At 42.7% G+C, this 71,658-nt stretch overlaps 2 protein-coding genes and 2 long non-coding RNA genes across 6 annotated transcripts; 1 reads left to right on the forward strand and 3 right to left on the reverse strand.

Annotated features, from left to right (window-relative positions):
* Positions 1–5,838: 5,838 nt before the first annotated feature.
* Positions 5,839–7,716, reverse strand: SPRR1A (small proline rich protein 1A). Of its 3 annotated transcripts, none has more exons than XM_033197416.1 (2): positions 7,563–7,716; positions 5,839–6,458 (listed from the first exon to the last, which is right to left on the reverse strand). In XM_033197416.1, exon 2 carries the CDS (start codon positions 6,421–6,423, stop codon positions 6,154–6,156), a length of 270 nt encoding a protein of 89 aa, XP_033053307.1. In that variant the 5' UTR covers positions 6,424–6,458; positions 7,563–7,716; the 3' UTR covers positions 5,839–6,153. The 3 variants fall into 3 exon arrangements, with proteins under 3 accessions (XP_033053307.1, XP_033053306.1, XP_033053308.1); XM_033197415.1 differs by having other exon boundaries at positions 5,839–6,444; positions 7,563–7,715; XM_033197417.1 differs by having other exon boundaries at positions 5,839–6,444; positions 7,559–7,690.
* Positions 7,717–13,806: 6,090 nt separating this feature from the next.
* On the forward strand, positions 13,807–22,943 carry LOC117075260. The gene is made up of 3 exons (XR_004433894.1): positions 13,807–13,915; positions 18,742–18,779; positions 22,595–22,943. It is a non-coding gene; the product is annotated as an uncharacterized LOC117075260 (long non-coding RNA).
* On the reverse strand, positions 19,079–21,079 carry SPRR4 (small proline rich protein 4). Its single transcript, XM_033197414.1, has 2 exons — positions 20,941–21,079; positions 19,079–19,817 (listed from the first exon to the last, which is right to left on the reverse strand). The coding sequence occupies exons 1-2, from the start codon at positions 20,987–20,989 to the stop codon at positions 19,552–19,554; spliced, it is 315 nt and encodes a 104-aa protein (XP_033053305.1). The 5' UTR covers positions 20,990–21,079; the 3' UTR covers positions 19,079–19,551.
* A 16,522-nt stretch (positions 22,944–39,465) lies between the features above and the next one.
* On the reverse strand, positions 39,466–41,546 carry LOC117074625. The gene is made up of 2 exons (XR_004433646.1): positions 41,470–41,546; positions 39,466–40,154 (listed from the first exon to the last, which is right to left on the reverse strand). It is a non-coding gene; the product is annotated as an uncharacterized LOC117074625 (long non-coding RNA).
* Positions 41,547–71,658: the final 30,112 nt, after the last annotated feature.

Consider the following 71,658-nt stretch of genomic DNA (forward strand, 5'->3'; position numbering starts at 1 on the left):
TGCAGAAGCAATTAAAGTACACTAAAGAATATCTCTTCAGTGCTCAAATGTTCCTACAATCTTCAGATATTTCTATTTTTGAGAGCTTCTGCCCTACAGAGGAAGAATTACCACGTAAGGATTGATTAAAGTCATGGATAAATGTCTTTTGAGAATAGGAAAAGTATTTATCCAGAATATTTTCCATTAGCAGACATCAGTTCTTTTGTAGACTAGAGCAATTAAACATGTTATTATTTATCAACTAAGAATAGTCTGAGTCTCTATTTGGTTCCATATCTTGGCTATTGTGGGTAGTGCTGCTATAAACAACTAAGACTATTCTTAGTTGATAAATAATAACATGTTTAATTGCTGTTATAATACATATTTTAATCAATCTATATTAAAATAATTTATAACTTGCATATTGATGCTATTATTTCATAGTAAGTTTTAACCTAAGGCCAGTCTAATTTTTTTATTAGTTCTTATCAGTTTTGATAAAGCAAAATACAAAATAATTATGAGGTATATGTGCATTGGGACAATGCACAAATACAGATGCTAAAGTTTGGGAAACAGTACTCTGCTAATATGCTTTATAGCACCCACAAAATAGCTTCATTTTCACCTGTTCAAGATACACAATCTTCTCAATCAGGTCCTTATGTAACTCTTCCTGTTCCAGAAAACTATGATATTAGAAGACCAACTATCTTCACCCACAGCCCCTACCCAACATGTGAGAGTAGAGAAGGTCAGGAAAAACTCGGTAAAAACTTTCAAATTTTTGTAAATTCTGTAAAGTAAATTCTGTCCAAGGGTTCTCTTAAGATATCTAAGCATTTACAAGCATGGCCGTGGATGTTAATGAGCACAGAAGATGCTGCAGACATATGGCACAGAGAACAGTAGACCAGGGAGTGCCTTCCAGACAGCAGACTCAAGGGGAGGAGGGGCTTGACATCCTTGTTAGGTAGGATTTCAGATTCACTGCAGATCGTGATTCCCATTCTTCATCTTTCACATGGAAGTTTTGATTGAAGCTTTTCAGCCCGGTTTCACTATGGCATGTTGCCATGGAGATAGGGGTAGAGAGAGTTTGCCTTTTAAAAAATTTTTATTTTTTTATTTTTTATTTTTTATTTTTTTTTTTTTTGAGACGGAGTCTCACTCTGCCGCCCAGGCTGGAGTGCAGTGGCCGGGTCTCAGCTCACTGCAAGCTCCGCCTCCCGGGTTCACGCCATTCTCCTGCCTCAGCCTCCCAAGCAGCTGGGACTACAGGCGCCCGCCATGTCGCCGGCTAGTTTTTTGTATTTTTTAGTAGAGACGGGGTTTCACCATGTTAGCCAGGATGGTCTCGATCTCCTGACCTCGTGATCCGCCCGTCTCGGCCTCCCAAAGTGCTGGGATTACAGGCTTGAGCCACCGCGCCCGGCCAAAATTTTTATTTTTAATTGATATAACTGCACATATTTATTAGATACAGTGTGATATTGTGATACATGTATGCAATATGTAATGATAAAATCTGAATAACTAGCATCTGCATCACCTCAAACATCATTTCTTTGTGTGGAGAACATTCAAAATCCTCTCTTCTAGCTATTTGAAAATATAGAATAAATAATTGTCAACTATAGTTACCCTACAGTGCTACAGGACAATCAAACTTATCCTTCAATTTAGCTATATTTTTGAATCTATTAGCCAACATCTCCCTATCCTCCCTCTCCCCCACCCTTCCCAGCCTCTAGTTACCACTCTTCTAGTCTCTGCTTCTATGAGATAAACTTATTTAGCTTCCACCTATGAGTGAGAACATGTGGTATATAGCTTTCTGTGCCTGGCTTATTCAGTAAAGGTAATGTCCTCCAGGCTCAACCATTTTGTTTCAAATGACAGGATTTAAGTATTTTTTTTGTGGTTGAATAATGTTCCACTGTGTATACATGCAATATTTTGTTTATACATTCATCTATTGATGGACACTTAGGTTGATTCCATATCTTTCTACTGTGGGTAGTGTTGCTATAAACAAGGGAGTGCAGAGACCTCTTCAATATACTGATTTCCTTTCTTTTGGATGTATACCCAGAAGTGGTATGGTAGTTTTATTTTTAGTGTTTTGAGGACCTGCCATATTGTTTTCCGTAGTGGCTATACAAATTTACATTCCACCAACAGCGTACAAGTACTCCTCTTTATTTTCATCATCAGAAGCATTTTTTTTTTGTCTTTTTGATAATAGCCATTCTAACTGGGCTGAAATAATATCTCATTGTGGTTTTGATTTGCATTTCTCTGATGATTAGTAATACTGAGCATTTTTAAATATACCTTTTGGGCCATTTGTATGTCTTCCTTTATGAAATGTCTGCTCATGTCTTTTGCCCAAATCAATTTTTTTTGCTAGCAAATAGTATTCTGGTTCTTAATCTCTTGTTGGATGGATAGTGTGCAAATATTTTCTCCCATTCTGTAGGTTGACTCTTCATTTTGTTAATTGCTTTCTTTGCTGCACAAAAGCCTTTTAGCTTGATGTAATTCCATTTGCCTATTTTTGCTTTTGTTGCCTATGCTTTTGAGTTCTTCTCCAAAAATCTTTGCTCACACCAATGTCCTATAGCATTTCCCCAATGTTTTCTTCTTGTAGTTTCATAGTTTCAGAGATTCTATTTAAATTTTTAATCCATCTTGAATTGATTTTTGTATATGATGAAAGGCAGGAATCTATTTTCATCCCTCTGCATATGGACGCCCGTTTTCCCAGAACTATTTATTGAAGAGATTGTCTTTTCTCTAGTTTTTGTTCTTGGGGCCATTTTTGAAAGCCAGTTGGATGTGACTATGTGGATTTATTTATGAATGCTTTATCTGTTACATTGGTTTTTGTATTTTTTTTTTTCCTGCCAATACTATGCTTTTTTTGTTACTATAGCTTTGTAGCATATTTTGAAGTAAGGTAATGTGATGCTTCCAGGTTTGTTCTTTTTTGTTCAATATTGCTTTGACAATTCTGGGTCTTTTGTGATTCAATGTGAATTTAATGATTGTTTTTTCTATTTCTTTGAAAATGTCATGGACTTTTGAGAAGGATTGCATTGAATCTATCGATTACTCTGGGTGGTCGGGTCATTTTAACAATATTAATTCTTCCAGTCCATGAACATAAGATATCTTTCCATTTTTCTGTATTCTCTCTCATTTCTTTCATCAGAGTAATACAATTTTCATTTTATAGACCTTTCACTTCCTTTGTTAAATTTATTCCTAGGCATTTTTTGTGGCTATTTTAAATGGGATTGTTTTCTTGATTTCTTTTCCATGTAGCTCAGTATTCATGTATAGAAATGCTACTGATTTTTGCATGTTTATTTTGTATCCTGTGACTTTACTTGTTCATTTATTAGTTCATAGAGTGTTTTGGTGGAACCTTTAGGTTTTTCACTATATATGATCATGTCATCTGCAAACAAGGATAATCTGACTTCCTTCTTTCCATTTTGGATGGCTCTTATTTCTTTCTCTTACCTCAGTGCTCTATCTAGGACTTCCAGTATTACGTTGAATAGAAGTGGTGAGGGTGGGCATCCTTATCTTGTTCCAGATCTTAGAGAAAAAGCTTTCAACTTTTCCTCATTCTGTATGATGTTAGCTGTGGGTTTGTCACATGTGGCCTTTATTGCATTGAGGTATGTACCTTCTATACCTAATTTGTTGAGAATTTTCACTATTAAAGTATGCTGGATTTTGTGAATTTTTTTTCTGTGTCTATTGAAATGATCATAAGTTTTTTGTCTTTCTTTCTGTTAATGTGATGTATTGTATTTATTGCTTTGCATATGTTGAACCATCCTTGCATCCCTGGAATGAATCTCACTTGATCATAGTAGATGATCTTTTTAGTGTGCTGTTGAATTTGGTTTGCTAGCATTTTTAAGGACTTTTGCACCTATGTTCATTAGGGATTTTGGCCTGTAGTTTTCTTTTTTATTCATGTTCTGGTCTTGTTTTCATATTTGTATAATGCTAGCCTTATGGAGTGATTTTAAAATAATCATCTCTTCAATTTTCTGAGATAGTTTGAGAAAAATTACTATTAGTTCTTCTTTAAGTATTTGGTAGAATTAATCAGTAATTCCATCTAGCACTGGGCTTTTCTTTGTTGGGAAACTTTTTAAAACTGCTTCAATCTCATTACTTGTTATTGGTCTATTCAGGGTTTCTGTTTGATCTTGGTTCAATTTTGGTATATTGTACGTGTCCGGGAATTCATTCATTTCCTCTAGGTTTTCCATTTGTTTGTTTATTGTTGTTTATGATACCAGTTGTAATGTCTCTTTTATCAGTTTTGATTTTATTTATTTGAGTCTTCTCTCAAAAAATCCACTTTTTGTTTCATTAATCTTTTGTAAAGCTTTTTAGTTTTTATTTTATTTGTTTCTGCACTATCTTTATTATTTTTGGGGGGTTTGGTTTGTTCTTGCTTTGCTAGTTCTTTAGGATACATATTAAGTTCTTCATTTAAAGTGTTTTTTTTTCTTTTTTTGATGTAAGCATTTATTACTAAAAAAACCTTTCCTCTTAGTATTGATTTTGCTATGTTATATAGCTTTTGGTATCTTGTATTTCTATTTTTATTTGTTTCAAAAAATTTTTATTTTTTAATTTTAATTTTTTTCATTTCTTCATTGACCCATTGATCATTCAGGAGTGTATTGTTTACTTTCCATACGTTTGCACAGATTCTAAAGTTTTTCTTATTATTTATTGATTTCTAGTTTTATTTTATTGTTGTAAGAAAATATACTGGATATGGTTTTGATTTTTAAAATTTGTTGAGATTTGTTTGTGGTATAACATGAGGTCTGTAATATTTTATGTGCTGATGAGACAAATGTGTGTATTCTGCAGTTGTTGGATAAAATATTCAACTTTTATGTTTTACTTACAGAAGTATGGCGTGTGCATGCTCATGCATGTGTGTGTGGAGAGAGGAACATGTGTGTCAGCTTATGTTTGTATGAGAAGGGGGCTGAAGATCACCTCTCTTAGGGTTCTTCTAGGGCAGGTGGTATGGATTCGAATCTCCTTCTTCCTGCTGCAGCATCAGGTATCTTCACAGTAGGCACTTGAAAAAAAAATAGGACTAAGGTGATTAAGTTAGAGAGAGGGAGAGAGAGAGGCAGAGAGAAGTGCATGTGTGCGTGTATGTCAGTGTTGGGTGGTTTGGGAGATCCAAGTGTGTGAAGGGGTGTGTGTGTGTGAGTGTCGGGATTTTGGAGATCTATGTGTGTGTGTCTCTGTGTGTTTGAATGTCTGTGTCTGGGAGTATATCCTTGTGTGAGAGTGTGGGGGTGGATATGTGTTTGTGGGTATGGTGTGAGTGTTCAAGTGCTTGGCTCCATGTGTTGGGGGCATCAGAAAAGAAAGATGAGTGCAGAACAGATCACTAGTCTAGACTATGCACAAGCACTATTTCTTTGGAAAAAATTTTAAAAAGGAATCAACTAAACACAGATGATGATAGCCTGAAGCAGGCACCATCTACACTCACGTGTGACTCACTGCAAGTCATTAAGATATAAACATTAAGGTGAAAGAAAAAAGCCTTGTTCTAGCTGTGCCTACCCAAAGTAACAGGTTGGGTGGGTGGCCCTGAACACACTCCCATTGCCAGCCCAGCAGTGTCCTGTGTGTACAGCAGCCATACACATTCACACACGTTCTCAGTGTCAGGATCGGGCTCCTTCTGACTACAGACCTCACAACCAGCCCTCATAGTGTTAGTTCCTGCTTCACGCTGAGAAAGCAACAGAGATTTAATCAGTCAGTGACACACACAGCCAGATGTGGAGTTAAAAGTTATTTATTGAGGGAAGACCAGGGATGGTTCACTTGATCCCTCCCCAAATCCCTCCTCAGATGCACCCTGAGCAACAAGAAGACTAGTTTAGTCAGTGAGACTTTCAGCCTTACTCAAAGGCACAAGAGCCCTCCAGAGTGAGGGAAAGGAATATCTTTTTGGAGGTGCAAAGGGGGGATTATGATTCAGGGTGACAGCATGCTAACCACAGGGTCAATAGGCAAATGGTATTCATAAGCAGAATGGGGTAAGGTGTTCAGTATCCAGTAGCTGGCTCCTCAAGGGCATGGCTGCGGACCACATTACTTCTGCTTGGTCTTCTGCTGGGCTGGTGCTGGAGTGACCGTTGAATGGCAGGGCTCAGGCACCTTGGGGTGGCAGGGCTCTGGAAACTTGGGCTGGCAGGGCTCAGGCACTTTGGGGTGGCAGGGCTCAGGCACCTTGGGGAGGCAGGGCTCCTTGGTTTTGGGGATGCATGGTTCCTGGGGTGGAGGCTGGCAAGGCTGTTTCACCTGCTGCTGCTGAGGCTGAGGGGGTGGGATGCAGGGCTGCTTCTGCTGCTGGGAATTCATGCTTCAAATGTGCTTTTTTTTCTGGAGACAGAAAGCTGACACAGTGATTCAATTAAAGAAAGATGGATACAAATTCAATGCCAAATAGATTTTACTTTGGGACCCTTTAGAAGAGAAAGCCTTTCATCTCCCCTAGCCCCCTCAGTACATTTAAAAATGAAATAAGCTTGGATAATTTTCAGGTCTTTTTAAGAGGAGAAGCTAAGAGGCAATTTCTTCTGCTCCATTTTATTGGAGTTCTTTTCTTGGCTCCCTTCCTACCCAAGTCATCTTATATCTGTTCTGGAAAAATGTCCTAAGAAAGCTGGCTTCTGAGGGACATGAGGCCCGCATATTAGGTCTTTTGGAAAGTGGCATCAGGCCACTGCAGTCTGTCCTTTCCCAGCACCATGTAGAAAGCCTGTGACTTATAGGATGGCTTTATATTCATCTAAGCCCCTACGGTTTTGCTTCTGGTCTGTGCTTACACAGTCCCTTCCAAATGCTTTCCTTCCATCTCTGCTTGTCCAAATACTCCTCCATCATAGCTAACATCACTTGACACCCCCAGGAGGGTCTCCCTGAGCAAAGTTTCCCAAAACTGCACAGTCCTTCCCTGCCCCCTCCCTCCTGCCAATTACTATCTACTTTGCATTTCATTTATTTATATGTATGGTAATATATATATATATATATATATATATATATAACCTTCCTGCTAGGTTTTATGTTTGCTAAGTAAGTATGTTAGGCATTAATTTGTCCAAAGTGCCTAGCATACTGTCTTAAATGGAATAAATGCTCATTAGAGATCCATCCAATAAATTTAAATTTCTGTAAATATCTTAGGGGGAAATTGCAGTGTTACTGAGAGTGCTCTGGGCCTGAACCCTAGTTCTGCTATGAACTTCCCATGGACACTTGAACAGTCTCCTCCAGGACTCCCAGTTCAATGACTATCTACTGAGGTGGGAGCCCTAACCATCTCTAAGGTCCTTTCAAATCTAGATTGTAATTTAACTTAAAATAAAGATATTCCACTATTCTCTAACTCCCACTGAAACCCTGGATTAATCTTCTTACACATATTTGCCTTTGGCTAATTTCTAATAATGAAAAAATAAACAAGAATTCCCAGTTTGTTGCAATCAGAGACTTACCCGGTATATGGAGCAGAATGAGCTGTGTGGTCCCTTGGGTTTGGTGTGAAGGCAATGGCCAGCTGACTTTTATAAGATGAACGAGCCCTGCCTCAAGGAAACAGAAGCTCTCAGGTGCTCTGTTTTCATTCCTCACCTGTCACACATGACTCACACTACCATCCTCATCATCGTTTGGCTCAGCTTTTGTGATGAATGCCATCTGATATTTTTTGCCACTGGCTGGCTGACAATGATGTCACTGGCCTAATTTTCACTGCCGCCCTCATCCTCAGACCCAGGTGCAGGGCTTGCCTTGAGGGAGGGGTGAGCAGCAGCCTTCGTGGAGAGTTTTATTAGTTAACCCTGGGGGGAGATCTGAGTCCTGTTGAGGCCTTGTCACCTGCTGTCCTTGTCATTGAGACGGTTCTGTGGGACAGAGCACTGTTGCACACATGAATGGGTGGGAAAGGGAGGGGGAGCAGAGGAACTGAGGCAGGCACTCCTTGTCTGCCTTGGTGAAGGTGGAAGCTAGAAATAATGAAATGGCCTGATTATAGACCCCTTGTCTCAGAGTCCAAGACCCTTCCATCCATTTCCCCCATCTTTTTCCCAATTCCATTAAACTACACACATTCAGAATAATTTACTGATGGCTCTCTTACCCACCCCTCCCTCTCCCTGACTGGTTGCTAATGTGGGAAAACCTGCTTTCCTTCACCAACCACACCTTTATCCTTCTCCTACTTCAGGAAATTTCAGGGGCTAATCCTTCTGGGATCACTTTTTCCCTCCACTCCACCCAGACATCTGACCCTGGCCTTTTCCTCCTTTCTAATCAGGCTACACTGCCCCCAACCTGAAAACCCAAAAGCCTTTTCTACCTGCCTCCCTGTAGCCCATCCATGGGGTCCTCAATGCTGAATCCGTCTCAACTTTTGCCCACTTCCAGCTCCAGCCCCAATACCTAGAGATCCTGCTGGCTACAAGGTTTTCCTCCTCCCTCTGGGTCTGTATCTCCAGGGGGCTTTCCAAGGGTCAGAGCTGTTCCTGCTCAAACCAATGGTGTCTCCACCACAGTGTTTGTTTCCTTATTTATTCAACAAATCTCAGTGGGGAGCCTAACATATGCCCATCATGCCTGTCATTCTTTGATGAGGAAGCCCACTTTCCCCCTACAGATGGTGAACTCCCCAGGGTAAGAGACAGAGCACAGTTCAGAGCCCCTGAGATTATGGATCTCAGAGAGCCTTTAGTCCACACTCCTCAAGGGATGATTGGGGAACCTCAGGTCACAAGAGGTGAAATAACTCACCACGGTCAAAAAAACAAACCCCAGAAAGAAAAGAATTATACACATAAATCCTGTGTTCTCCTTTGTTTTGATTCCTTAGGACTCCCTAATGTCTAAGGAGGAAATTAAGCCCAGGTGGAAAATTGATTAGAGGTGGAAAGGGGAGTCCTTCCTGGCTGAGAGCTGGACCACTCGTAGTTCTGGGAAGTTTCAGGAGTGGCAGTGTGAAGACACAGAAAAACCCTTGCCTTGTGGGTGAGCCTTAATTGATGCTAAGATAAATCCCTTTAAGTAGAAATAAAGATGCTTGATATTTGAGTGGCTCTAAACAGTGGGTGTTTCTATCTCTGCTAAAGTAGGAAGGGCATGAACTAGAATAGGTGGAAATAAGGTTCAGTTTATCATCACTCAGGGCACCAGGGTCGGAGAGAGGAAGGGAAAAGCCAAACTTAAAAGTCAAAAACTAAAGCCAAAACTAAAATGTCTGCTTCGAACCTGAGTTGCTTTCACACTAGGGGGGCTCTCAGAGTGACATCGCGACACAGCTGAGGTGAAGGCACTGGGACAGGCAGTAGGTGATCAGCCCCTGAGCGCCTGCACACACTTGCCTTCACTCCATGATGGTCAGATTCTGAAGAGTCTCCCCACCAAGGAACTTCTCTTTCCTGGGGACACAAGAACAGGGGTTCCCTCAGTCCTTCCATAGGCAATTCCCATAAAACTGAGGTTCCTGATTCAGAGCTGCACTTGAAACACAAACTGTTACTAGGTGTGGCCTTTGGAAAATCCAAATCATCCTTAAAACTTAGGTAGTTCCTCCTCCTCATCTAACCCCTCCTTTACCCAAACACACACCTAAATGTTTATGGAGCACCTGCTGGCTCCACAGCCGGTGAACTTGAGGCCAAGGTCAGCCTCCCACTGTGTCCATGCGGCCATTGGTCCCTATCCATCTCCATCCTCACACAGTCCCTGGCATGCAGAAGCTGCTTGGTGACTGGCAATTATAGACTGCCTGGCTGGCTGGCTGGCTGACTGAATAAATGAATGAATGACTGAATGGTGTTATTTGTGAAGACAGGTTCAGAGTCTACTTTGAGAATTACCTAGAAGCTCTGGTACAGAGTCTACCTACTGCTCTTCCCATCCACCTGCTTCATTGTCAGACAGTTTAATGCCCCACCTTGCTCTGGGCTGGTGCCAGCCCCACCGGTACACCTGAGTTCCAAGCCTCTTGCCTCACTTTGCTCTCTCCTAGTTTTGTGCCCAGGTCCCCTTGTTCACTAAATCCCCACCCATGAGCCCTGACAGCAGGGGCTGCTGGAACCTGTTGCTATGTCTGGTAGGATTCTCAGTCCTGCAGGAACCTGCTGCCTTGTCCTCTGTCCTCTGGTGTTACCCAGCTTGTCTCAGGCCCTGGATGATCTGAAGCCAGCTCCGATGCTGGTGTGCTCTCATGCCTTCCCTGGACCTTAGCCCTGGATGCAGAGGAATTTCCTTCTCCCTGGTTATCAGTCATGACTAGACAGTTCTGCCTGCCTCAACATGTGCTTCCTTCACCCCACCCAAGCCTGCGTGGGCTGCAGACTCTGGAATTTTCTCTTGGTCTCTGACATTCTTCTCCCTGTGTATCTGAAGCTTCCACAGTGACTTGTGTTAATCTTCCCTTAGAAGAAATTTTGTTTCTCTGCCACTTGGGTTGAGTTAGCTGTTGAATCGGCCCCACAAACTCCCACATAAAGACAGGGGGAAACAGGGTGGCTGCCAACAGTAAATACAGCTCCCCAGATTTCTCAGCCTTGCACAGGAGCCCCCACCTAGGACACGAGCTGCTGCTCTTCTGACATCGAAAACTGGCTCTCATTTGTCCCTGGAACTTCCATTGGCTCTGAGCAGTGCCTCAGGTTCATCAGTCATTCCCAGAGCAGGGAAGATGGACAGCCCTAAGTCTAATCAGTGATCAGGGTTTTCCCAGCATAGATTACTCTCTCCTCCCCACTACCTTAAAGTCCAGACCCTACAAAGAAGGTCATGAAGAATTTGAACTCCAGGCCTTTTCCTGTGGGGACTGCATATCCAAAGCATGGTAACATTTAGAAATATGCAGTATTAAGGCTTTTACCCCCCACCCTTTCTCTGATCACCTTGAGAAGCTAGGGAGACCCCAAGAGTGTCAGCTGCTCCACTCAGGCCATGGTAATTTAAAAAACGTCTCTATAACACACAAGGTCTTCATCTGAGAAAGGGCAGGAAAAGGAGAAACACCAGATCCCAGGTGTTAGGAGCCTGCTGAACACTTTGGCCCAGCAGGAGGAAAAGCTAAGTTTGCAAATTTGGGTGCAGAGGTGGAGGGAGGACAGGAAATTATAGCACCCGAGAAATTCTACTCAGTCCCTCATCCTATAGAGAGGGAATGATCTGGTGTGATGGGGGAAAGAACTCGCTTCAACCTTCACAGCCTCTTTAGTAGCAGAATCAGACCAAAACCTGGGATGCCCAATTCCCTTTCCTTTCTACCATCTCTTTAAGAACAGAGCATACCCCTCACCCTCACTGTTTTTATTGCTAGTCCTTGAAGGGGTGGATAAAAAATTAAACTTGGCTTCTCTAGCTTGAGGGATATAGAAATAAAAGGACCCAGGCTTAATGTCTGGCCCAGCTGTTTCAAAGCCTTGCCATGCCCTTATTAGTTGGATGACCTTGAGCAAGTTGCCTAACGTTTCTGCAAGCTATTGTCCTTATCTTTAAAAGGATAACTTTAAATTCTACTGCACAAAGTTGCTATAAAGATTAAATGCAATGATGCTTCTAACACTTTAAGATGAATAAGTTAAATACATCTAGCATAATAATTCTTGCTAGTTTGTCTCATTCTTTCCTCTCCTTCCACTTGAAATCAGATGAAACTTCTTCCTTTTGACTGCGAGTTTCCTTTTTTCCTTTTCACTCTGTGTGTGTGTGTGTGTGTGAGAGAGAGAGAGAGAGAGAGAGAGAGAGACAGAGAGAGAGAGAACAGAGAGAGAGCGCCCAAGGACAGGGCATACTTCTTCAGTGGAGCAACATTCTTGGCCTTTGTGATTGATTTATCTCCCCTCATTTTTTTTACGTTCTATTTCAGGTTTACATGTTTACCAAATTATATCTTGAGTTATTGAACAGTAACAATGACTGCATGGTTCATGTTTTATAGGAGTTGGGGCATGGGAGGTAGCTAAAATTATTGGTGATTATACAAAAACCTGGACATACCTTAGATAAGGAAACTGAGGCAGAAAAATGTTGAGTGACTCTCCCAACATGTCATAAAGGTCTGATGTGCTAGGGTACAGTCCCTTGAGAACTATGTTGTATTGCTTCTCAAGACTAGTGGGACACTCTATAAACCAGAGGGTGACTCTTAGAAGAGACACTGACTGGATCCCTATAGTCTCACACATCTGAGCTGATCGACTGCCTGTCTTCCACTAGAGGTAGAGCTTCTCCCGGTATGGATGATCAAAAGACATAGGCATATTTTAAAATGAAAAGTATTAGAATCTGGGATGGTTCAGGCTGATGTGCTATCCTTCCTATCAGTCATTGCCTCCTGGGCTGTAGAGGGGGGCAAAGGAACAACTGCATGGCTAAAAATTTTCTGCAGAGAATCTAAACCCCACTAGTAGTGGCTGCTGTTGGTGTTGTTGCTGGTCCCTTCTGTTTGCTCAGTTATGCCTGCTTTGTCCCTGATCCTCCTCTGAAAGCACCTTCTCGAGAGTGCAGAGTGATCTCCACAGATTACAGGTTTGGAAACATGAAGTCCTGGATTCAAATCCTGAGTCTGATACTTAGTAGCTATGTGTGTGATATCAGGAAAGTTTTCTAATAATAAAAACAGCTACCATTTCATTAGCTTCTGCAAAGCGTCAAACCGTGTCCTAGGTGTGACACTAATTCTCACAATAGCAGTGCAAGGACCAGGTCATTAAATGTAGTCTATAGATGTGGAAGCTGAAGCACAAAGAATAAGTCACTTGTTCAAGTTTACGTGGCCAATAATGTGGCAGAGCCAAGATGCAAATCCAGTACCATAACTCTTAAGGCTTTATGAATCTCAATGTATCTTACCCATAAAATTTGTCTTTAGACCTGTTATTAAATGAGATTACATATGCAAAACAACGACCGTAGTGACTAGAACATAGTAGATGGATCATAGATGTCAAGTGCATTTCTTCTCCTTAGGGTCTGAACTACAACTGTTATTAGAAATTAATCTTCCATGTCTCAGAAAAATCTAATCATTTCCTTCATTTTTAAAGTAGCCAGTCAGTCATTCATTTAACACACGTTTGCTGAATGAGAGTCAAATGTCAAGCATGAAGTCCCAGGTTTATGAAGTCTAGTAGGGAAGTAGGCAACATTCTTTGAGCTTCTGGGATCCAAATCTCATCAGTGAGGAGGGTTTCCCCAACTGACTTAAGCATAAGAATGACTTAGGATACTCTTTCCGGTGAAATAGAAACACCTAAGGGAAGGACCTGGGGACTCATATTTCTAAAGTGCATCAGGCAGTTTTTAAAATCAAACCAGTTGGGAAACAGTAGACTCTAAACACAAGGACTTTTCTACCTTGGTTGCAATTGACATCATCTGGTATCTTTAAAAAACTATTCATGTCTAGGCTCCACTTCAAAGTTTCATTTAATCAGTTCTTTTTTTTTTTTTTTTGATTGTCAGATAAAACCAGGATTGAAAAATCACTGCTCTGCCAGAATATCTCAACTTCTAGGACCTGAATCCAACTGGAGAGTCCCAGTCCTATGAATAGGTGGAAGGAGGTGCAGGTGGGTGCTAAGATACCTGGGCAGATATTGATGTTGATGCAACTAGATGCTGATGAATGTGGGTGTTTGGCCTGAGGATATTGGGAGCCTTGGCAAGTAATTAAGTCCCATCTAAGGAAGGCAAAGTACACACACCCTTGAACGTCACTCTTCCAAGCGGGGAATCATCAAAGCGCAAGCTCAAGCTGGCATGGCAGGCTGGTTCTGGGGCCAGGAGATGATCCCGGGTCACCTTCCTGGACATCATCATCCACATGGTATGGAGACCTTCTGGTGGGTTAAAGGCTCATGCTTCCTTCCTCCAGAACATCCTGCCAGGGCCAAATTATGACTTTTGGAGGCACAAAGTACCAACAAAGTATACTGCTGCTGAGAAGAGAAAAACTTTTTGTCTATCCTCTTAGGTTCAGTAATGGGGGCCTGCAAATGTGACTGACAGAAGGCAGATTAATAGGAGAAAAGACATATGATTTATATTGGTATCAATATTTTTTACATGCATAGGTGTTTCACAGAAAACAAGTGAAAACCCAAAGAAGTGGTTAGGTTTGGGAGCCTGTATATTCTTCCTAAGAAAGAAAAAGTGTTGGAGCTTCAAGAGATAACAAATTGTGGAAGATGACTAGGGATTATACGGGGAAACTTCTGAAATATAAGGGCTACTTTAGTAAGGTTTGTTCATGCAGACTCATCTCAGTGCTGGCTCTCCATCTCCAGTAATAAGAATTGGTTCTCTCATCCTGCCCAAAAGAGGGGATAAATTTGTGCTCTGCCTTTAGGCAGATAGGAGGAAGGCAGAAAACTCTTTATGTCCTTGTTGACCCTCAACTGCCAGCTCAAAAGACCTCAACTGCCTCAGCTCAAAAGAATACTTGTGCCAAGTGGGACATTTTAGGGTGGCATATTCTGATCCTCGTCACTGCCCTTCAATCCTCCTCTGCCCATCTATATGAGATAAACCTTTATTTTTCAAAATTACCTTAAACTCCTAGTTGCCACTTGTTTTTAAATTTTCTAGTTACCATAGCCTGAAATTGTTCATGGAATCTGATCTTCTTTCATTCATTTACTTACTCTCTTATTTTTTGAGCTCTGCTCCTGCCCCAAACACATGTATATACTCTGCTTATTAGGAAACCACCAGATCCACCCTGATGGGGTTAGAGAGGGTGGGGTAGGGAACACAAACCATACAAATGCAAAAACTCAAAAGAATTCATAGATGGACCTAATTTTAAGGCATCCAACCCAACCTCTCATTTTATGGATAAAGGACTGAGGTTAAGGAGCTTGTTCTAGGTCATAGATTTATTCAATAGCAGACCCAAAACTAGAATCTAAGTCTCCTCTTTTCTAGCCTGAAGCCTTCCCAGGCTGGGAAACAGATAACGATTACTTATTAGCATAGACTCCTGAGCTAGAGTAAAAAGACTTCCATATGGCCACCTTCTACTTCTAGGCAGAGGAGTATCCTTAGCTCATGCTTTGATAGCCACTTTCCCCAGCTGTAGATGGAAATAAAATCAATCATTTAATGAGCATATGCTATATGCAGCCACTTTCTGCATATATTTCTGGATATTATCACCAATCCTCCCCAAAATACTGCAAATAGTTGTTTGACCCTGGCACCTTTTCACATATGAGAAAACGGGCTTTGGCTCTAAGTGACAGAATGCAATCACACAGCCAGGAAATGGAGAAGCTGAGATTCAATTCTGTTCAGTCTGAAAGCCCCTACTCCTTTGCAAAAAGAAATGGAATGTCAGAACAGCTCCAATGCAGATGCCCAGGCCTGCTCACTTTGCCTCTGAGGATCTCCTGGCCAGAACAGGAGGTGGCCGGGAATTTGAGCCTGCTGAGTGTTGTGACAGATAGATCAGGTAGGGCATTGTTCTGTTTCTGGGGTAGACAGAAATTTCTAGGTAATAAAATGGTGAGAAGGAAGAATACTGGGAGGAGGGTGTATTGAGCTATCCCTTCTCCCCTGGCAGTGTTTGGAGATTTTGTAAATATAGTCTCCTTTCCTCAGAAGAACAGACATGTTTTAATTTTGTTGACATGTTGCGGATGGGCTTTGAAGATACAATGGGGTAGAGAATGGGTAAAGTATGCACACAAATAGTGAGAAAAATAATGGTTTAAGCCAATCAGGATTGAAATATTGCCCAAGTACTTTTAAAATTTATATAACTCTTTTTTAAGAAAAGGAAATATAATATTATTATACAGGAAAATGTACACAGCTCAATGAATTTGCGTGACCACATCTGTCTACTCAGTTCCCAGATAAAGACACAAAACTTTGCCAGATCCCTGTAAAGCTTACCTTCTAGTCATTCTGACTTCATAAAAATGGATGGAATTATGCAACATGTGCTTTTAATATCTGCTTTCTTTCTCTCAAGGCTGTGTTTGAAAGATTCATCCATGTTATGGGTAGAGCTTGTCTAATGTCATTGTGTTGTGGTATGTCATTGTGTGAAAATTCACAATTAATTTATCCATTCTACTTTTAATGGATATTTGGAATATTTTTAATTGGAGCTATTACAAATACTGCTATTATAACTGTTTTCATACATGTGTTTTAGCAATTCTATGTACACATTTCTGTTGTGTATACAATAAAGAGTGAAATTGTTGGGATGGGGATGCATATGATCAACTTTAGAAATACTGCCCAATTGTTCTCTGAAATGGTTGTCCAATTTACACTACCATCAGCAGTTTATAAAAGCTCCTGTTTATCCATATTCTCACCAACACCTGGTATTGTCTTTTTAGTTTTAGCCAATATGTTGCATTGTGTAGCAGTATCACACTTTCATTCTAATTTACGTATCTTAGATCAAATTAAGGATAATTGATATCTCTACAACATAGTCTTCTAATACATGAACATGAAACATCTCCAAATTTGTGAGTTCTCTCTTAGTTTCTCTCAATAATGTTTTATATTTTTAGTATAAATGTCATATCTTTCATTACACTTATTGATGCTATTTTAATGATATTTCTATTTTATTGAGGTTAAACTAACAAAAAGAAAAATGCACAAATCAGTTGAGTGTATGTTTTGATATATGTATGAACCCGGGTAACTGCCACCCACTAGACTGAGAACTTATCCAGAATTTAAGAAAACTTCATGATATCCCCTTCCAATCGGTACTCTCCCCAGTGATGGCCATGATTTTGACTTCTATCCAACAGACTAGAATTACCCCTGGCCTTTCAGTTTTTAACTCTCTATCTGGTGTGTTTGCCAGAGGCCCTCCACCTGGCAGGTTGCAAACTCCATTCATTGTTTCATAAAGCTACTAAAAACTCCACTCGACTTTTCAAAGACTTTCTGGTTAGGTATTTAATATCCTGACCTGACCATTGCTAGAATTCATTAAATGTTCCAAGTGGAATGTCAACCACTTGCTTAAAGACCGTCCCCCAGAGCACCCATAAATTCTCTTGGTCTCTCTGTCCCTAGCAATGGTCCTACAGTAGAAAGCTTTGGTTTTCATTCTTCTGCTCTTGCCCAGAATCCACAGATTATTCCAGGTACACATTTGTTGGCTCACCTCTCTGAGGCTGTCCTATCTCTGCAGTTGTAGGGTCCCCGGGTGGGTACAGATAGTTTGTAATTTGGTCTAGATGTAAACTAGGCTGCTGGCTTGCCACAGGCTGTCCTGTTCCACCTGGAAGCAGTTCTTTTTTCTGTACTTTTGAAAAGCTAGTCACTGCACATTTGCTGATAGTGAGCTAAACAAGACTCCTGTGCTTTAAGGGCTCATAATGTAACTTTTATGTGTTTAATTATGGCTGGGATTTTGACATAAGTCAATGTTGCTTTGTGAACTTCTGAAGGGTGGAATTACATAAAATAATTTCTTCATAAGGGGGAATGGATGCCCACCTACTCATGCAGAGATGGGACTTTAAACATGGGTATCTCCCCTTCCTCACTGAGTTAATAACTGAGACACAGATCATAGCAGAAGCATTCATTGTTTCAATCACCCCTATCTGTCCAATTAGCTGAAGACCATGCAAATCTATCAGCCTGGAACTCAAAAGTCTGTGGGAAGACTTGCCAAGGCCTTCCTGGGAGACATGAAAATGACACGAAACCCCTGAAAAATAGTGTGTCCAAGAAACTGAATAGGGCTTAGATGGAAGGAAGCCAGGAAGGGGACTGCTAAGACAGACCAGCCTTTGTACTTGACAGAGGGGAGTTATTTTAGGATGCAGGGATTGGGGCAAAGAAAGGCTGTCAATGAATTCTTAGGGCTAGAAGCATTCTTTTTGAATCTTAATTGTTTTTACAATACTTTGAGTTTCCTGGTTAATGTCAGTACCCACTAAGTTTTTAGTAACTACTACTTGGAAATATCAGCCACGGATAGCTACTTTAAGGGAAAGTAGAGAAGGTGGTCATTTGTTCCTTTTAGGCTAGGATGTTAAGTGAGAAAGCAATTTATGCTTGATGGTGGCAACTGAAATTGAGTAACCAAATCCCAGGAAAAGAATAAAGCTCAAGGGGAGAAAATCGGACTCTGTGTTCAACTACTCCTTCCTACTCAGGGTCTCTTCTTCAAATACCTTTCTTTCTTTATATCTGGGAGGTATGCCGTTTCTTTCCAATATAGGCAGCTGGTCTCACATGTGGGTTAGAAGGGTCAGGAAGACAGTTGTAAAAACAGGTTTCTTTCATAAGCTGCGTAAAGTCAGACTAACTGACAAAACCAGGCCCTGTATACTTTGTACAAACTCTCTGTACGTGGCCATCCCTGGAACAGCATTTCCCTGTGTAAGAAAATGACTTTGACTTCCAAAGAGTACACTGAGACATAGGATAAACTGACTCTGGATAGCTCTGGAAATCCAGCATGGCAGAGTGGAAAACTAAGGTCATTCTAGAACTTGCTACATATCAGATGAGTGAGTATGAATAAGTAAGTGAATAAGCGTGAGTTAATGAATGAACAAAAACACAAACAAATATGTGAAAAAGTCATTTGCACATGTTTGTAGAAACGTTTTGCAGGACTCAGGCCATTTATGTATGCTTTGTGTGCTTTTTCAGAATGACAACTTCCAAGAGGAAAAAACTGCATTCATCAGGTGGGCTGGGCTTCTAATGGTAGGAGCTAAATTTTCCTCCTTTTTGATCTTCCCTAGATGGGATTAGTTATGCAAGACTCTATTAAACTTTTGCCAGTGAGTTGCTGGGCTTGTTTTCTGTCCTCCTTTACCTGAGATATGTCTGGATATGTTTCCCCATTGTTGGTTACCAGAGAGTAACTGTGTCCGTAAGAGTGACTTCCTGAACTCCCAGGCATGTGTGTACTTGCACCTTCACTTCCCTAAAATGTTCCCTCTCTGAATGAATGAATGAATGAATCACAGAATGGGACTGGGAGTGGACAATTAGCCCAGCAAGCAGACACATTTATTACATGAAGCACATTATTTATTGGGGAAAACAGGAGAGAAGCCCAGAGTAGGGGGCATCATGGAGAGGAATGAGGCAGAAACTGTGCACCAATCTCTGTGACCCTACTTGTCATGGTGGAACCCCAGAAGAAGCCCAGACACTTTCCTCACTTTGGGGAATGGATGGGCCTTAGCTGTGGCCATGCCGGAGCCTGGAGAGGATGAGGTCTCTCTCATGCCTACCTGGGAGAGCATCAGGGTGGGATATGGAAGAAGCCAAGGTGGTATATGTGGGGAGGGGTATGATGGGAAGAAATCCTTACAGTGCTTCCTTACATCTTGGGCAGGAGGAGATGGGAGAGGAGGGTAGGCTCAAGAGCTGGAGGGAAGGAGAGAAGGAAGAAGAGAAGGTTCCATCTGATAGCCAGGATGGTGGAGTGTGGTAATATCCAGTCCATCCTTACTTCTGTTTACTCTTGGGGGCTTGCTGGGCTGAGGGACACTTCTGCTGGGCTGGAATGACAGTGCCCTTCGGTGGGCATTGCTTCTTGACCTGGGGAGCACATGGATCCTTGGTTTTGGGTGCACATGTCTCTTGACATTTAACAGGGGGTGGCTGACAAGGTTGCTTCACTTGCTGCTGCTGGGCCCTCTGGGGTGGGCAGTGCTGCTGCTGCTGCTGCTGCTGCTGCTGCTGGGAAGACATTGCTCTAGGAACAGGTGAGCCTAAAGGAAACCGGGCAAGGACACCATTAAAAGCATGTCTGATGATTAAAAAGTATCCCAGACATTTTACAAGGTCAAAGCATGCCATCTTAGCTAACAGATCTGGACAATGTCAACTGGCTCCCTTGGATAACGCAGACAATAAGAATGGGCAAGGATGTAGGGGCATGAGGAGAGAACAAGAGCAGTCTCTGTCTTACAGGAAAGCATCATGGTGTGTGTGTGTGTGAGAGAGAGAGATTGGGCTGGACAAGGAGTGTACCAAGATTGCAGAGGCCTGATGTCTAATCTCTGCTCCACCCCTGACTCACCACGGGAGGCTAAGACAAGTCCTGTATGGCTATAGGATAGTGGTTCCAGCCCTCCACAAAGAATTGGGAAGCTTAAGGGCCAGCCAAATAGATCACTGGAGCCAAAGGATGATAGGAGGATGTTCAAAGGAAAGAGTACTAGCCAAGAAGGCTCAGGCTTGGGTTCTAGGTCCATCCTGCCATTCACTGCATGGGCAATCTGCCTTCTCTGGGCCTCCACACCTTTATTAGAAGGATGCTGGTCAGGAAGTTCCCTGAAGCCTTCCCAGCTCTGATGAGCGTCTCTGGCTATCTTTGTAGGCAGTGTTCCTTATGGTCTAAGTTAATGATTTTAGATGGGAAGTGCAGGCCTCAGAAAGTAAAGAGGTGGCGATCAGAATAGGGAAGAATGGGAGTTGCATAGGATTGAAGACAGTGTTTAATATACCTGTTTCCATACACCTGGAAGAAAAGTTTAAAGCTTACTGGTAAGGAAAATGCAGAATAGGGTGTGAGAAAACTTTAAACAGGGCTCAGAATTGCCACAACATTCTATAGCTCTAAATATCTCTTCCTTCAATAAGAAAAATCTTCTTGCTGGGGAGTCAAACCACGATCAGGAAAGAACTCATACCAAGCAAGCAATGGTGTGGAATGGAGATTAAACTTTCTAAGTAATGATTAGTGTGCCCTGTCTGCAATTGTCAGGAGACTTGTGTCACTTCCCTGATTACCCAAAGATAGTAGAGGATCCTGGCCTAGCGGCTCAAAGGAGTTAAAGGAGAAGGAAAGAGCCCCACAAATCCCAGGAGAACAGATGAGTTCCCACTTACCAGAGGCGGCAAGCTGGACCCCAGGAGAGGAGGCTGAGCCCTGTTCCATAGGCAGCCACTCCAGGAGCCTTTATAGGGCCCCCAACCTGCCCAGGGCACTTGGTGTGGTCCTGATTACCACCTCCCAGAGAATTCCTCACCCACTTCTCCCACCTGCACTTCCTCCAGGGACTTGCTTTGCTGAGCTGTTTTGATGAAAGCCACCCACCACATATTTTCAGCACTCCAAGTCCCTGCACCTGAGCTAATTTAACCCACCAAAGGTGTTTGCTCAAACTCGGGGAATCAAGGTCTTTTTAATATAGATCAATTATATAGATAATATAGATAGTATACAATTACATAGATAATATAGAACAAACTGAAGGAGCTGTTTGCAGGCAGACAGTTATAAGAAACATTGAAGCAAAAAGAGGAAGAGGGAGAGGATGGAGTTTGGGGCAATTCTGACAAAAATGTGAATATCCCCTTTGCTGCAAATTGCTGCCATTTCTCGAGCACTCACTGTGAGGCTAGTACCAGGACCACCCGTCATACTTATTATTTCATTTCATCTTCATAGCCCCTCTAGGGAAAGTGTCATCATTACCATTTTGCAGATGAGAAAAGTGAGGCTGAGGAAGATTAAACAGGTAGTAACAGCAGAGATGGGATTTGAATTCAGATCTGGATGATTCAATGCCGAGCCCCAGGTACCACTCATCCCCCTTCCTCAATTCACAGTGCAAGTGTCCTTCCTAATCCAGGGAGACAGTTCACGTAGTGTTCTGTGAGGTTTCTCTGGGGCACAGGTAGAAGATGATGTGAATGGTGCCCCAGCACACGGTGGTGCTGTCCCTAACTGTGCATTGGGAGTTGGGGTGCTGAGGGGTAATCGTGTTGGTCACAGAATGTGGGATAGAATTGGTCCCCGTGGTAGACTTGCCACATAAAATATAGGACATTCAGTTAAATTTGAATCTCAGATAACAGAATATTTTGAAAGTATAAGTATATTCCAAATATTGCAGGAAACATACTAAAAAATTACTTGTAGTTTATATGAAATTCAAATTTAACTGGGCAGGCTCTATTTTTATTTGCTAAATCCAGCAATCTTACTCAGGGCTTTATCTAGGTGGGAGGAAGGAGCCTTGGTCCTCCGTATAGCCTCCTAGGCCCTGGGATGGGGAAAGGCAGGTCCTCGGGGAAGCTGGTCCACCTCTAGCATTCTACCCCAAAGATGGATGTCAGGACGCTGCCCAACAAGAGGCCATGCAAGGGCTCACTGCTGCCATTACCGGAGGAAGGGCTAAGATGGCCTGAGAAATGATAGGAATAGCTTAATGTACTTTCCAAAGCATTTTTCAAATCCCTCACCTCATTTAATCCTCATAACAATTTTACTGACAGTTTAAAGAGGCAGGCCCAAAGAAGTTAAAGGACTTGCCCAACCACATGCAGCTGCTCAGGGTGGAGCTGGGTGGGGGCCTGGCCTGGGGCACATTTCCACTCCGTCACTGTGGCCAGCATCTCCATGGTGGACAAGTCACTGTCATTGGGTGGGGACCATGACTAATAATGTCTCCTGAGCTTTCTGTTGTATGTGGATGGAATACTGTTCATTTTTCAGGGTCAGCCTCACTTTAATCAGCCCCTTAATTTTTCCCTCCAGGCCAGACCTCCCCCACTTCCTCCTCCCCAGCCTAACAACACGAAGAATGTAATATTCTGGTTTCCAGATTCCGGTTCTGTATTCCACCTCCAAGAAGAACACCATCTCCACCTGCAGCCCTCACTTCCACACACTCCCAGTCCTCTGTGCTGTTGCTGATATGGACTCCCCACAAGGAACCTATGCAGCAAGGCAGATTTGCATGGACATAGACCAAGGCTTTTCACATGCCTGGTGCCTCGAAGGCACCGGTATGTGTGCATTGCCTGTGAACAGATGGACAGCTCCATTCCTCATGTCCCAGTCATCCATGTGGGTTTACTGCAATGAATTTTACTCCTATTTTTCCCAATTTGATCATTGCCCTTTTATTTTATTAATAAAGAACTCCTGCTTGGTTTTGAAACATTCTGTCATGTGATAAATTTCGGCTTATAAAACAGCTATCATCTCAGAGGATACCCTAGGGGTGGCCAGGATAGAGACCTAAATATGGCTGGCCTTAAAGGGACCATGTGCCATAGATCATAAACTCTCAAGACCCAGTCAATCTCATGTGCATTCAACATGTTATACCTTTCAAAACTTTCACACTCAACTTCCCTGTCAGCTACATTATTCCCATTTTACAGAAGGGAAACTGAGACTTGGAATGAGGCCAGGCCTAGCCCAAGATCACATGAGGGCTAATGTCACATCCAGGGTTGAACTGTAAGTCTCCTGACATCACAGTTCCTCTCAGTCAGCCGACAGGAGTGAAATACTGGGCAGCTTCTTAGCAGAGGCTGCATTGATGACAAATTAGGAAGCTGCTTATGGTGGTCTTCACCTCTTTTTGCCCCAGTCTTCCTCCTGATTTCCTCCCTGGAAGCCAGGTACTCTTCCCCGCTAGCGCTAGCATGTCCTCCCTCCCACCTCTAAGAGATCTTCACTGATCCCTGTCTCACACTGCCAGGTACAGGTGCTTTTTTATTAGTTATTAAACCTTACCAAACACTTCCATATGCAATTTTCACAATACACTATGAAGAAAGCTAATTGTATTATACACTTTATAGGCGAGAAAACTAGCTCTGATGGTCCCTGGATCCGGAATCCAGGAAGGAGGGTTCATCCAACTCTCTTAAATGGGTAATAGCTGATTTCCAAACACCCTGGCTGGCTAGGGCAGTGGATTATGTTTTCAAAGGAGAGAGGAGGCTTCCTGGCACCCCTCAAATCAGCCCCTCCAGATAAGGCGGACCCTGGGAAGCTATGTGGAATGGTGACTCTGCTGTCACCCCTCCCAGCCCCACTGCCCCAGCCTAGCCACGGGACTGTGTCCTGGCCAATCTGGAGTTCTGCATCTGCTCTCTCATCTTCAAAGGACCATGCTGTATTAAAAACCAGAAAGCCGGGCTCTGCATCTTCCCGCGCAGGGGAGCAGACACCTGAGAGCAGGTGCGTGCCTGTGACTCCATCAGGGAAGGGAGGGTGCAGGCAAGACTCATTTCTGAAGCTGAGTCAAAGCTTGAGAAACCCAGCTCCACCCTGCAGGCAAACAATGGGGTGACTGGCAGAGGCCTGAGCACTGGGAGGGGACCTACCAGAGACAGTGTTAATAATTTAACTCTTAATCCAGACACACCTTCCTATTTGTCTCTGGATTTTGGAGAAAAGAAAGGTTGTTAATGACTCCATCTGGAGACAAATGGAACATATTTATTACACCATTTCCAGGAATGAAAGAAGAAAAGACAAAAAGGAGCATCCAGGGTGAATCATGAGAGAGTTTTAGGGGAGGAGGACCAAGCTTAGTAGAGAAGACAGTGGAGGTTTGGGGCCAGGGTTTCTGAATTGTAGCTGCTTGTCCTGTAAAGTGAAAATTCAAAACTGAGCAAGTAGCATCTCATTTTAAAAATTAGATTTAGCTGGACATGGTTGCTCACGCCTATAATTCCAGCACTTTGGGAGACCCAGGCAGACAGATGGCTTGAGGCTAGGAGTTTGAGACCAGCCTGGGCAACATGGAGAGATCCTGTCCCTACAAAATAAATTTAAAAATTACTCAGGCATAGTGGCGCATGTCTGTCATCCCACCCGATCAAAAGGCTGATGCAGGAGGATCACTTAAGCCCAGGAGGTCGAGGCTGCAGTGAACCGTGATCGAGCCACTGCACTCCAGCCTAGGTGACCGAATGAGACCCTGTCTCAAAATATAAAATAAAATAAAATAAAATCAGAATAATGTAATATTTGATTTATCTTAATTTTGGGTTGATATTTAACCAGCAATCATGGCTTAGAAAATTTTAGTTTCGCGTTTCTCCCTTCACTGATTACTTAATCTGTCAACAGACACTTTAGAAAATGCTACTTAAGGAGACCTTGCAACTTTTTTTTTTTTTTAATGTAGGAAGTCCATTTGCAACATGAATCATTTCACCCTCTAATTTATCTGTTTGCATAGAAGATGTTTTGATACTAATGTTAGGGATTCTGTATGATAATATTAAAGGAAGTCCCTTTCACAGAAGGACTTCCTTGGAGGGAGAACAATCAGAAGGTGAATCTCCAGAAATATGTGGTTAATTTATCTCTTCGCTCCACCTCTCATCCCGCTATGACACATTTCTAGAAGACTCTGGGCAGTACTAGGAATTTAGGGAGAAACTAGCCCTGAACCTTGTGTGAAACACTAGTCTTCATGGAACATCCACAGACCATGCACTGTGGAAGCTGAACACTGGCAGTGGAAGGGTGGGGATGAGTAGCCAAATCGCCCATCTGGGAAGCATGCCAGGATATGCCTCATGGAAGCCAAGTGGAGCTGAAGCACTAGTCCCCCTTTCCTGTGACGTGACATGGTTGCAGTTAGAGACACAGGGTGGGAGCCGAGGTAGGAGGGAGTTAGCTCTGGGAATACTCACCCCTCACTGGCTGTGAAATCTTGGGTACATCCCCTAACTTTCCTGGGCTTCAATTTTCCTGGTTTCCAATGTGAAGAGATTGGCCAACATTATTGCTAAGGTTCCATCGAGGGCTAAGAGTCTGTAAATGTATGATTAGGTCAGGGAAGGCAGCCTTGTTTCATCCTGGTGGAACTGACAGTGAATTGAGGGTGTTGAGGTTGATTTCAGGATCAGTGGTAAATTGCCTTCCTTGGTGAATAGTGTCCGCTATGAGAGAGGTGAGTGGTCACATGCATGCAGGTAGCCACCATCCCCAATTCAGTCTAACGCAGGGAGCGGTGTGCTAGAGTGTATGTGTAAGAGTCCTTCATGCACTTGAAGAAGGGGAGGGAATACAAACTGTTTAAAGATCTTGCATAAGCTGCCACCACCTGTACTTCCTGTTTTAGCTTCCTTAAGACAGTTCCAGACAAAATTATTCCTGTTTCCGGAACTTGCCTGATACTTTCCTGCCTCAAACCATTCAATCTGTGATGATGCCCTACTCCCAGATTTCCCAGTGAAATTCAGTCTTCGGGAACCATCTTAAACACCACTTTCCTCACGGCCCCTTTCCCCAGTCTTTCCCAAAAGATGTGCTTCCCTCCTTTGCTCAATATCCACAACTTTTAATTTATGCTATTTGGGTGTTTCTCCTCTACCCCTCACACTAACTAAGCACATATTAAATCCACTTTATACATGTGAACCAGCAAATGGACATATGAATAAATGGGCAGATGATATATAAATGAATAAGCGGAGAGTTTGACCTTACAGGCAGAACCCATGAAGTCCTAGCATGTGTTTCGGACTAATTTATCTTTTCAGATTCAGGCCAATGCTTAAGTAGCAATCCTTGTTTATCTTAACCATACACATAGCCCTTCCCTTCCCTTCTTCTGCCTTGAAGATCTATGCTGCAATCATCTGTCACCTGTAAGAGGCCTTGTGCCTGGATGTTAATACACTGATGTGTGTGTGGTGTGTGTGGAGTGACTCTTTATATCCACCCAGAGTGCAAGCTCCTTAAGGGCAAGAAGGATGCTCAAGACAGAACTTATACCCTAGTAAAAACCGGTGCGTGACCAGATGATAGACTAGCTAGTTGGTGAGTGGGTGTCCAATGACTAAAGGATGCTGCTGAGTGAGTGAGTCTGTGAGTGAGCAAGTGAAAGATGGAGGGAGGGAGGAGATGGGTGCATAAATAAGAAATGAGCTGATATACTAGCTGCCTAACTGGCCAGTTCACTGAACAACTGACTAGCTGGCTGATTGAGTGGTTGCTCAACTGATATACCGACTGTTTGGCTGACTGGCTGATGACTAATTTAGAAAAGCAGGTGCTGGTATAGTAGAAGAAAGAAAGCCCTGTAGAAGAAGGGATAGGGGCTAAGGGCAGAAAACAAAACAAAAAAATGCTCTGCAAACGAGCCCCTGAGAAGTGTATCATGTGAGCTGAACAGTTATTTCCTTTTTTTTTTTTTTGAGGTGGAGTCTTGCTCTGTAGCCCAGGTTGGAGTATAGTGTTGTGATCTTGGCTCACTGCAAGCCCCACTTCCCCGATTCAAGCAATTCTCCTGCCTCAGCTTCCTGAATAGCTGGGACCACAGGTGTGCACCCTCACACCCAGTTAATTTTTGTATTTTTAGTAGACATGGGGTTTCACCATGTTGCCCAGGCTAGTCTCAAACTCCTGACCTCAAGTGATGCACCCACCTCAGCCTCCCCAAATGCTGGGATTACAGGTGTGAGCCACCGTGCCCGGCTTGGACAATTATTTCTTAATTTTCTTTCTTTCTTTCTCTTAGGAGTTCCCTGTGATTTTCATTTCTAGTGTCAAAGAAAAAACATTTCAATGACACTTGTTGCATATGTTGAGGAAAGACTTTATTTAGGACCATTATGATAGATATAGGAACCATTGCAATGGGATTTTTTCAGCAGAGGGGAGTTTGAGCTCAGCTCTAAATACATCGTGGGCAAATGAGAATCTATAGCCAAGGAGCAGGGTGGGAGTCAGTTGTTGAAAAGTGACTGAGAGGAAACAGCAGAGCTAAGAGGAACTGTGGCTAAACCAACCCAACAGAATTCTTGATGAAGATAAGCCAGGGTGATCAGACTTCATGTGGGGGATGGAGGAGGTCAAGGAACCTGATTAGATATCAAGGGTAATCAGACATTGAGGGTGGGTGGTTCTTGGTAAACTTAGTAAGGCTGGTTCTTGGCTAAAACTGAATTCACAAGCAAGTACACAGGTGAGCCTAGAAGAAGGTTCAGGAGACTGACTAAAGTTTGGTCAAGCAAAGAATCTTTGTCACTGGTCAACCAAGCTCAGAGGATGTAATGTCAACTAAAGACCAGCCACAGCAGCCATGGAGGAAGAGTAGCTCTCTTCCTGGAAGAAGATAGTTGGAGCAATAGGACATTTCTGCCGATGGCACTAACCAGTGGGAAGCCTGATTATTCCCCAGGCTTTGGGCCCCGGGAATGAAGAGCTGGGGCTCTGATTGTCCCTCAGGTCAGTGATGTTGGCTGAGATAGGGAACCAAGTCAAACAAACAAATTAGCTGATACCACAAGCTGGGCCAGTCTGTCAAGTCGGTGACCTGACCTCTGGCCAGGAGACCTACTGGGGAATCAGCTACATTGAGCAAAGGCTGCCAGAATCAGTTTCAGACAGTGCCATGTATGAGAACTGAGGCACTGAGTTCAGGACTAGGACCCAGAGATCTGCACAGCTGCTACCGGGCATTGAGATTGGCCTTGTATGTAGTCAGTAGGCTGAAATACAAATAGACTATGTGGCATATTCATCCCTCCTGAGCTGGATAAGAAGGGAAGAGGCAGGACTATACCTCGTATCCATGGTAAACAAGCCACTCCAAGCCTAAACCCATCAGTGACTCCTTCAAAAAAGTCCACAGTTTTTGACGTGGTATAAAAGGCCCTTCATACATGGCCCCACTCTGAGAAGACTCACAATTTAAATCATAATAAAAAAAGAAGAATAGGGTCAGGCATGGTGTTTCACGCCTGTAATCCCAGCACTTTGGGAGGGTGAGGCAGGCCGATCACGAGGTCAGGAGATCAAGACCATCCTGGCTAACATGGTGAAACCTCATCTCTACTAAAAATACAAAAAATTAGCTGGGCGTGGTGGCATGCACCTGTAGTCCTAGCTACTTGGGAGGCTGAGGCAGGAGAATTGCTTGAATCCTGGAGGTGGAGATTGCAGTGAGCCGAGATCATTCCATTGCACTCTGCTCTGAGTGACAGAGTGAGACTCTGCCTCCAAAAAAAAAAAAAAAAAAAGAAGAAGAAGAAGAAGAATAAAGAAAGAAAACTATAGTTTCCCTCCAACAAGTCTTTCCCTCTACCTGGACTGTGTCCCTAATCTGTGCCTGACTAATCCTCTTAGCACTTCAGAAATGGGATCATTTCTTCTCTGAACATTTCCCATTCTGTGTTACCCAGGTGCCCATCTCTGTTCAGGAAGCTTCTGTCCTAGTGCTGATTGCACTGTTTTAGAATAAAATATCCCCCCGTCTGTCCCTCTGTTAACTGTGAGCTCCTTGAAGGTAGGTACCTTCCCTAGTTTCCATTGACTCCTATGTGTAGTGTAAGTACCTGACCCATAAGAGATACACAATGAATATGTGTTTGAAAAATCAAATATGTAGTAAGTCCAAAGAGTACATATAAGTATAGACTCTCCTACAACATGGTTGTGAAGGAGAACTTACACCTGCTTGCTGATGTGGAGCAACGCAGTTTCCTACACACCCCTGGGGCCCTTCCATCTCGGTGGCCCATGGCAAACATGCCTCTAATATGTTTCATTTTCAGTCTGAGCTTCTCTTCCTTACTCAGTTGTGAGCCTGTGAAAGGCAGGGGCCTTTCTCACTCTTGGTTCCCTCCCTCCACTCAGTGCCTTAGAGCCGCTGGCACATAGAGCTGCTGGCACACAGAAGTTGACAAAGCTTGCTTGGGTTGGGTAGGATGACACCCACAGATCGAAAAAAGGCAATGCTGGGATCTATCATTCCAAGGGGCAGATAATGCAGAAATCTCTGCGGTGGGTGAGGTAAACTGTCGTATCGTTCATAAACAGTTTGCTGCCTGTGCCCCTCTTCCCCAGGGAGCACATTTCCCTGCCGCATTGATGATGGCAGCCTTGGCCATGTGACTTGATTTGTCCATAAGATGTAAACCTTAAGAGCCATGGTTCACTATGCTCTCTTTCCTCTCTGCTGGGAGGAGAGACCACGTTCCAGACCCAGGCTGCTTTGTCCATCTAGATTCTGAAATGTAATTAATGTGCAGCAGGGCTGCAGCTGACCCTCAGGAGACATGCAGGATAAAAACAAAGGTGATACATAAGCCTCTGTTTTAAGCCCCTGGGATTTGTGGTTCATTGGTTATTGAGATATAACTTAGCCTATCCTGACTGACGTACTGGCACATACAAGCACTGACTTTTTCCTCCCAAGGAGATGTCCCTTGCTTGACACTGGCCAAAGGGAAGGTAAGTGCTTAATTTCAGTGTATGCGATTGGCAGTTAAGACAGTCATTCAGGTGTGTGTATGTGCCCACATACGTGTGTGTGTGTGTGCACATATGCCTATGTGACTGTGTGTGTACAGGTGGGGGATATAAGAGGAGAGAGAGGGGAAGGGAAAATGGAGAAGCCAGCCTGGGCATACACAGTACATGACAAAAACTATTTGTGGGCAGCTGACATTTTTCTACTAATAACTTTTTGTCTGTGGTTGAGAAGTTAAATAAACCATCTCTTTCACTCTGACCGCAGGAAACCTTGCTCCAAACCATAAGTCAGCCCTCCAGGCGCAGAGCGCCACCTTCTGGGCAGGCTAAGTCGGTGCACCTGCTTCTAATTTCAGCGGAGTACTTGCCGCAGAAGGCTGTTGGCTGACCCAGAGGACCTGGGACCCTGGGACCCAGCTGAGACCTTAGTGATCTCTGTACCTCACTGTACAGGCAGAGAAACCTAGGGCCATAGAGCCCTCAGCTGATACTCCTCCTATTCCCACAGTCTTTCAAGCTGGACTACACTCCTCTCAGAGGAGGCACCAGTAACCTCCCCATTGGAACCAGTGCCTTGGTCCCTTTGCCAGGTACAGGTGTCGTTGGGACTCGATGTAGACGGGTTGGATTCAGTTATTGCAAGGGGTGGGGAATGAGGAAGGGTTTGGTGGAGTTCAGGAAAGTCAACCTGGGTGGAGAGCAGGAGCTTTCCCTGCAATGGCTTCCATTTACTAAACAACTGCTACATAAAATGCAAGGCTCTCTACATTGTAGCCCCGGTCTCTGTAGGAAGAGAAGCACCACCTCTGTTTAATAACTAAGAAAACTGAAGCCTGGAGACGGTAACTTGCCCCGAGTTTTGTAGCTGATCAATCAAGCCTGAGTCAGTTTGGCTCAAAGAACTTAGACTGAGTCACAGTTTCTCTCAGGAAGCTCTCCATGCCTGTTGACTGCACAGGGCTTGTGGACAGGCAGCGCTCAGGAGGCACAGGCCACACGATGCCATGCATCAGAGAGTGAATGAGCTGCAGACATGGTAGAGTGCAGAAGGAGGGGGTTGCTGTACAGACAAATGGTGTGTACTGAAAGCAGGCCTTGGCCAGAGGTTGTGTTGGGGAAAGCGGCCACCCCCAAGCTAGGGTGAGGCCACTTCCTCTGAACCCGGCGGTAGTTTGAACATACAGGTTCTCCATCAGTACACCTGTAAGGACCTCTAAGTGCCACTCCCTGTGTTTGGGGAACAAACAGGTGGTGAGACAAGTGACTAAGTGATTGACAGAGTGTGATAATTCCTGGCCAGCTAAGTGCAGCTTACCACTAGACATCACCCAGGGAAGTCTATAGGACACTTAAATCTCCTCTGGGCTTCTGGACAAGGTGATACCTGAGAAAAGACCTCTGCCGTCTTTTCCCTTTAAGAACCACCACCATCACTAACCACTGTTGTTGAAGGAGCAGGGAGAAGTATGAAGTGCTGTTCTAGCTTTGGAAGGCCAGGAGATACTTGAGTGTGCTCCTGGGTTGTGAGGATATGGTGGCTTTGGCCTCTTGAAGGCAGGACAGGGGCTGCCAGGAAGACACCCTGGCAATGAAGCCTGTGCTGAAAATGAGTAAACCATGCTTATTGACCAGATAATCTGGCCACATGTCCCCTCTATGTCCATTGACCTTTGGTTGTGACTGAGCCTTTGGTATGTTTTTTGTTTGAAGGCTACTCTGGCTTCGTTTTAGCTCTGAAGCAAGGCCTTATCAAAAAAAAGAAACCACCGTTAGCAAGAAATCTCCAAGTGGAAGGTGATTCCTGAGAAGCATGAATTGTGCTGAAGGCCCATAAAACCTGTCTCAGGGGTGATTTCCATTGCCAACCTCAGAGGATTATCTTTAAATTATTTAAGGTAGTGGAGAGTTCTCACAGAGACTTCTCTAATTACCACTCAGACCCTAGTTGTCTTCTTGAAAAGACTCCTCTTGGCCCAATCTGGAAATAGAAGGAGCTTGTTATCAGCCCGTGTGAGCTGCAGGTGATCTTCTATCGGCATCTGCAGGTGAGTCATGAGACTCTACCTGGCCTTGGTACACCTTTTCACTAAGTGCTGGTGTTACAGGAAAGGGACCCCGGTCCAGACCCCAAGAAAGGGTTATTGGATCCTGTGCAGGAAAGAATTCAGGGTGAGTCCATAGAGTAAAGTGAAAGCAAGTTTACCAAGAAAGTAGAGGAATAAAAGAATGGCTACTCCATAGACAGAGCAACGCTGAGGGCTCCTGGTTGCCAATTTTTATGGTTATTTTTTGATTATAATGCTAAACAAGGGGTGGATTATTCATACTTCCTCCTTTTAGACCATGTTGGGTACTTCTTAACATTACCATGCGTTTATAACTGTCATGGCACTGGTGGGAGTGCAGCAGTGAGGACGACCGGAGGTCACTGTCATGGCCATCTCGGTTTTGGTGGGTTTTAGCTGGCTTGTTTACTGCAAGGTGTTTTATCAGCAAGGTCTTAATGACCTGTATCTTGTGCTCACCTCCTAGCTCATCCTGTGACTTAGAATGCCTTAACTGTCTGGGAATGTAGCCCAGTAGGTTTCAGCCTCATTTTACCCAGCTCCTATTCAAGATGGAGTTGCTCTAGTTCATACGCCTCTGATGCTGGTGCCTGCTGTTTTATTTGGTCTCTCCTACTTTACTCACTGTTCTCTGCTACTTGCCCTACAACCACGGGTCACCTGCCCCGAGGATGGCAAAGCCAGCGCTATTCTATCGACTGCTCCCAGTCTATACTAAGGAGAATCAAAATGAGCATCTTAAAAAACAAACAAAAAACCCCCAAGATTCTAATTTAACAACTCTCCTCACGGGGGCCCCAGTGATAACAGGGCACGATGGAAGACCAATGGGAAACTACTAAGATTATAGTCGCTGGTGACACTTTCCTGATTATTCACAAAGACAATAGCACGCACATATGCATGTGTACACGCAGATGAACACATGTACAGGCATGCATACATGCATGCACACACACACACGTATGCAAACACACACACTTTGCTCTCAGGGTACCAAGGCAAAGGCCACCACCCAAATCTAGTCTCATACGAAGAATGGAACAGGGACATTCAATGAAGACAAATGGAATGTGGCTTATTGCTTCCTATCACTCATAAAAATCACTGACCTCTCACCCTTTGCCATCAGAGAAACCCTAGCATGCACACTTGTTTCACCATTTATATTTTATTTCCTCCAGGCTATGAGGAGCAAGATAAAGTGCTTCTGGCCAGCTTCCAAAGAGGCCATAACCTGCATCTAGGCATTGCATTAGACATACCCAGAGTTCTCTTTCAACTACTGCAATGAAATCTAGATGAGATAAACCTCAGTCCTGCCTGCCCTGGAAAATATTCAGTTTAGCCATGGGAACCATAGTCAAAAGGATGGGTCTGTGTGAAAGACAGATCTATATTTGTTTGTTATTCTTAACATATTTTTTATTTTGAAGTAATTTTAGGTTTACAGAAAAATTGCAAAATAGTACAAAGCGGTTTTGTATATCTTTCTTCCAGTTTCTCTAATGTTGACTTTTTTCTTCTTTTTAAATTTTTAAAGGAATTTTATTTAATTTATTTTTAATTGACAAATAAATGTGGTGTATCTTTATTGTGTACAACAGAATGTTTTGAAATATGTATAAATTGTGGAATGGCTAAATTGAGCTAATTAACGTGTACCTTCACATATCATTTTTTTGTGTGTGAGGAGGACACAAAATCTACTCTTAGTGATTTTCAAGTATATAATACATTGTTAACTGTAGTCATCACTTGTAGGATAGATCTCTTGAACTTATTCCTCCTATCAAGCTGAAATTTTATATCGCTTTGACCAATATCTCCCCAGTCCTTCCCCAATGCCCAGCCTCTGGTAACCACTCTTCTACTTTCTGCTTCCATGAGTTTGACTTTCTAGTTCCCATATATAAGTAAATCATGTGGTATTTGTCTTTCTGTGCCAAGAATGATCTATATTTGACTCTCAGCTCTTTCAGCTGGCAAAGTTTATAACCTCCTTGGTTCCTGCTTTCCTCATTTGCAAAATTAAGTTTTTTACTTATATGGTAGTAATGTACATTATAGAAGATAAGTATTAAGATCCCAGTATAGTGCCTTGCTTATAGTAAGTAGTAAATTGCTGCTTACATGCACACACATACACAAACACACACACACACACACCTGGCCCCAGACTGTGGTTGTGTTGGTTCCCTGGAGGGAGGAAAGTTAGTCCTAAGCCCGGGCACTCTTCAAGCACAGATGCATGTTTTAGCTAAGCTTTCTCTGCGCCTCTATGCAGAAGAACCTGGGTGGCCTCAACCCCAAACTTACCTCTTTTAGGGTTTTCCATGATGATGACTCATTAGGTGAAGAGATAAAGCACAAAGATTCGCGTGAGTCACCTCATACAGTCAGAACTGAAGGAAGCTTAGAAATAGTTCAGGAAGTCCAACATTGCCATGTACAGATGAGGACACTGGGAAAAGGGAATGACTAGTCCAGGGTCCCGCAGGAGAACAGTGGAATAGCTAAGACAATACTCAGCTCTCATACACTCTGTCCAGGGCTCCTCATTCAGAGCTCCAATGTCTCCTAAGTCCACCGAAGATGAACATTCATGTCACACACATCATCAGCCCTTGGAGCAGAGGAGACTTGAGCCAAAGGGCTGCCTGGAGAGCCCAGGACAGAGAAAACGGTCCCCTTTTTATTTTATTTAAGAGTGAGATGGAAGCTGCATAGTCTAATTCCTGAGAGCTGACATAAAAATTCCAGAAGACAGAGGATGAAATACCAAGGGTCAGGAGTCTGGGGTAAAACAGTGACTGTTCTCTGCATATGAACAAGACCCCCAGACAACCACAGCATATGTAAACATGGCATGCCGAACTGGTAGCCCCAAAGTGACTGGGAGGAGTTTCAGCATAGCTGGGGTATAAGCCACGCCCAGGGCGTCTTCAGTGCCAGGCGTCTGTGATTCCCCCAGGAATGCCAGATTGCCAGGGCACATGTACAAACCTGCAGGAGATGGTGGAGCACACTGAAGCTGGCCGCACCCACAGGCAGGGCTTCCTTCAAAGGATGACCACCTGATGAATGCTGAAGCTTCATTGCAGAAATCCATTACCAGCTGGGGTCCCACTGCTCCCCATGCCCTGGGCATACATGGCAGGATGTGCACCTAGTAGTGGATCTCCCTTTGCTTGGGGCTTGTGGAGGAGGGTATGAGGGAAGGATAGAACACCACTGCTGTCAGAAACTCTGAGCTTCAAATTTAGGACTTGAAGTTCGAGTTATTCGAAGTTATTATAGCTTAGAAAGGTTAAGTTGGCCAAGATTAATACAAAAGTAAGGAAGAGGAGATTTGAGCCCAGGTCTGTCACACTCCAAGATACATAGGTGCTCTCTTTCCTGCACCCTACCATGCCATCTTCCATGGAATTTCTTTTTTTGGAGCAGAATAAAGAGAATATGTATACAAGCACTTCTCTGATGAAGGCACACTCCCTTCCAAGCCCTCAGCATCACACCCTTCATCCTGAGACCTCTGTTCTGTGGAAATTTCACTCAAGCCAGATGGTGAGACATCCTTGCTGGAATATGGCAGAGACCTGGAGAAAGGGGAGAGGACAAGTCACTAGGTCATGGGAGTAGAGTTGGACTTGATGCTCTCGGGCCATGCTCAACAGTGGGAATGACAGGGTGAGTATGTGTGTGCATCTGGGTGTCTGTGAGTGTGTGTCAGTGGGTGTAATCATATTTGAGTGTGATCGACAGGATGTGAGTGTGTGTCGGTGTGTAGTGAGCCCTCATGTGAAGGTTTATGAGCTGTATATTTGTGGGATTATGAGTGTGTGTGGGCAAACATGTGAATGTGCAAGAGTGTGCACAGGGCTGATACTCAGAAGTTACATGCTGGTCTGCGAGTGTAGATGGGTTATAATGGGCTGATGGGCATAAATGCTGGGCAACTTCCCTGTCCGTCAAGTCCCTGCTCCTGTAGGTGCTTCCTTGGCTTGTCAACCTCAGCATGCCCTTCCTTTCATGTGTTCTCCTGGTGGCGCATCATCTCCTCCTGCTTATGTGTTGCATCCTTATTTTTCTTTGAATGTGGAGTGCATCTGTGCTGCAGAAGTCCCCCACATCTTACCCTGGTGGGAGCTTTGTAAATGTCTGCTTATCTCTCTTTTTTATTTTATTTTATTTTTTATTATACTTTAAGTTCTAGGGTACATGTGCATAACGTTTATATCATGTATAACTCCCCAATGCAATCCCTCCCTCCTCCCCCCTCCCCATGATAGGCCCCAGTGTGTGATGTTCCCCTTCCCGAGTCCAAGTGATCTCATTGTTCAATGTCTGCTTATCTCAAAAGGCTCCAGGGAACATAGCCTGCCTCAAAAAGACATGGCTCACTTTACAAAGCAACAGGTAAAAATCACCATGAGCCAGGGCCACCCAGGACTGCCTTGAGGACAGGATTCATTGTGGGCAGGTGTCACGAAGGGGAAGATTCTGGAAGAGAAGGGCAACCACCAAATGGGGTACTTATACCCTAGACTAAATCTTGTTTCCCCATGAACACCTGCTCAGACCCTTTGCTCCACTTAACTGATCCTTGGCCCTTTCCTCAATATGTGCTGTGCTCCCTCACACCTTTGTGTCACTGAAGATCTGGAGCCCATGTCCTGAGGTTGGTGGGATAAGGGGAGGGTGCCATCTGCAGGCTTGCTGTTTGATCAGGACCTGGAGAACAGTCATCAAAGCGATAGCTGAAATCTATCCAACACCTGCTAGGGTCATGCTGTGCTTTCTTCTTCATTTCCGTTGTCTCATTGAACACTCCCCACCCCCATCAGCTCCAAGAGGCAGTTGTTTTCCCACTATACAGATGAGAAAAGTGAGACATAGAAAAGTTATGTGACTCGTTCCAGGTCACATGCAAAAGAAGGGTGGCTCTGGAATCCACACCCAGTGTGACAGGATTCAAAGAAGAATCAGCAAGATCACATACTTGTAGTCTTTTTCTCATCTGAGGGCATTTCTAGATTATGGCTGGCTCACTCTCATAGCATGTGTGCACACACGAGTGTATGCATGCACACGTGCATACCTGGAGATTATGATAATTAGTAGAGGAGAAAATTAAATGAAGCCTAGAGAGGAAAATGGAACCTCATGTTAAGCTGCTGAATCAAGTAGGGTAAGAGTCTGCACGAGCAAAATCTGGGAAAGATATCATATGGTACTTGAGCAAAGAGACATTTGGAGACTGCTCAATGATATATCTGAATGTGGGGAAATGTTTAAATCTTTACATCATGTTTTGGGAGTTCAGTTAAGATTTACTTAACTTTTCACTGCTTTTCTGTATCTAAGACTTGAGTTTCTGTTGAATGCAACATCTTGGGAAAAGAGTTAGGAGAAATAGGTCACAAAACTGGAGCCATCCCCCAAATTTCTGTGGTTTACAGCAGATGTGAGCAGCTGTGCTTTCCAACCACTCAGTCCTGGGGCTTAGATATGTACCAGAGGGCTGGCCCTCCTGAGCACACCTGGATCCCACAGCACTGGCTCCTGCTGTATCCAGTTCTGGGATGCTCTCTGTCCTAGCCAAATCCTACTGTCCTTCCACTAGAAACTGCAGCTTCTCCAGGTATTCATCACTGAACAGGCAAGTTCCTGGGAGCCCTGTAGTAGGTGCTATGACTACAGAGAGGACCAAGTTCTCCTTCCTCCCCTCAACAGCTCTTATTTTTCTCACTCTGTCTGTCTCCTCTGCATTCTGAGGGCGTAAGTGAGGTATTGTACCATTCATCATCCCTTCAGTAGATGCTTCCTTGTCTAATTGTTCTTTATAATCTTGAGTGAGACCCAGAACCCTGTGCTGTGTGTCTGTATCTCCACAGTGTCCACCACATTATGAGCAAACAAGAGAGGGTGCTTAATATGGGGTGCATTGATGCATGGTGCATGATAGATAAATGGATGGATGCATGGATGAATAGATGAGAAAAGTGTAGAAAGAGGTATGATGGAGGAAGAAGATCTCACCTGTCTGGGAAGCAATGGTAAAAGTTTTGGTTTTTAACTTTGCATTCTCTAGGGTCTGTAACATATGTTGGGATAATCTAGATTTTTAGTTTATATTATTGTCTTCTCTGGCTTTCTTTGGGTACTTCTGCTGGTTATCAGTGACTTCCCTGGTGCCCAGAGGCATGAAAGGGGAGGCAGATATAGGAGGATATTCCAATATATCAATCTGTGGACTATTTTTTAAGAGAGGGGTCTAGTGGAGAAACTTGGGAGTGGTTATTTGAAATAGTAGAAACCAGAAGTTTGGATTCCCTGTGGGTCTGCATTATTTGGTCACTTCAATCCCCCAGGAATTTAGATAATTGAAAGCAGAATGGCAGTGGGGGAAAATTGCTCAAGAGAATCCCCAAACAGAAATAATGGGAGCTGATATTTTGATCAAATATTTACTGTCAGGCGTGTGTGTTGGGTATGCAGTGTTTGCATAGACTGTCTCCTGTTTACACATTTGGTTAGCTTAAAGAAACTTTGGCTTTTTCTTTTGGGAGAATTTTCAAGGCCTTATCTCAACTCTCTTCAGCCCTTGGAGTGTGCCCTACGAGTTAGAACTTACCTGCCTCAATCCTTTTCCTCTACTGTGTAGGTCTTTTTGGCAGGCTCTCTTGCTCTGTCTTGGCCTAGAAGAATGGATTTTCCTTGCACATGTTCTCTGGGTGGGCACTGTCTCCCCCTGGTTCTTTGTTGCATCCTCATTTTCTGTGAATGTGGTGTACATCTGTGTTGCAGAAGTCCTCACCTCTTCTTCTGGTAGAAGACTTGTAAATATCTGGGCATCTCAGAAGGCTCCTCCCCGTGCCTTCTCCTGCATCTGCATCCCATACTTGGCTCTGCTTGGGCGTTGGGTTGGGAGCAGAATAAAAAATCTGCAGAAATGCAGCCAGGCGCGGTGGCTCACGCTTGTAATCCCAGCACTTTGGGAGGCCAAGGTGGGCAGATCATGAGGTCAGGAGATCGAGACCATCCTGGTTAACACTGTGAAACCCCGTCTCTACTAAAAATACAAAAAAAAAAAAAAAAGCTGGGCATGGTGGCGGGCTCCTGTAATCCCAGCTACTTGGGAGTCTGAGGCAGGAGAATGGTGTGAACCCGGGAGGCGAAGCTTGCAGTGAGCTGAGATCGTGCCACTGCACTCCAGCCTGGGCGACCGAGCGAGACTCTGTAAAAAAAAAAAAAAATCTGCAGAAATGCTACATTTTCAAATGACAAAAAAAAAGACAAAATCATCAGACCAAGACACTCATGCCAGAGGAATTCTATTTTAATTGTTTGAAAACAGGAGCTGAGGAGAAGCGTGGTAGGAGAAGATGTCTGGGCATGCCGCTCATGTTTCCAGCAGGGCAATGCAGATGCATGTCAGGAAAGATGATTAGATAGTTTAGAACCAGATCCTTGTCTGAGATAGAAACTGCAGCTGCTAATTAAGAAGAGTAGAGCTCGAGGAAGCCGCCGGCCTGGTGCTGCCTCTCCCCCAGGTGTGAAGTGTGGCTGCATACAGAAGCATTGGTGAGCAGGGCTTTGCTTGGCTTGTGGAGTGTAAGATACTGGCCCAGAAGGAACTTCATGCTCTGTTTTTCCTGGGGGCTTGCCTCTGATCACATGCCCAGGGCTTACTTCTGCTTGGACTTCTGGCACTGCTGAGGGGGTGGGCACTTGGGGGCACAGGGCTCCTGGCACTTGGGTGGGGGCTGGCAAGGCTGCTTGGTCTGCTGGGGAGGCGGGCAGCACTGCTGGGGAGGGGGACAGCACTGTTGAGGTGGGGGGCAGCACTGCTGGGGTGGGGGGCAGCACTGCTGGGGAGGGGGACAGCACTGTTGAGGAGGGGGGCAGCACTGCTTTTGTGGGGGGCAGCACTGCTGGGGTGGGGGGCAGCATTGCTGCGGGGGAGCACACTGCTTCTGCTTCTGCTGAGACATTCTGGGCTGGACTTGCAACTGGAAACAAAAAGACACAGAAATGAGGAACACTTGAGCCGCAGAGAGACCCTAAGCCCAGGTGAACCCCCTGTCACATTCATGTCCTGCTCTACTTTTACTTTGCCCTGATCCCTTCACAGATTTAAGAGCAGTGTGTGTGTGTGCATGTGTAAACTTTGAGTGTTTACCAGCTATTTCAACTCTTTTCAAGATGAACAAAGAAACATGGAAGGAAGGCAAGATAGGAAAGGAGGAAGGGAGGGAGGGAGGGAAAACAGAAATGATAGGAGGGGAAGAAAAGAAAGAAAAACTTAAAAAAAGGGAAGAAAAGGGAGAGAGAAGAAAAGAAAGAGTAAGAATGAAAGAGCAAACCGTTGCATCCTGTTATAGCCAAACCTGTGGCATCTGGAATAAATTACCTGGGATTGGAGTTCTGGCTCAATCATTTATTAACTATATGATTTTGAACAACTTACTAAGGTTTTCCATACTTACCTCTCTTAGAGTTGGTGCAAAAATTAAATGAGTGTATAAAAACACATACTTAAATCTATGCATGCATACATAAACTCATGTGTAGGTTTATATGTACCGATACACACATACAGAATACTAGCACATCATGAGCACAATATAAGAGTTGTCATTTGTTAAATAAATTCATAAGAAATGTAAAAGGAGCATCTTAACCACTCACTAAAGCAGTTTATAAAGCAAAAACTCTAGAGACAGATGAAATGGACCATCTAGCTTGCGTCTCTCAATTACAGTTAGGGAAAGCAGACCTCACAGAGGGAAGGAATGGCTTCACAACCACTTGGCACAAATGGTGGGAAAAGAGATCTCCTGATTCCCAGAACAGAGCCTTCCGTGGTGCCACATCATCTTGTCCCTGCTGCCTTTTGCTCCATGGACCTCCACACCTCTGCTATCCCGAGGGAGTCTGTTCTCTTTCTTCCCTGCATTCTCTTTTCTCTGAAAGAACAGCCCTTCCAGTTGCTCTGTCCAGAGCTGATCTCTCCTCTCCTACTGGTTACCTCTTAGCACCTGACAAGATGCAACACCCACACCATGCCAGCAGCATCCCTGAGATACTGACCCTCTGGTAGACACCCCCCTCCCCTTCTCCCTGCTCAGCCCAGCCTCCCACACTTCTCTGCTGGATAACTTGCTGGACTCAAGACAGGTTTGTCACAAATGATATGGAAAAAAGAGGTGCCCCAAAGAGGCCATCCTTTCTGACCACCACCAAGAGAATCAGCCCAGTCCATAGTTGGTTAGGGATGCAGGTAAGGCGAGGCTGCTGTGAGAGGTACTACCTTTAGAGACTTACCGAGGTTCACCAGCGACCGGAGCAGATAGGTGCGGAGGGGTTTGGGATGCTCTGAGCCTGTCTACCTATTATATACCTCTCATCGCTGCCTGAGGCCATGAGGTGGCCCAGGATTGGGGTGTCCTAATTAGTCTCTAGTCACAATAGGATCCACCTGTCCTTCCTCAAATTTTAGGTTTTACTCACCCCCAGGGCTGGCATGGCGGGATTTGGAGATGACAGTGCCTTCACCCTCCCCTTGCCCCACTTCCCCATCATTTTATGAGGACTGGCTTCCTTGGATTTCCAAACCCACTCATGACTTTTGACTTAGATCCCTGGCATCTAGATGGTCCCAAGCAAGCATTCCGACCATGCTGGGTGTGAGGGTATGAGGGCAGTGTTTTGGGATGTTCTGGTTGGCAGAGAGGAGGTGGTGGGATGGGCGGCTTATGCAGGTAACATAAGAAAAACAGCTGAGGGGGCAAATGGCTCTCTTGGAAACCTACCACACTCAGCAAAGTTATGACTTTGACTTAACCTAGGCTCAGAGTCACATTCAGCTTGAACTGGTGGGAAGACGAGGCAAGGGCCTTTCGTTTTTTACCTATTGTTATTTATACAAGAAATGGCCGTTGCCACTCTCTGTCTGCTCTGCTATTGGGAAAATCATTAGGCCCCATTTGGGGAAACTGGGTGGTTACAGTAGACAGTGCTTATCTCTATATCTCCCTATATAGATCACATATACATACGACTCCAGGGTTCTCAGGGAAATGATTATCATAAGGTGGAGGGGGTGGGGAAAACTAAGAAGCATTGCATTAGAGTGAGCTCATGGTGGAGTCACAGTGGCTGGGTTCTGGGTTCTGAGCTCCCAGGGCCCCAGTCCTGGTTCTTCCTCCTCACTTCTGTTAGAAGTTCCAGGACAAAGAAGGGAGGCACGGGATACAGAGTTGGATGCTTCCCATACCTGGCAAAGGATGGAGCTCATCTCTAAAAATTTCCCAGGTGGTGCTCAGACTGAGGCTCTGCCTTTTACCAGTTGGGTGACCTTGGCAACCAAATGTTTTTGCACTTCAATTTTCTCACCTGTTAAAGAGGGTAACAGCACCATTCTGCATGTCAGTTGTAAGGATTAAAATGGACAACTTATTTAAAGTATGTGCAAGTGTTTGGCACAAAATGAATGGTCAACAGTCATTGGGTGCTCCATGGAGATGGGCTTTGAATACTAGGGCAAGACACATTCTTAGAAATATGGAATAGGAAGTTGCAAAAAGTTGAAGGCAAGTAGTGGCACTTGCCAGCCAGTGTCGTAAGCTCTTGGTTGAAAGAGACAGGAGGAATAAGTTCAAGGGATCCACTGGGCATCATGTTGACTATAGTTAATAACAATATGTGACATGAAAATTGCTAAAAGAGTAAATTTTAAATGTTTTTGCCACACAAAAATGACACATATATGAGGTAATACATATATTAAATGGCTTGATTTAGCTATCCCACAATATAGTCATATATCAAAACATCATGTTGTAACCCATACATATATATAATTTTTACTTTTCCCTGAAAAATACATTAAAAAAGACTTTGAGTGAGAGAAATGGAAATAGGCAAGCTAGTCCTGAGGATGGCACATTTTAAATCTCAGCTGTGAAATTTAGCCATGGTTCTACTACTTAATAAAAGTCTTAGAACATCCCAAGACCTTGGGGAGACACGCTGCAACACTAGAAGACACAGGTGTGGAAACCAATGTTCTCTCCCTTAAACCATGGTCCTGACTCTCTGGGATCACAGGCTGCACATGGGCTAGTCACTAAGGAGGGCCAGCGAGTCCAGCTCTTCCCAGGAGGAGAATCCCTTTAAGCTGGTATCACTCAGACAGAAGCAACCCCAGAGAGCCTGAGAAAGGGATTTCAGGATTTCAGCTCAGGTCCCTAACAGCAGAGAAGAAATACTATGTGGAGTGGTTATCCTGGGCTAACCATTTATTCATTAAGATGCAACTGATCCATGTGCCAGGCACTATGTCCATGGTGGGGACGCAGGGGGAAGCAAGAATGGCCAGGCCCTTGCTGTTTCCAAGGCAACACGACAGAGGGAAGCCTGGTTTGGCAAGTCTGTCCTTGTGAAGCAGGCCTTTGTAGATGGTAAGGGGCACTAAAACTGCGTCACGTCCTCTTAGCTTCTTACTTCCAACTCTTACAGATACTTTCCAATTGTTATGTTTGTATTAGCCAAAGAAATCAAACCCACATGTCACTGGAATGATGCCTAAATGGCTGGAGAAAATGTGAACATCAGCTAATTTGTGGGGCTTGGGGTGTTAAATCCTGTTAATTATTTGTTGCATGTGCCCCAATCACCTAGGACAGGTGTTTTTTTTTTTTGTTGTTGTTGTTGTTTTTTGTTTGTTTTTTTTGTGGTGGAGTCAGCTACCTCAGGAATGCATAACACAGAATTGCTTCTGCCACCAGAGGACAGAAAATGAATGGGTAATCTAGAAGCCACTAATAAACCCAAGTACTTATCCTAGGTTTTGGAATGGTGTTAACCACTGACCTTCATTAGCATTGCTCTCTGTCTTTCTCTTTCTTCAATCCTGACTCTCTCACACATGCACACACATGCATGCACATTTACATATAAACACAGGGGTCTTTCCTGTGCTCTGGCCCCAAGTATTTATGGGGGGGCGTAAGGCCAGCATGCAGTAAAGTTGATGAGAGGGAAGGTGGTATCGTCTACCTTTTTTTTTTTTTTTTTTTTTGAGACAGAGTCTCACCCTGTTGCCCAGGTTGGAGTGCAGCGGCACGATCTCGGCTCACTGCAACCTCTGCCTTCTGGGTTCAAGCAACTCTCCTTCCTCAGCCTCCCAAGTAGGTGGGATTACAGGTGTGCGCCACCATGCCTGGTACACCCGGCTAATTTTTGCATTTTTAGTAGAGATGAGGGTTTGCAATGTTGGCCAGGTTGCGATGGCCATCATTGGAGGTTCGCAATCCTGACCTCCAATGATCTGCCTGCCTCGGCCTCAAAGTGCTGGGATCACAGGTATGAGCTACCATGTCAATTTTCAAAACAGACAGCCTCTTCTGTCAATTTTCAAAACATGTGAACACACCACCTACCATAGGTCCCTACCTGCCAGGCAATGACTTCCCACGTCTGCATTGCTCCCATATGGCTAAGGCACCACATGGCTCTTGAGGACATAATTTTCCTCTTCAGATTTTCTTAGGAGTTCATCTCCTCCTTATTTCACTTTCATAAACATGAACTTGATGGTGAGGTGGCCGAGATGGAGGTGTGTACTAGGGGCAGGGGGTGGGTGGCTCTACTCCCCAGGATGCCTCTGACTTGTGAATGGACACCCACTTGCTTGGCTTCTAGTTCTGGGCACCTGCAGCATATCCAACCTGAGAAAGGCCAGGACCTATCTGGGCAGAGGGTAAGGGCAAGGGCTTAGCAATGTTCCAGTCAGTCAGCACATGTGCAAGAGGCAGACCCCACGCCAAGTCCTGTGGGGGATGGGGAGCTGTGTGAGACATAGAGCCAACCCTCTCAGAGCTCATGATCTTCTCAGGGAGATAAGGCCAGCCCAGCTATGACAGAGGAGCTGGTGCTGGCAGCCAGCACTGTGAGTCAGGACCTGAGGGGTGATATGGAACAAGGGTGGTGAAGGAGCTCAGGGGAGAGGTCAGCCTCTGAGACGGGCCTGGTGTTGGTAGAAAGGCACCGGGGAAAACAGAAAAAGACCCTTAACTCTGGGCCTTTCTGGGCAGAAACACTGACTCCATCTTTGTATCCTAGCACCTACAAAACTATAGTTCAGAATTGAAGCTAAATTATTTTCTGTGAAATGAATGAAAGAATGGTCTGAGAAATGGTTTGATGGTAGAAAGATGCTTTGTGTGTCTGGGAAAAAGAAGAGGTGGACATGAGTGTGGTGGCTGAGCAGTGGTGATGAGCAGTGGGCAGTGGACATGAGACCAGACCCCAGCGAAGGCCTTGCACTCTAGACTAGCCAGGAGAGCTGAAATTTCAGGGTGGAAGGCTGGGCCCTGGTTCTAAACAGTGCAGAGGTGACCTTTAGGGTGGAATCTTCTACCAATGTTTTAATGTATAGTTTTCAAAATTCTATTAATTATGATAGGGAGGTGGAAAGGCACTGATACATACTCTCTGTAAACAGAGTAGAAAAATCATCCATAAGGTCTGTGCCAGGTTTGAGCAGAGTATAATTTTCCCAAAGGAGGGACAAGACTAGAAGTATTCTGGGGACAGATTTGACAATGACACTCAGGGTGAGGTGGGGTAGGGGTGAGGATGCATGAGATGGAGGCAGGGAGACCAGTTGGGAGGGAAGAAATGATAGGGCCCTCACCTAGGATGGCAGCAATAGAAGTGGGGAGGGAATACAGGCTTAAGAATGACTTGAAATGAGAATACCCAGGACTGGAGGACTCAGAGGAGGGAAGAAAAGGAAAGGAGGAGGCCAGGGGTCCTCATGATTCTAAGTGACAAAAATGGGGCATACAAAGATTAGGCCTGAGAGGAGGAAAAAGAAAGACATTTGTTCACACACATCGTGTCTGACAGAGAAGAATATCTGGGAGAAGCAGCAGGGCAGCTGGAGAAGAGGGAGTGATGTCGGGGATGTCACCTGCTGGGCACCAGATTTTTGCCAAGCGCTAGAAAATAAATGACAGAAGCCTAAGCAAAGAAGCTTTAGACCCCAGAAGGTCCAGTCCTCTGCCCTGGTAGCAGGTCTTGGTCAAGGACCACAGAGTGCCCTGGACTAACAGGTGCCAGAGCTGGAAGGAGCCCAGTAATCAGGAAAAAAAATTCCCAACTCTCAACCAAGCACTGTGCCAACACTGGATGACATTTTCAACAAGCCACAGACCAATGAGAAATGTTTCTGCCCACAAGGGTCCATGGTCTAGGGGCCTTTCCTGTCTTCCCCAGTGCCTTGCTGCCAACACCAGCCCCATCTCAGAGGCTGACCTCTCCTCTGAGCAGTTGGTATAAAGTTATTTTATAGCAGTTGGTATAAGATTAGTGCTTTTATTTCTTTGGAAGGTCTTTTGTTTATTTTTTGAGGCTATATTCTTTTCACAGTTACTAGTACTAAAAGTATCTTTATTTTGTAAAGTGATGGTAGTTTTAAAGGGCCTTTGCCCTTACTTGGCAAAATAAAGAGTTGTTCCTTATTGATTATTTTTTTAAAATTTAGGTTTAGTGAAACCTAAACACCTAAGAACCACTAATGTGGTCTCTCAAGCCTAATCACTAACAAATATGGAAAAGGTGAATGAAAAAAGAGAAATGACTTACTTGAGGTCACATTTTATAAAATGTCATAGAGAGGGCTTGACCAAAACCCAAAACCAACCAACCAAGCAAACAAATGAGGACTTTGGGTGATGTCAGAATCTCAGCTGGAAAGTCTCCCCTCCTGGCATCTCCGTTCCTCAAAGCCAGACCTTTGCAGAGGTGGCAGGACCAGGCTTGTCATAGCAGCCACACCCCATCCCTCCAGACGCCTCCCAGACTCTCCAGGACACAGTGCAAAGCTCTGATCCATCCCTCTGGGCCTGGGAGACATGCTGTGGCCTGCATGGTGACTTCACTGTGACAGAACCCAGTCCGGCTCATGCCTCCTCTGCCTTTGCCCAGCCTCTCAGATCCCGGAGGATTAACTCTTTCATATCACCCACTCTCTTACTGACTCCTAGGGAGCCTTTAGTCATGAGTCAGGAGCAGTTCATCTCCACGGCCCCCACAGCCACCTGTGCCCTGACCATTGTGATAGAGGAGTACCAGGGTACTTTGATGCTCCAGCAGACCAAGACGTACCCTCATCCTGTATGGCGTCAGACTATGGAATGAAGTCCCTGAGTCACTGACATTCTGCAGTTCTGCCTCCAGGAGGCTCCTGCTCTCCTTGGTGATCTTGTTTATGCCCATGGTTGGAATTACCACCTTTCCATGAAGGACCAGCAAATTTTTATCCCTAGATCCCTAGGCCAGGTCTCTATCTTGTCCTCCAGATCCGCCATATATCCAGTTGCTGCCTCAATATCTTCGTTTAGGGCACAATGATGTTTTGATCTATGTAAACATATATCATACTCCATAAATTAATAAATATATGTATGTAATTATTTGTGAATTTAAAAATAAATACATTTATTTAAAAAACCTTCATCTAGCTGTTTCAAAAGCTCCTTTATTTTAGCATGTCCAGGACTGAACTTGTCATCCCTTCCCCTTGCTCTCATTGTCCACCTCAGTGAACAGCCCCACACCTACCATCCTCCTGGCAGCCCTGGCAGCAACTGGGAACTACCTCTAACTACATCCACTTGCCAAGTCCCATTGACCCATCTCTAGGTCAGTGCCCTAGCCTGTCCTGGCTTTCCCAGCTCTTGCCTTCGCTGCTGAAGAGGTCTCTTGCCCATCCCCTTGTCTATAGCCTCTCTCTCTCTGCAAACTGTCTTCTACATAGAAGCCAAAATGATTGCTTTAAAGGAAAACATAAGACAATTTCTTGTTTTTAGGAAATATATACTGAAATATTTAGGGGCAAAGGGGCATCATATCTGCAATTTACTCTCAAAATGTTCAGGAAAAGAAAACATATATATATATAAAATCTACATTACATGTGTTTGATATACACATGATACATACATGTATCTGTACATGTAAATTCATATACAGAGGGAGAGAGAGAGAAAGATCAACACTTAGGAGTCTGACTGAATCTGTGTGAAAGGTGTTAAAGAATCTTTATATTAGTCTTGAAACTTTTCTCTAAGACTGAAATGTCAAAGTAAACAATTTTCAAATGTAAATGAGACCATGTCATTCTCCAACACAGAATCTCTCAAAGGTCCTTCATTTCCTCTACCTACAGAATAGAGTCTGGATTCTTTTAGGATATGGCTTGCCTACCTCTCCTGCCTGATCTTAGCACTCCCTGGTTCAGGCTTTATGCCCCATCAATAAGGACCTGCTTGTCATTCCCAGCAGGTAGCCTAAATTCTTTGCTCATATAATCTTGCTGCTGGGCATCCCTGAAAGCCCAGCTGGGCCTTGCTGGCCACTGGATGAGAAGCCAGAAGATGCAAACATAGAATGATCGAAGGAGCTAGATGAGCTTCCGGTTTCTCCAAAACCTTTTACTTCTAGATGGTTGTGGTTGTTTCCCTTTTTGTTATTGGTGACTCCCCTATCCCTTGAATACAGCCACATGGGTTTCTGAGGAGAAGTCTATGATTCTAAATGGGAAAAAGACAGGTGCAGAGAACATAAGGAGTGTCTTTGGTGACATCAGATCTCCCAATAAGACCACTGACCCTTTGGTTTTATGTTTTGTCACTCAAAGGACAGGAGAGTCATCATCTAGTCTGGCCCTGCTCCTCTCCCAATTTCCTTAAAAGAGATAATTTAGCCTCCAGTGAGTCTCCTTTGAAGAGGGAGCAATAAGCCCTTAGACTTCAGTGCATCAGGTTAGTTTAAGCTGGAGGCCAAAGGCATTTTGATTGCTTGTACTTGTGAGTGTCCAGGGTGGGGAACAGGAGTAAGAGTCAGATGAGCTGCACCTGCCTTCTTCCTCTAGGACTCCACCCTTCACCCCAACTCTGGGGCTGCCAAGTAGTTACTTATCTTAAAAAGCATTTATGAGACATCTCCTCCTCCAATCAAGAGGACATTCTGCTAAACTCCAATGACAGAGGAGGAAGGATATTCACTGGCCTGGAAAGAGTCACAGTCATAGATAAGTCCAAAATGATAGCATATATAGATCTATAGGATGTTCTATAGATGTCCTATAGGGCATCTTCCTGCATATTCTCTGATCTGGGAGAGACCAGTTGAGCTCAGGTCTCTGTTTCCTCAGGAGCATTCGGGAGGACCACATACCTTCTGCTAGATTTAGGTCTGATGACCTAAAATGCATCCTTACAATGTTAAAATGTAGTCTTGCTTCTTGGTTCTTGAGAAAACTAAAGAGCAATGCATGAAATAAGCAATTTGAAATATAGTTCCATTTTGGGCAGTAACTAGTCAGACATAGGGCTGGGGTTTGGTCTCTCACAGGCATGAAACAAGACAATGCTACTAAGCATGGGAGAGAGGATCCCAGGTGTGGGTCCCAGGAGCCTTTGGTCCCACTACCCTTGGCTCCTGGCCTCTGGCTAACTTCTCTCTGCTCTTAGCAGTGAAGCTGGGGCTGAGTAGAAGGAGGCAGTGGTGGCCCCCTCCCTGTTTCCTCCTCCTTTTCCATGCACACCCTTCAGCCAGGACAATACAAGCAAGTGGGTGGGTGGAACCCAGACAAGCAGATATCATGTTTGCTTCCAGGAAGAGAGATTAGGCTCTGTGTCTGAAATTCTGGGTCATACCAAGGTTCTGTGAGGGTGGGTCTCTCTATAGTCAGCTACACACCTACACACACACACACACACACACACACACACACACTCAGTTCATCCCTACTACTATCTTCTGTGAAAGGGGCTTTCTTCACGTGCCATGTCCTTTGCTAGGCACTGGGGGAAAGACAAATAAAATGCACATCCTGGGTATTTGTTGAGCACCTACCATGTATCTAAGCACAGAATCTGGTGCCATGGCAAATGGAAGCCATGTAAAAAGATCCTGTCCTCAAGCTGCTGGAATCTAGCTGAATAAAATGAAAGCAAACCAATGGGAGAGCTCATCTTTTATGGAATATAGAATCCTAGGTTTCTATTGAGAATCATGTTAGAGGAATAGTACACTCTGAGAAGAGAAAGAGATCTCAAAAATCTACTCACAAAAGAATGGAATTCTGGGAAGTTGGAGTGAATGAACTGGGGATAGCCAGGGTTGCACCCACAAATTGTTCTGTTTTCTTCCATCATCACTGTAGGTCCAGGAGGAAGAGACTGGGGCTGACCTCTGGCTGAGGACCTCAGGCTGAGGACCTTACGGAGGTCGATAAGAAGGCCCGACTAGCGATGGGAACAGCCAGGGAGGTCATTTGGATATGATCTAGGGTGGGAAGGATGTGAGTGGAGGAAACCTCACAGACCGGAATAGGGCTGCGTTTGGAGTTTCCCAGAGGCAGCAGAGCCTAGAGCGATAGACAGAGCAAAAGGGAGTACTGTCTGGCCAGGAGGTCAAAGATAAGTTAAGAAACATGTTAGTGCTCTTGGAAATGAAGTGCAGATGCCAGAGGAAGGGGTGGGGACATAATGAGATGTCAGATACCTCCATTTTAAATGAATAGCTACTGATAATCTGAGTTTCTCACAAATTCAAAAAGAAAAAAAAAAATGATACTAAAACACAAAATTAAATAGCATATTCTCCCTGAAGCTTTTCTCATCCGCAAGGAATGTATCTGCCTAAATAGAGACTCTCTCACTTCCATAGCCTTTCCCAGATCTACTGGGATATGTAGAATATTCTTGGTTCTTGAGACATTTGAGTATATGATTTGTTAACCCCAATAGTGTTAAACCCTTGAGGATAGACCACAAATGTCCTCCCCAAGACTAACACAGAGCCAGGCTCAAACAAGGTCCCAGAAATGTTCCAGAAGTCAAAGTCATGCTAATCTTAATGAATGAGACCAGCGGCTGAGGGAAATTTTGCTTTTGGGAAGGTAAAACAGTAGTGTTTATTACCAGGGCAACTAAATACCAATTTTTCAAAGCTGACTACCAGCAAGCTCAAACTAATATGGGGCTAAACATGATGAATATTTGTTGAATGAATGGTCCATATAGAAGTTTTTGGGAGGCTGGGGTGAAAGAGATAGTCATATAGGCAACAGCTTCTTTACTCTCTATCCCAGAAGAGGTGCACACATGCACACACACACACACACACACACACCTCATACTATACACAGATATATCACACACACATGCCACAAACATATATGCAAAACACACACACACGCACACACCCACACCAGCCCCTTCACATGCATACTTACAGGCTTGGGTGTGTGAAGAATTTTCTGTGTTTACAGATAAGTCTGTTTCTCTTCAAGGAGGAGTATAACTAGAATGCTACCTTCATGACTCAAGTCCCAGAGTTGCCTCTCTGGGCTCCTCCTTTTGTTGTGTGGCTACTCAAGAACTTGTTCTCACAGCTGGACCATGGGTCTATGCAGGGGTGTGGTCTTGAATGCCAACAACATAGAATGGCTATTTGCATGGTAAGTCCACTTCAGGACTGTGGGAAAGGAGTGATATGGAAACAGAGGGCTCAGCTAGATGTACTTCAAAAAATCGATTCACTCAACAAGTAGTGAGACCTGCTATGTTTCAGGCACTGAACTAAGGACTGAAAATTCAGAGATACATAAGACTTAAGTTTTTGCTCTATAAGTCAGAATCTAAAGTAGAAAACAGACTAAGCAAATGATTTCAATCATATTTAGTAAATGCTCTGATAGAGTAATTTAAAGGTTGTTTTAGCAGGTAGGGGATATAAACCAGCTAGGTGACATTGCCAAAGGCTTCCTAGAGGGGTTAACTCCTGCTAAGTCTTGTTTTCTCAATGGTAACATGGTGAGTTGAAGTCAAGGACACCCTCCCTTTTTCCCTAAGTGTTCCTTGATTTGGGGGATGACTTTACCCATCTCTCTGCCTCAGAAAAGTATTTTCTTTCCACACGTTCCTCTCCACCCCTACCTAATGCTCTAGCAAACCATTCCATCATTTCATCACCATCCAAAAAAGGCTGAGAATTTGGCATCTGTGGGGGGTGCCCAGAAATTGGCCCAAGGCACTGACTGATTTCTAGTTTCATGAACTGCAGGATGGGGCCTGGTCCTCTTGCTACATCTCAAATGTCTTTGTGAGGCCAGTCAGGTGGGGAGAAGTGAGAACTACAAGCACACATGACATGTGGAAAACTCAGTTCACAGAGAGTTGGTGTATTACTTAGCAGCAAATACTGATTGAATGCCTACCATGCAGTGGCCACCTTCTTTTTTCTTTCATTGAGGTAAGATTACTTAACATAAGATCTACCCTTTTAACAAATTTTCAAGTACACAATGTACTATTGTTAACCACAGAAATTATGCTGTACAGTAGATTTCTAGCACTTGTTCGTCTTGCATAATTGAAACTTTTATCTGTTAAGCAGCAACTCCTTATTTCCCCCACCCCAGCTCCTAGCAACCACCATTTCACTCTTTGTTTATATTGCTTCTATGAGCTTGACTATTTTAGATACTTTATTAAAGTGGAGTCATGCAGTATTTGCCCTTCTGTGATTGGCTTATTTCACTTATAATGTCTTCAAGGTTCCCCTATGTTGTAACATATTACAGGATTTCCTTCTTTTTTAAAGACTAAAGAATATTCTATCGTATGTTTATGCCACATTTTCTTTATCCATTCGTCTGTTGATGGAGATTTTATGTTGTTCCCACATTTGGCTATTGTGAGTAATACCACAATGAACATGGGAGTGCAGACATCTCTTTGAGATCTTGCCTTCGATTCTTGTCTATAAGCCCAGAAGGGGGATTGCTAGATCATATGGTGGTTTTATTTTTAATTTTTTGAGGAATCTTCATATTGTTTTATACAGTGGCTGTACCATTTTACATTTTTACCAATGGTGTACAAGGATTTCAATTTTTTTGCGTTCTTGTCAACGCTTATCTTTTGTTTTAGAAAATAACGGCTGCTAGGTGATATTTCACTGTGGTTTTGATTTGCATTTTTCTGATTATTATTAATGTTGAGCATCTTTTTGTATACCTATTGGCCATTTGTATGTCTACTCAGGTTCTTTACCAATTTTTAAATAAAGTTATTATTATTTTTGCTATTGAGTTGTAAGAGTTCCTGATATATTTTTTATATTAACCCCTTATCAGATATATTGTTTGTAATTTTTTTTCTTATTCTGTAAGTTGCCTTTTCTCTGTTGATTGTTTCCTTTGCTGTGCTTAAGGTTTTGTGTTTGATGAAATAAATAAAGTGCACAAAAAATAAATGGAAAGACATCTGTGTTCATGGACTCTAAGGAAATATTGTTAAAATGTTCATACTGCACAAGGCAATCTACAGATTCATTGCAATACCTATCAAGATCCCAATGGCATTTTTTACAGATATAGGAAAAAATAGTCCTAAAATTTATACAGAATCACAAAAGACCACAACTAGCCAACACAATCCTTAGAAAACAGAACAAAGTTGGAGGCATCACACTTCCTGACTTCAAAATACATGACAAAGCTATTGTAATTAAAAGTGTGTTACTGGCATAAAAACAGACATATATATCAAAGAAACAGAATGGAGGGTTAAGAAATAAACCCACACATCTATGGTCAACCAATCTTCAGCAAGGTTGTCAAGAATATATGATGGGGAAAGAATAGTCTCTTCAATAAATGTTATTGGGAGAGTTGGATAGCCACATGGAGAAGAATGAAACTAGGCCTTTATCTTACACCATACACAAATATCAACTCAAAATAGATTAAGGATTTATATGTCAGATCTGAAAGAGTAAAACTCCTGAAAGGAAACACAGGGGAAAGCTTCATGACATTGGTCTTTGAAATCGGTTTTTGGATATGACACCAAAAACACAAGCAACAAAAGTGAAAATAGACAATTGGAACTACATCATACTGAGCACTCTCTAGGCACAGCGAGCACAAGGTACATGTTATAAGACCCACATGGTCTCTTTTCCCTCAGAGCTTACGTCCTGGTGGGGGAAAAGCAGATGATAAGCACATACATGATCAAGTAACAAAAAACTAAATAACATAATTTCTGATGAGTCATGAGGATTATGAAGAAACTACGATGTGGTCATGTTTAACTAGGATGGTCAACAAGGACTCTGTGAGACAAAGACACAGAAGCAAGGCCCGAATGATGGGAAGATCGTCACAAAAAGGTCTGAGGACAGAGGCAGAGGTAGAGCAAGTGCAAAGGCCCTAAGACAGGCAGGTCTTGGTGTGTTCAGTGAGGACTGTATGACGACAGCAGGGTGGATAAAGAGCAGGGACTTCTGAAAGCCAAGCAGGGACCACTCCCCTGGGGTATGGGGGCTGTGGAGGGATCTGAGCTTGTAGTGACTTGATCTGAGTTTTGTTTGAGAAATGTCGCTCCGATTGCTCCTGGAAGTTAGGCTGAATCAAGGCAATTTTTGAGGCTCCTGTTTCTCCCTTACCCGGGATCCTTATCAGAACCCAGAGAGGGGAGCAGGATGCATATGTATATTATAAATTTTTATTCTAAACTTAGCCAAGAAGAAACCAGTGTTTAGTAAGGTAGCGATGATCTACTTACTGAAGACAAATACAGATCTCTTTGCCAGGTATTGTACATCATGGTTTTTCTGGAAAAGTGCATCAATTTAAAAAGTATATTTTTGTCCATCTAAGCACATTCAACTCTGTCAGACCATAGAGGCCCATGTGAGGTCCAGGGGAGAGGGTCACTGTAGCCACATGGCCTCTGGCCAGAGGACTTTCTCCTGATGCCCATCTCCCTAGCAGTGCTTCTGCTTCACACCAGCCCTACTGCATTTTAACATGAACTTCATCCTGTTCTCCCACTGCTGCCCCTCAGAGTTATTGAACAATCTGGTGCTGCCCTGCTGTCCAGTAAGAGTAAGCATGAGGCTGGCAGGATCTGTCTTTCCACATGGGCTGGAAATCATTCCACTTATTTGATTTTCAGCTCCCTTATGCCTATTGCAGAAGAATTATGGAAGGATATAGTGGATCCAAAATAGTATCAAGGTCAGCCTGCATTTCTATTTTATCTCCCTTGGCTTCCTGAGCTCCAGCCAATCTAAACCATTCATTCCAGTCACACCCACAGTGTCCCTCCAACCCCATCTAGGCCTAGCTCAGGTAGTTCCCTCTGGGGCCCTGCTCCATCTTGTTTTGGTATTCATCCTCCAGTACCTATTCTTCAAAGTCCCGTTCATATATTATCTCCTTTAGAAAGGTGCATGAGCGTACCCTAAGCCTCTATGGGATTTCCCACCTCAGTGCCCAAAGCATTGTATAGGCATGAGCTCTGGATTCAGACAACTGGGTTTGAATTTCAGTGGCTAGTTGGGTGACCTTGATCAAGCAACTTGTTCTCTCTGCAACTTAGTGTCCTTGTCTCTCAGATGAGGAGGATAATAGCACCAAATCATGGCATTGTTGCACCAGAAAGATGAGATCGTGAATGTAAAGCCTTTGACACTGACATGTGGTAACACTCAATAAATGGGGTGCAGTTATTGTTAGTAAAGTCCTTTATGCATTTGTGTCATATCCTTGCTCTGTCTGAATCTGTCAGGGCACAAATTTCCTTATTCATCACTGTTTCCTTGGAGGTGTCTCACACAGACCCTAGATGCCCAAGCTTTGCATTTAGGAGCCTCCCTCAGGTGAAGGCCTTTTCTCTTGGTCCTGCAATTCTACATCCCAGCCCTAGAGGGTAGCAACAGATCACAGATACGTTGGAAGACTGGCAAGCATCCAGAGTGCTCTTCCTCTTGGCTAGCTTTTACCAGAGGTGAGCCACCCATTATAACTTCTTGCTCAAACTGTATTTTTATTCCTTTGTGCTAGAAACATCCCAAAAGCAACAAGCCAAAGCCTATCATTGTAGTCCTCTGGGGCAACCTCCTCACTTCCCCACAGACAGTTTGCTTTAGCTGGTAAGTTAATCAAAATCAGTTAGGATTTCCTAGTACATGTTATGTGCCCTTTACTGGGTTTCATTTTAAGGGATTAAATGAGTTCAAGAATGCAAAATACATTGAAAAATTCCTGACACATAAGAAAGAAACAAAGCCTGTTTTCATGATCCAATTAGACATGAGTAAAAGGCAAAGAGGAAAACAAAAGGAACTTCGGAAATCCCAGATACGCTGTGTGAACCATTGCTTCCATTTGCTGAGCCCTTTTTGTGTGCTGGACACTAACCTAAGTACTTTGCAAGTGTTATTTAATAATGAAACCAATGCTGAAAGGTTATTATTTTTGTCTGCATTTTAATAATGAAGAAACTGATCAGGGATATGATGTAGCCTGCCCAGGATCATATAGAATATAAGCAGAAGAGCTGGGTTCAATCTCAAGTGTGTGACTCCAGCGGGCATCCTTTTAACCTCCACAGCAGTGCCTCACCTGGTCAGCTTGTTTTATTTGCTTATAAATTATTATTTTTATTATTTCAGTTACCTAGCTGAATGGTCCAAATGTTGATTTCTGAGGGATAAGAGTCAAGGCTGTCCTTCCTATGTGGGATATGGTGTCATTACCATAACTTTTACTCCTGGACAGGACAGTCTGGGGGAGATTTTTAAATGCTTGGAACTAAACAGTAACATAAATACTGCATATCAGAACTCACTAGATATACAGAAAAAGCAATAAAAATAAGGAGAATTAAGACTTTAAAAGTTTATATAAAAATATGAAAGACTGAAAATTAAAGATCTAATACAGGAAAGTGGAATTAAAAAATTAGATGCTAAAGAAAGTATATATAAGAAAATACTAAATATAAAACCAAAATTAATAAAATAAAAAACAAAGATATACCATACAAATTGACTAAGCCAAATTGATTCTTTGAAAAGGTGAAAAAAATAGTCAAGATTAAAAATGTTGACCAGGACAAAAAAGAGAAAAAAGTTAATATGGGAAGTTAAAAAAGGGTTGTAACTATAATTTAAAAAGAAATTACAAAAATAACCAAATTTATAATAAATCTTAGACTGAAATGAGAAAGAAAAAATATTAGGAAGATTAATCAGTTGCTGTTGAACTTTCTTACTATAGAGAGACTTTATTCAAAATAATTATTGCAAAGAGGGAAAGGGACCATTGCAATAGGAAGACTCTTCCTATAAGGTCCATAAATATCTCCTGTCAAACTTTTTAGATGCCTACAGTCTAACATTTTTTATGCCCCACCTCCTGTTTTCTCAGCTCACCATTTTCCCCAGGCTGTAGCTATGGCAACCACCTATGCTGAGGAGTATCCTGCAGCACCTCACTTCAGCTGCACTAGGTGTCTCTCACATCTGCCCCAGGGCTCTTGACAGCCAGGCTGTGGAACACTCACAGCCGACTACTCAGTCATGCTAGTGGAAGCACAGGGTGGAAACGTGAGGAGGTTAACATTCTCCAGACAACCACTGGTTACCAGACATAGGAGTACACAGAGAGCAAGCATTCTTTTCGGTATCTCCAGCAAACAGCTCTAATGTATGTTCTAGATGGTCCTTGGAAACTTCAGGGTGCGATTCAGCCTGTTACCCACAGGAATACACAGCTCAACAGCACATCATTGGACTGACTTTCTCTCCTCTATTGTTTTATTCTTCCTAGTGGCCCTGACTTCTGCTACTTGGGGTCACATCTCAAAATAAACTACTTGTTCCCATTCACTTGTCTCAGACTGTGCTTCTTCGGGGAACCAAGCTAAGACATCTCTCTGGAGTGTTTTAAAAGTTCTGCACTGCTCATTACACTTTTAAGTTGAAGTCTTAATTTTTTTTATTATATGTGTAGTTACAAAGGATGCAATTTTTATATTGTATATATCAGTTTACTTCAATAAAATTATTATATTATTTTAAAGAACATTTTAATGGTAATTTAAAACATATAAATGAACAGATTAGTAGAATAAATCACATATACATCAACTAGGTTTAATAATTGTCAAATTATGGACAACCTTGTTTATCTCTCTTACCACTTGCCTCCTACAGTGTTATTTTTAGCAAATCCCAGGATCATGTTATTTCCTCTCTATATATCTATAAGTACTTTTTTCAGTAGTTATGTTAAATATTATCACACCTTGAAAATACTGGCTAACATCTTTGTACTATGAAATATCCACTCAGTGTTCACATTTCCAATTATGCTATAAATAATTAATTTACTACTGATTTATTTGAAATGACATTAAAATAATGTAGATACATTGTTATTAATTAATACATCTATATATCACTTAAGTTTATTTTGATCTATAGGTTCCCTGTTTATTTCTTTTGTCCCTTTGCAATTTTTTATTAAAGAAACCATAATATTTGTCATATGGAGTTTTTCAGTCTGGATTTTGCTGACTTCATTCTCACGGTGTTGTTCAACACCTCTTAGGTTTGGGTATGCTTTTGCTTTCATTTGTTCCTATCTGATGCTTCTTCAGATGAATGTGTTTGACAACTGAATTTGCTATGTCCTCACATGCGCAAAGCCTGAAGTACCAGATATTTTATGTCTCTCTAGAGTGGCCCTTAGCCAATGACTTACAGGTACGAGAGTGTCACAGCCTAGCTTTCTTGCCTCATATCACTACAGCTTTTCTTTTACATTCCAGAGTTTTCTTGCAGAATCAGGATGAAGCTCCCTGCACATGTTTGCCCGAAATCACAACCTGGTTTCCTCTCCTTCTCTGTCCTGCTACTCCTATGCCCTAACTAGTTTCTCCTGGAAGTACTGCTTTAATAAATTATGTGCAAATAAATCCTCATCTCAGGACGTGCTTGTAGGGAACCCAAACAATGACAATTGGTAACTGCGGTTATAGGAAGATTCTAGTTGTGGGATTCTGGAGTTGGCTCCCCACAGAAGAAAACAAGAACCCCTTTGCTGGTGGTAAGTGGAGCAGTGATGGCCCTCATGTTATAGTGTTGTAATTATGATCTCTTGTGGTGATTTAGGACAAGATGCAGCAAAAGGTAGTGCACTGACTTGATAAATAACTTTGACGTTTAAGAGATATGGAAGAAATGGACAAAGGACTTGGCTAATGTTTCTGGATGCTCTTAATGTTTTAAAGAGAAAAAACGGACAAACCCAAGTCATTCATTTACTATCTTAAGACATGATATGAAAGTCAGAAGGGCTTTAAGTGTTTAGTGTTTAAAGAAAACTTTATCTCCTGCAGAGGGAAGGTGGTGTTAAATGCCAGGCACAGGAACTAACAGTAACCTTTACAGGAAGCTGATTTTCTAGCATCCTTTCTTATGCCAAAGGCATAGGGTCCTGATAGGGAAGGAGTGGGACCTCAAGACTTGGGATGGGGATATATTCATGGATGTGCTTGATATACCTGATTTTTCTCAGCCTGTAGAAGTGGTCCTTCTTGGATAGAAGATATCAATCCCCACATCCCATTGGCTGAAGATTATGAAGAGGCCTCAGCTGAAACAGGTGCCTTGTGAGACAATACTTGTCTAGCTCAAGATCTGGCCCCACCTCCTTTCTCAGGTATTGGTTCAAGTCTTAGCAGAGCCAATTGAGTTAGTACTTGTCCTGCTAAGGGAGAGAATCATTCACTGAAGGATCTGCAGGGCCTGGATAATATGGACCAGCACAGGTTGGGATTCCCTAGGAGAGGATCTTGAGTGTGTTAAAATCATAGGATGTGGGGTATGAGAATGATTAGGGGAATAATTACTGATATGGGGGCAATACATATGACTCAGTTTCCTTATATGCTTCCAGGATGCCTTTTGGAACTCAGAAAAAGTTATGGCCCATAGTAAATGAGACGGAGATTCCAGAACCATCTTGGAAGAATATTGAGATAAAGATTAAAAAGTTGAGAGGCAGGTGTATAAGAACAAATCTATTAAATAAGCCTGAAACTCAGAAATTGTGTATGTTTTTCAAGAGGTCGCAGAGCACACTTATTTCCTTAGAGTTATAAGAAATGTGCTGGTGATTGGGTGGGGGGTACTATCATTATGAGAGGCCCAGTTGTGGCTGTCCTTTATTGCCTTGGTCTGAGGTAGGACATGTTGATTGAACTAGATTCCATAGTGTCAATGAGGATGAAAGGACGATAAGGGAATAACAGAGGGTAGATTGTGTTAATCAACCATCAGAGGCAAAGTAGATGTGACTACCGCCAACAAAATTGGAATGTTGGAATAATCACTCAGATGTCCTGACCCACAGGAGTCTACAGCAATGGATAGTAGAATATGGTCTTCTTAGGGACAAAATAGGTGGGAAGTCATTAGGGACATTACACACATGTGCCACGTACAGATGCTCCTCAATTTATGATGGGGTCATGTTCCTGATGAAACCATTGTAAGTTGAAAATATCACAACTTGAAAATGCATTGCATCTACCTAACCTACAAAACATTATAACTTAGTCTAGCTGCCCTTAAATGTGCTTAGAACACTTACATTAGCTTACAGTTGGGCAAAATCATCTAACACAAGCCTATTTTATAACAAAGTGTTAAATATCTCATGTAATTAACTGAATGCTATGCTTAAAGTGAAAAAAATGGTTGCACAAATACTTGAAGCACTTGTATGGTTTTCTACCAAATGCATATTGCTTTCACACCATCAGAAAAACAAGGAATTGTAAGCTGAACCATCCAAAGTTGAGGAGCATCTGTATGTGTGTGTGTATCCATATGTGGCTGATGTCAGCTGCCTCAAAGAACAGTCACAATTTCTTACCCAATATCTAGTCCTGAGCCAGTTCTCAGATCCAGAACCCATTGTTTAAGAGATCAAGTTCATTGAGGAAGGACTATACAACACCATATTAAGTGTATAGGGTAGTGATTCAACCTTTTATTTCCTAAGCAACTGTACTTTGGAGAAAGGGAAGTACCCAGGTTCTTTGAGGGCTGTTGGATATAAAATTTGAACTGACACCAACATCAGGGAACTCCAGGGATTACCTTGACCTGCCTATTAGAATAACAGTGTATTGGGGTTAGTGATAAAAAGAGTTCTGGCCAAGGTAGTCCTTTTCACTATGGGTTTAAGAAGTCAACGGTCCGGTGGCTAACGCCTGTAATCCCAGCACTTTGGGAGGCCAAGGTGGGTGGATCACGAGGTCAGGAGATGGAGACCATCCTGACTAACACGGTGAAACCCTGCCTCTACTAAAAATGCAAAAAATTAGTCAGGCGTGGTGGCAGGCGCCTGTAATCCCAGCTTCTTGGGAGACTGAGGCAGGAGAATGGCGAACTCGGGAGGCGGAGCTTGCAGTGAGGCGAGATAGCACCACTGCACTCCAGCCTGGGCGACAGAAAAAGACTCCGTCTCAGAAAAAAAAAAAAAAAGAAGAAGTCATCAACGGTCACATCCAGTGGCCATTTTCCCAGTTTCTTGGTGCATACTTACAGGACAAACATATTTAGTGCCTGGAAGTTTTCTCATACTTGTTCCTTGATCCATGGAGTAAGAGCTATCATAGTAGAAAGGTCAAGTTGAAACCCTTAAAACTGCACCCCCTTCCCAAATAGCCAAGACAGTAAATAGAAAACAATATATCATGGGCAGAATGGCAGATATCAGTGCCACTCTTTTAGTAGTCCCCCTTATACATTCCTATTTAATTGACCACTATAGCTCTTGAAAAAAAAAAAAAGGATCATGGTGAATTATTGTAATGGCTAATTTTGTGTGTCTACTTAGAGTATGATCATGGATAAGATTAACATTTTCTTTTCTCCTCTGACAGTGTATTTTCAAACAGACTGTCTAAGCTTACTGATTCTTTCCTCTGCTTGATCCATTCTGTTGTTGAGAGCATCTAACAAAACTTCCAGTTCAGCAAATGTATTTCTCACTTCCAAGTGTTCTGTTTGATTTTTTTAAAATTATTTCAATCTTTTTGTTAAATTTCTTTCATAAATTTCCAAATTGTTTTTCTGTGTTACACTGGAGATCACTGAGTTTCCATAAAACTGTTATTTTGAATTTTTGGTCAAAGAGTTCACATATTGCCATTTTATTAGGGTCAGTCACTGATTTCTTGCTTTATTCTCTTGGGAAGGCCATGGTTCCTTGTTTGCTAATGTTTCTTCTGAATTGATGTGTATGTGTTTGAATTGAAAGATTAGCTATTTATTCCAATTTTCTCCATCCAGCCTGCTTTGGTTTTTATTGGATATGCTTGCTTAGAGACTTTTTGTAATTTACCTGTTGAGTTTTTCCTTTTTCCCTTGCTATGTTGTTGCCTCCATTTTGGTACTAGTTGGTACCTAATCCCAGGTTTGCTTCAGCTCTAGCCAAGGATCAGAGCACTACTTATCTCAAACTGGGGAGGTCCTCAAGGAGATGTCCCAGCAATGTGGAAAGGCTGGCTAAGGATTGTTCCCAGGGGGCCTGTGGAATGTACCTCTCACAGTGTGATGCTGCTGGACAGCCATCTGATTTGGCATCTCCTTTGGAAGAGTTACAGTGCAGAATTTCCAGGGCTGGGGATGGTAGTCTCACCCTCCCTCACCCCTTTGTTTCTGGTTGTCCTTAGGGATATCCCTCTCTTCAGGCATTTATGATATTTCCCATGCATTGAGACAGGGACAGACCTCTTGCCAGAGAACTTGAGATTGTGGGGAAGCTGATTGTCTACCTTGATCTCACTTTTTCCGCTGTAAAAACCATGAGTTGGGGGAAAAATTTTTACACTGGGTACCAGGCAAATTAAGCATGGGGGAAGTAGGGGGCATCATGGATACAGAAGTCCAATTCTCTTACCATCTGCTCAGAGACTTTTTACTCCTCTTTGGCCACAGGAACTGTCTCATCCTCCTATTTGAGTTCTGGGATGTTGCTGGTGATAATCTCTATGCTTTTTATGTTTCTCTCTCCCTTCTCCTTTCTCCTCCTTCCTCCCCCCTTCTCCTCCCTCCTCCCTCCTCCCTCCCTCCTCCTCTCCTCCTCTTCCTGCTCCTCCTCCTCTTCCTTCTTCTTTCTTCTTTCCTCTTTCTTCTTTCTTCTTCTTCTTCTTCTTCTTGTTGCTTTTTCTTCTTTTGACAGAGTCTCACTGTATTGCCCAGGCTGGAGTGGAGTGGCGCAATCTCAGCTCACTGTAACCTCCATCTCCTGGGTTCAAACGATTCTTCTGCCTCAGTAGCTGGGATTTCAGGTGCCCGCCACCATGCCCAGCTAATTTTGGTATTTTTAGTTGAGACAAGGTTTCACCACTGTGGCCCAGGCCACCTTGAACTCTTTACCTGAGGTGGTCTGCCCTCCTCGGCCTCCCAAAGTGTTGGAATTACAAGCGTGAGCCACCATGCCTGGCCCCTTCCTTCCTTCCTTCCTTCCCTCCTTCCTTCCTCCTTCCTTCCTCCCTCCTCCCTCCATCTCTCTCTGTCTTTCTCTTTCTTTCTCTTCTTTCTTCTTCTTCTTCTTCTTCTTTCTTTTTTCCTTTTTAGTATTTTTGTAGATAGTGAAGCCAGTTTTCTTCTATGCCATCAGTTTGGTGAGATTAATATGTAAATAAATGAAGTATAAGTAAGCAGATTGCCCTCTATAATATGTATGGGCCTCATTCAATCAGTCGAAGGCATGAATACAATGAAAAGGCCAGCCTCTCTGAGCAAAAGGAAATTCTCCAGTAGATTGCCTTGGAACTTCATTTGCACCATTAGTTCTCCTGGGTCTCCACCTACTGGCTTTCAGAATGTAACTACAACATTGGTTCTCCTGGGTCTTGAGCCTACCAGCCCACATCACAGATTTAGACTTGCCAGCCTCCATAACTGCATGAGTGTGAGCCAATTCCTTATAATAAATATATTTATATATGTATGCATATATATATAGTTGTGTGTGTATAATGTGTATATATACATATACTCACACACATACATACATACACACATACCCATACACACAATGTATTGGTTCTGTTTCTCAGGAGAATGCTGACTAGCATAATAATGGTAGACTTCCACAAACTTAACCAAGTGGTAGACCCAACCACAGCTCCTTTATAATATATAAAATTTTTTAATAGAACAGATAAGTATAACTTCTAGTATGTAATATGCAGCTATATCTCTGATGAGTGTAGTCTGTTCAACACCTAGGAGGCAGGAGAATAAGAAGAGGTGTATTCATCTAGGATGGGGAGCAATATGCATTTATGATCTTGCCTTAGAACTGTATTAACTCTCTTGCTGTCTGACACAGTAAGTATGGAAGGACATTGATCATCTGAACACTCCAGAAAACATCACATTAATCCTCTATATTATGACATCATGTACTATAATATCATAAGTAGAAATTATCAAGTAATCAGGATGTCCTGGTAAGATATTTGTCTTCTACTCAGTGAATACATTCTTTATTATCATTTTAATATCTAAATAATCTGTAATGATCTTACCTGTTTTATTCATGATTTGATCATTTGTGTGTTCTTTCTTTTATTCCCTTGATCACTCTAATAGGAAGTTTATCAATTGTGTTTGTGCAAATTCTATTTAAGGAGTTCTTAGGGACACCCAAATACAATAAAAGAGACAAAACCTAGGACACTAGGTTTAAAATAAATATTATTAGTATTATAAGGTGTGTAATGGAAAAAGTGCAGTACATACAAGAATATCTGGGTAATGCAAGTAGAGAAATGGAAACTCTAGGATAGAGTCAAGGACTAGAAAAAAGAAAATTAACAGAAATGAGGATACCTTGGTCGGTTAATCAGTAGGCTTGACACAGCTGAGATAAGAATCAGTGATCTTGAAGACATGTCCATGGAAACTTCACAAACTGAAGCGCAAAAAGAAAAACAGAATTAAAAACAACAACAACAACATCAACAGCAGAGTTATCCAAGAATGTGGGACAATTTTGAAAGATGTAATGTACATGTAACAGCAATATCAGAGGAAATGAAATAGGAAATGGAGCAGACGAAATTTTTGAAGTACTAATTGGAGTTTTCCAAAATAGTGATACATTAAACAACAGATCCAGGAGGCTCAGAGAACACAAAGAAATCTACCACTAGGCTTATTCTATTCACACTGAAAAACAAACAAACAAAAAACAAAACAAAACAAAACAAAACAAAAAACAAAAGGCAAAGAGAAAATCTTGAAAATTCTGCACAATAAAAAACCTTACATAGAGAGAAACAAGGGCAAGCATTATTTATACCAGACTTCCTGTCAGACACCATACAAGCATAAAGAGAGTGAATAAAATATGCAAAGTGTTGAAAGGAAAAACTCTATATTTCTATATCCAGTAATATCATCCTTAATAATTGAAGGTAAAATAAATATTTTTTCAGACAAATGATGTTCTGGGAATTCATTGCCAGAAGCCCTAATAACTGCAATAAATGTTAAAAGAGGAGGGAATATTTTTAAAAATGTTAAAAGAAGAAGGAAAATGATATAAGTCAGAAATGTGGATCCCTATAAAATAAGAGTATCAAAAAAGGTAAAATAACATGCTTATTTTTCGTATTCTTAATTGATCTAATAGCTATTCAAAGTAATAACGTATTGGATAATTATAGCAAATGGATACATGATATGAATGACAGCAAGAAGAGTTGAGAATACGGTTATGAGTTATCTGCACTACCTGTAAAGCAGTATAGTGTTACTTCAAAGTGGACTTAGACTTGTTGTAAATGTATATATATATATATTTTTTATTATTATACTTTAAGTTCTAGGGTACATGTGTATAACGTGCAGGTTTGTTACATATGTATACTTATACCATGTTGGTGTGCTGCACCCATCAACTCATCAGCACCCATCAACTCGTCATTTACATCAGGTATAACTCACAATGCCATCCCTCCCCCCTCCCCCCTTCCCATGATAGGTTCCGGTGTGTGATGTTCCCCTTCCCGAGTCCAAGTGATCTCATTGTTCAGTTCCCACCTATGAGTGAGAACATGCGGTGTTTGGTTTTCTGTTCTTGCGATAGTTTGCTGAGAATGATGGTTTCTAGCTGCATCCATGTCCCTACAAAGGACACAAACCCATCCTTTTTTATGGCTGCATAGTATTCCATGGTGTATATGTGCCACATTTTCTTAATCCAGTCTGTCACTGATGGACATTTGGGTTGATTCCAAGTCTTTGCTATTGTGAATAGTGCCGCAATAAATATATGTGTCCACGTGTCTTTATAGCAGCATGATTTATAATCCTTTGGGTATATACCCAGTAATGGGATGGCTGGGTCATATGGTACTTCTAGTTCTAGATCCTTGAGGAATCGCCATACTGTTTTCCATAATGGTTGAACTAGTTTACAATCCCACTAACAGTGTAAAAGTGTTCCTATTTCTCCACATCCTCTCCAGCACCTGTTGTTTCCTGACTTTTGAATGATTGCCATTCTAACTGGTGTGAGTGAGATGGTATCTCATTGTGGTTTTGATTTGCATTTCTCTGATGGCGAGTGATGATGAGCATTTTTTCATGTGTCTGTTGGCTGTATGAATGTCTTCTTTTGAGAAATGTCTGTTCATATCCTTTGCCCACTTTTTGATGGGGTTGTTTTTTTCTTGTAAATTTGTTTGAGTTCTTTGTAGGTTCTGGATATTAGCCCTTTGTCAGATGAGTAGATTGCAAAAATTTTCTCCCATTCTGTAGGTTGCCTGTTCACTCTGATGGTAGTTTCTTTTGCTGTGCAGAAGCTCTTTAGTTTAATTAGATCCCATTTGTCAATTTTGGCTTTTGTTGCCATTGCTTTTGGTGTTTTAGACATGAAGTCCTTGCCCATGCCTATGTCCTGAATGGTATTACCTAGGTTTTCCTCTAGAGTTTTTATGGTATTAGGTCTAACATTTAAGTCTCTAATACATCTTGAATTAATTTTCATATAAGGAGTAAGGAAAGGATCCAGTTTCAGCTTTCTATTTATGGCTAGCCAATTTTCCCAGCACCATTTATTAAATAGGGAATCCTTCCCCATTTCTTGTTTTTGTCAGGTTTGTCAAAGATCAGATGGCTGTAGATGTGTGGTATTATTTCTGAGGACTCTGTTCTGTTCCATTGGTCTATATCTCTATTTTGGTACCAGTACCATGCTGTTTTGGTTACTGTAGCCTTGTAGTATACTTTGAAGTCAGGTAGCGTGATGCCTCCAGCTTTGTTCTTTTGACTTAGGATTGTCTTGGCAATGCGGGCTCTTTTTTGGTTCCATATGAACTTTAAAGCAGTTTTTTCCAATTCTGTGAAGAAACTCATTGGTAGCTTGATGGGGATGGCATTGAATCTATAAATAACCTTGGGCAGTATGGCCATTTTCATGATATTGATTCTTCCTATCCATGAGCATGGTATGTTCTTCCATTTGTTTGTGTCCTCTTTTATTTTACTGAGCAGTGGTTTGTAGTTCTCTCTGAAGAGGTCTTTTACATCCTTTGAAAGTTGGATTCCTAGGTATTTTATTCTCTTTGAAGCAATTGTAAATGGAAGTTCATTCATGATTTGGCTCTCTGTTTGTCTGTTACTGGTGTATAAGAATGCTTGTGATTTTTGCACGTTAATTTTGTATCCTGAGACTTTGCTGAAGTTTCTTATCAGCTCAAGGAGATTTTGGGCTGAGACAGTCAGGTTTTCTAAATATACAATCATGTCATCTGCAAACAGGGACAATTTTACTTCTTCTTTTCCTAACTGGATACCCTTGATTTCTTTCTCTTGCCTGATTGCCCTAGCCAGAACTTCCAACACTATGTTGAATAGGAGTGGTGAGAGAGGGCATCCCTGTCTTGTGCCAGTTTTCAAAGGGAATTTTTCCAGTTTTTGCCCATTCAGTATGATATTGGCTGTGAGTTTGTCATAAATAGCTCTTATTATTTTGAGATACGCTCCATCAATACCGAATTTATTGAGAGTTTTTAGCATGAAGGGCTGTTGAATTTTGTCAAAGGCCTTTTCTGCATCTCTTGAGATAATCATGTGGTTTTTGTCTTTGGTTCTGTTTATATGCTGGATTACGTTAATTGATTTGCGTATGTTGAACCAGCCTTGCATCCCAGGGATGAAGCACACTTGATCATAGTGGATAAGCTTTTTGATGTGCTGCTGGATCCGGTTTACCAGTATTTTACTGAGGATTTTTGCATCAATGTTCATCAGGGATATTGGTCTAAAATTCTCTTTTTTTGTTATGTCTCTGCCAGGTTTGGTATCAGGATGATGTTGGCCTCATAAAATGAGTTAGGGAGGATTCCCTCTTTTTCTATTGATTGGAATAGTTTCAGAAGGAAAGGTACCAGCTCCTCCTTGTACCCCTGGTAGAATTCAGCTGTGAATCCATCTGGTCCTGGACATTTTTTGGTTGGTAGGCTATTAATTATTGCCTCAATTTCAGAGCCTGCTATTGGTCTATTCAGGGATTCAGCTTCTTCCTGGTTTAGTCTTGGGAGAGTGTAAGTGTCCAGGAAATTATCCATTTCTTCTAGATTTTCTAGTTGATTTGCGTAGAGGTGTTTATAGTATTCTCTGATGATAGTTTGTATTTCTGTGGGGTCGGTCGTGATATTCCCTTTATCATTTTTTATTGCGTCTATTTGATTCTTCTCTCTTTTCTTCTTTATTAGTCTTGCTAGTGGTCGATCAATTTTGTTGATCTTTTCAAAAAACCAACTCCTGGATTCATTGATTTTTTGGAGGGTTTTTTGTGTCTCCATCTCCTTCAGTTCTGCTCTGATCTTAGTTATTTCTTGCCTTCTGCTAGCTTTTGAATGTGTTTGCTCTTGCTTCTCTAGTTCTTTTAAATGTGACATTAGAGTGTCAATTTTAGATCCTTCCAGCTTTCTCTTATGGGCGTTTAGTGCTATAAATTTCCCTCTACACACTGCTTTAAATGTGTCCCAGAGATTCTGGTATGTTGTATCTTTGTTCTCATTGATTTCAAAGAACATCTTAATTCTGCCTTCATTTCATTATGTACCCAGTAGTCATTCAGGAGCAGGTCATTCAGTTTCCATGTAGTTGAGCGGTTTTGACTGAGTTTCTTAGTCCTGAGTTCTAGTTTCATTGCACTGTGGTCTGATAGACAGTTTGTTATAATTTCTGTTCTTGTACATTTGCTGAGGAGTGCTTTACTTCCAATTATGTGGTCAATTTTGGAAAAAGTGTGATGTGGTGCTGAGAAGAATGTATATTCTGTTGATTTGGGGTGGAGAGTTCTGTAGATGTCTATTAGGTCTGCTTGCTGCAGAGATGAGTTCAATTCCTGGATATCCTTGTTAACTTTCTGTCTTGTTGATCTGTCTAATGTTGACAGTGGAGTGTTGAAGTCTCCCATTATTATTGTATGGGAGTCTAAATCTCTTTGTAAGTCTCTAAGGACTTGCTTTATGAATCTGGTGCTCCTGTATTGGGTGCATATATATTTAGGATAGTTAGCTCTTCCTGTTGAATTGATCCCTTTACCATTATGTAATGGCCTTCTTTGTCTCTTTTGATCGTTGATGGTTTAAAGTCTGTTTTATCAGAGACTAGGATTGCAACCCCTGCTTTTTTTTGTTCTCCATTTGCTTGGTAGATCTTCCTCCATCGCTTTATTTTGAGCCTATGTATGTCTCTGCATGTGAGATGGGTCTCCTGAATACAGCAGACTGATGGGTCTTGACTCTTTATCCAGTTTGCCAGTCTGTGTCTTTTAATTGGAGCATTTAGTCCATTTATATTTAAGGTTAATATTGTTATGTGTGAACTTGATCCTGCCATTATGATATTAACTGGTTATTTTGCTCGTTAGTTGATACAGTTTCTTCCTAGCCTCGATGGTCTTGACATTTTGGCCTGTTTTTGCAATGGCTGGTACCGGTTGTTCCTTTCCATGTTTAGGGCTTCCTTCAGGGTCTCTTGTAAGGCAGGCCTGGTGGTGACAAAATCTCTAAGCATTTGCTTATCTGTAAAGGATTTTATTTCTCCTTCACTTATGAAACTTAGTTTGGCTGGATATGAAATTCTGGGCTTAAAATTCTTTTCTTTAAAAATGTTGATTATTGGCCCCCACTCTCTTCTGGCTTGTAGAGTTTCTGCCGAGAGATCTGCTGTTAGTCTGATGGGCTTCCCTTTGTGGGTAACCCGACCTTTCTCTCTGGCTGCCCTTAAGATTTTTTCCTTCATTTCAACTTTGGTGAATCTGGCAATTATGTGTCTTGGAGTTGCTCTTCTCGAGGAGTATCTTTGTGGTATTCTCTGTATTTCCTGAATTTGAATGTTGGCCTGCCCTACTAGATTGGGGAAGTTCTCCTGGATGATATCCTGAAGAGTGTTTTCCAACTCGGTTCCATTTTCCCCCTCACTTTCAGGCACCCCAATCAGATGTAGATTTGCCTTTTTACATAATCCCATACTTCTTGCAGGCTTTGTTCATTTCTTTTTCTTCTCTTTTCTTTAGATTTCTCTTCTCTCTTCATTTCATTCATTTGATCCTCAATCGCTGATACTCTCTCTTCCAGTTGATTGAGTTGGTTACTGAAGCTTGTGCATTTGTCACGTATTTCTTGTGTCATGGTTTTCATCTCTGTCAGTTCGTTTATGGCCTTCTCTGCATTAATTATTCTAGTTATCAATTCTTCCACTCTTTTTTCAAGATTTTTAGTTTCTTTGCGCTGGTACGTAATTCCTCCTTTAGCTCTGAGAAGTTTGATGGACTGAAGCCTTCTTCTTTTGTCTCATCAAAGTCATTTTCTGTCCAGCTTTGATCTGTTGCTGGCAATGAGCTGCGTTCCTTTGCAGGGGGAGACGCGCTCTTATTTTTTGAATTTCCAGCTTTTCTGCCCTGCTTTTTCCCCATCTTTGTTTTTTTATCTGCCTCTGGTCTTTGATGATGGTGACGTACTGATGGGGTTTTGGTGTGGGTGTCCTTCCTGTTTGTTAGTTTTCCTTCTAGCACTCAGGACCCTCAGCTGTAGGTCTGTTGGAGATTGCTTGAGGTCCACTCCAGACCCTGTTTGCCTGGGTATCAGCAGCAGAGGCTGCAGAAGATAGAATATTGCTGAACAGTGAGTGTACCTGTCTGATTCTTGCTTTGGAAGCTTCCTCTCAGGGGTGTACTCCACCGTGTGAGGTGTGGGGTGTCAGTCTGCCCCTAGTGGGGGATGTCTCCCAGTTAGGCTACTCAGGGGTCAGGGACCCACTTGAGCAGGCAGTCTGTCCGTCCTCAGATCTCAACCTCCATGTTGAGAGATCCACTGATCTTTTCAAAGCTGTCAGACAGAGTCGTTTGTGTCTGCAGAGGTTTCTGCTGCTTTTTTTTTGTTGTTGTTGTTGTTTAGCTATGCCCTGCCCCCAGAGGTGGAGTCCACAGGGACAAGCAGGCCTCCTTGACCTGCTGTGAGCTCCACCCAGTTCGAGCTTCCCAGCGGCTTTGTTTACCTACTTAAGCCTCAGCAATGGCGGGTGCCC

This window comes from Trachypithecus francoisi, unplaced genomic scaffold (genome assembly GCF_009764315.1).
Source record: "Trachypithecus francoisi isolate TF-2019V2 unplaced genomic scaffold, Tfra_2.0 Lachesis_group5, whole genome shotgun sequence".
NCBI lineage: Eukaryota > Metazoa > Chordata > Mammalia > Primates > Cercopithecidae > Trachypithecus > Trachypithecus francoisi.

Bases quoted from the DNA above. Each gene is read 5' to 3' on its own strand.
- SPRR1A (XM_033197416.1), bottom strand. From the start codon at position 6,423: ATGAATTCCCAGCAGCAGAAGCAGCCCTGCATCCCACCCCCTCAGCCT.
- SPRR4 (XM_033197414.1), bottom strand. From the start codon at position 20,989: ATGGAACAGGGCTCAGCCTCCTCTCCTGGGGTCCAGCTTGCCGCCTCT. The intron at 19,818-20,940 runs GTAAGTGGGAAC...GGTTTCCTTTAG, and splicing joins GGTCCAGCTTGCCGCCTCTG to GCTCACCTGTTCCTAGAGCA.